This window comes from Vicia villosa, linkage group LG1 (assembly GCF_029867415.1).
Source record: "Vicia villosa cultivar HV-30 ecotype Madison, WI linkage group LG1, Vvil1.0, whole genome shotgun sequence".
NCBI lineage: Eukaryota > Viridiplantae > Streptophyta > Magnoliopsida > Fabales > Fabaceae > Vicia > Vicia villosa.
Genome location: NC_081180.1, coordinates 83488508 through 83560596, shown reverse-complemented (window position 1 = coordinate 83560596; position 72089 = coordinate 83488508). Strand labels below are relative to the sequence as shown.

At 33.0% G+C, this 72089-nt stretch overlaps 6 protein-coding genes across 6 annotated transcripts; 4 read left to right on the top strand and 2 right to left on the bottom strand.

The window, feature by feature from the left end:
- Positions 1-485: 485 nt before the first annotated feature.
- Positions 486-2990, bottom strand: LOC131643392 (endo-1,4-beta-xylanase 5-like). Its single transcript, XM_058913605.1, has 7 exons — positions 2856-2990; positions 2731-2777; positions 2422-2644; positions 2156-2322; positions 1981-2079; positions 1040-1831; positions 486-935 (listed from the first exon to the last, which is right to left on the bottom strand). The coding sequence occupies exons 1-7, from the start codon at positions 2980-2982 to the stop codon at positions 588-590; spliced, it is 1803 nt and encodes a 600-aa protein (XP_058769588.1). The 5' UTR covers positions 2983-2990; the 3' UTR covers positions 486-587.
- A 16591-nt stretch (positions 2991-19581) lies between these two features.
- LOC131647860 (endo-1,4-beta-xylanase 5-like) lies at positions 19582-22155 on the top strand. Its single transcript, XM_058917683.1, has 7 exons — positions 19582-19651; positions 19731-19777; positions 20011-20233; positions 20327-20493; positions 20697-20795; positions 20910-21701; positions 21808-22155. The coding sequence occupies exons 1-7, from the start codon at positions 19582-19584 to the stop codon at positions 22153-22155; spliced, it is 1746 nt and encodes a 581-aa protein (XP_058773666.1).
- A 4225-nt stretch (positions 22156-26380) lies between these two features.
- Positions 26381-29866, top strand: LOC131611006 (endo-1,4-beta-xylanase 5-like). Its single transcript, XM_058883124.1, has 7 exons — positions 26381-26564; positions 26644-26690; positions 26782-27004; positions 27102-27268; positions 28239-28337; positions 28513-29304; positions 29444-29866. Exons 1-7 carry the CDS (start codon positions 26435-26437, stop codon positions 29789-29791), a joined length of 1806 nt encoding a protein of 601 aa, XP_058739107.1. The 5' UTR covers positions 26381-26434; the 3' UTR covers positions 29792-29866.
- Positions 29867-34065: 4199 nt separating this feature from the next.
- LOC131610997 (endo-1,4-beta-xylanase 5-like) lies at positions 34066-36564 on the bottom strand. Its single transcript, XM_058883113.1, has 6 exons — positions 36495-36564; positions 36364-36416; positions 35979-36201; positions 35719-35885; positions 34737-35627; positions 34066-34663 (listed from the first exon to the last, which is right to left on the bottom strand). The coding sequence occupies exons 1-6, from the start codon at positions 36562-36564 to the stop codon at positions 34316-34318; spliced, it is 1752 nt and encodes a 583-aa protein (XP_058739096.1). The 3' UTR covers positions 34066-34315.
- Positions 36565-49363: 12799 nt separating this feature from the next.
- On the top strand, positions 49364-50684 carry LOC131643390 (glyceraldehyde-3-phosphate dehydrogenase, cytosolic-like). The gene has a single exon (XM_058913603.1). It carries the CDS (start codon positions 49463-49465, stop codon positions 50483-50485), a length of 1023 nt encoding a protein of 340 aa, XP_058769586.1. The 5' UTR covers positions 49364-49462; the 3' UTR covers positions 50486-50684.
- A 1224-nt stretch (positions 50685-51908) lies between these two features.
- Positions 51909-55533, top strand: LOC131643389 (uncharacterized). Its single transcript, XM_058913602.1, has 4 exons — positions 51909-52103; positions 52223-52424; positions 54683-54716; positions 54832-55533. The coding sequence occupies exons 1-4, from the start codon at positions 52045-52047 to the stop codon at positions 55410-55412; spliced, it is 876 nt and encodes a 291-aa protein (XP_058769585.1). The 5' UTR covers positions 51909-52044; the 3' UTR covers positions 55413-55533.
- Positions 55534-72089: the final 16556 nt, after the last annotated feature.

Here is a 72089-nt window from a genome sequence, read left to right as displayed (position 1 = left end):
TCTGTCGCGGAAGCTGCTAGTTCATGTCTCCTCCTTCACTGCAAGTATAGATAAGTTGGAAATATCTTATGAAACCACACAGAGTTCTGTCAACACAAGTTTAAGGCAATCTCCTGATAGCAAATCAAATCCAATTCATAACAAGCGACTTTGACATCTATTAAGTCTGGAAATCTCAAGGAGGAATTAATTTTGCAATTTCCTAGTTTTGTCCAGCTAACTGTTGATTAGGTAGGAAAGCTGGATTTGCAATCAAGATTGCACTAGCTTCTAGGACTTTGTTGAATTTTTATTTTGCATTGAACTACAAAATGAGTTCTCATCTGATGTAATGGCCTCTAATGGGAGCATATTATACTAGAAAATTAATTACGCAGCATTGTTATGTACTTGTATTTTATTAGATTAGATTTTTTGCCGGAGAGAGATTTCAGACTAAAAGAGTTCATTTCTAGTTAGGATGAAAACTGTAACATAACCCAAAATAATCAAGCATGATGCTGCAAACCATTTTATTATAATCTTTCTAAATTGAAACAGGTAACAGTTTCTTGCTTCAACAGAAGTTCCAAAACATGGTTGCTTTTTTAGGCGTCCACTGTCACATGGACAGTTTCCAAAGAAAATCCTTTCCTTACACTTATATTCATTGTTTTGGAGTATTTGGTTAGAGGATGTGTAACAGTAACATCATAATCCCCATAATATAGTGAAATATCTATAATTCCTCTTCTATCTGCTATGTCTGTTTGAGGACCAGTTCCCCACTCGCGAATCAGCTTGTCCACAACATCTCCGGCAGGAGTATTTTTAAAATTTGAATCTGCAAGTAATGTACTGTCGAAGCCAGCTTGTTCTGGCCCTACAAACATTATAATCCCTTGAACAGCAGGATGAGAGAAACCCTCTCTTAGTACGTCTTCAAAGTACTCTGCCTGCCCAATAAACAAAGAATGAGAAAGAAACGTTCCGTTTCTGATTTTCATGTGATATAATCTGGCCTGTAATGGCTACGAAACTAAATGTTCTCGTCATATACCTGATTTGGCTGAGCATCCACACTGACTTCTGTGAGCCATATAGGAAGTCCAGTTGCGGCAAGAAGATCTAGACCTGACCTCATGTAAGCAAGGTTTGGCACACCCCTTGGAAAATGGCCTTGCAACCCTATGGCCAATGATATTCCATCAATTCCTGGAAATTGCTGAATCTCTTTAAGTTTCCTGATATAATTGGTTGGGCTGGCATTCTTATCCCCAACGACCTCAATGGTGTTATACTCATTCATGAACATCTCGGTATTTGGATCAAGACGGTAAGCTGCTAAATAATATTCTGCAGAGATATTTTCGCCAAGTTTGTCCTCAAAAAAGTGGAAGTGGACATTCTCATTCACGACATCCCATGCAATAACTTGTCCTTTATACCTTGAGACAACAGAATTCATTCTTTTATCAGCTGCTACTCGTAATTCGTCAGGAGACAAGGTCAAATCCCAATGAGGTTGACGTCTTGGACTGTCCCAGAAAATGTTATGACCTCTTACAAAAATGCCATTTTCTTTAGAAAATTGTAACATGGCATCTGGGATGGTATAGTTTTCGTATCCTTGAACTATTTCTGTACTATACCACTTCATCTCGTTGGTGAAAGTTGTGTATTTGAATCTTGAAACAAACCATTTCTGGTAGTCTTTGTTTGTGAGGATATAATGATTCATCGCACATCCAAATGGAAAATCTGCCCTTGTTTGTTTGATAACAACGGTTGCCCCTTCCAACGCTGTTCCGTTTGGATGAGTAACCTGGAATCTCACCCTTCTCTTACGTACCTGCAGTTTATAAATTGCAAAAATTGTTAATACCTTTTTTTCTTTCTGCTATACTTCTACTACTGATTTTCACTGCTATCAAGTTCATTTCTCTTGATGACAACATGCTTATTGGGATCTATGTGAAAATAACATAAGAGCCAGCTTACCCCCTCAACGCTGTCGCGTTGGTGTAATCGCCATTGCTTTCTGGTGAATGGTTGTAAGGACACACTATCAGCCCATAGTTCCACAGTTGGATTCTCAATCTGCATTGCTAGTAAATTTCAGATAACAAAATACGAAGAAATTTAGCAAAATAAGATCAGATAAAAACCAATTCACCTCAAATAGAATCTCAACATGCCTTGAAAACTTTGCAACTATGCCCCCTTTTAGCAGAGACCAGCAACCATGCTTGGCTATCACACGACCACCATGTACCAATTCACTTTCATTCGTTTTAAAAACAACCGAAACAAACTCATTTCCTTCACTCAGCTGAAACCAAGCTGAAATGTGAAAAATGTTTTACAAAACTAACTTAATGAATCACCAGCACTGTATAACATTCATCAAATAACCATTAACAAAAGATAAACAGAAGTTACCAGAAAAAATGTATATCAATCCTTTCTTCAGATGAACCTTCTGCGAGAAACCATCCAATGCTCGTGTTCTGTTGCGAGAAACAATGAATCGATTGCCATCATTTGATATCCGTTCCTCAATTGTTCCATTTCCAACCACAGTCCAACCCTTTATGTTATGATCAAACCCTGGATTTACTATAATGCCTCCTCCATATTGTGCCCTATGAGGTTCTTTTAAACACTGCATCATTTCAAGACATTGGCAACACAAGTAAGTTAATATTATTTGCTGATTGAAAACTTCTATAAGGTTTAGACTAAAATCACCTCTGTAGTAGCAGAATAATCATAATGTTTAGAATGCAGATGAAACCCTGCACGTGTTAAAAAGATACATACATTATTAGAGAAAAGAAACATTAAAATGAGGGAGAGAGAGGAGAAAAAGGAACCTGAAGAAAGGAGTAGAAGGCAAGATACAGAGAGCAAGAAAATGCATAACTCTGCTGCAGCAACAGCCTTCATCTTGTGACTAATCAAACAACAATGCACTGACCAATTTATAGCAATTTTTTTCATGAAACATTGCATATGGTAAACTTCATTCAATAAACGTGTATTTTGTATAAGCCTTTTATTTATTTTATGATATTCAATAAAAAATATTATAAAACTCAATTAAATTTTATGGTATTGAATTAAAACAATCACGAGTTTTATAGGGTAATGAAATTGGTCGGTAATTGTGATTTCTTATAATTTATAAAAATGTCTATTTTCAATGGAGTGAATTTTAAAATACTTTTTTAATTAAAAATATATTCAATAATCTCACTATTTTCAAGCACTTTCTAGACTTTCTTCTATCATGATACTTCATATTATATCATTATACTTTTTTTATTCACTTTGTTTTTTTTTATTATTGTAATTTATACTATATTATTTCCTTTTCTATTATCATGTTTTATTTTATATTATTTTTCTTTTCTATCATCATGTTATATTTCTAGTTTTTTATTATCATTTTCATTTATACAAGTCTATTATTATTATTTTCTTACAATATTTTTTTCACATTATAACCTTCCAAATCTTAAACATATATCCAAATTATTGCTTATATTTTTTGATATGGTGTTTTATTATTTTTATAATATCAATATTATTGAATTTCATAAGTAGGTATTTTTCTATTTTTCTATTTTTTTTAAACATTATCATTTAGTAATTTTTACTAAATTTTTTTATAATTAGAAAACAATAATTATTTTTTTGAAAACGAATTATTGAATCTCTAAGATTCATTTCTATTCAATTTAATAACATTAATGTAATCGAGATGATACAAAATACTTTCTATTTTTTAATTTTAATTTACAATTTTTAAGCCAACACCTCAATTTAATTAAAATATAAACAACACTTGTTTGACATGTGCAATACTTGCTAATTTTCTTTGCAAGGAATTGTGTTATGGTACATCAAATAGCATCTTACTTATCTCAGTGTTTTAAAAGTCGTATCGGTCATCAAATCGAAGAGGATATTAAATTATTGGTTCATTGGTCGAACCACTGGGTCATTGGTCAAACCGCGTGACTAAATTGAATTAAACTGGATAACTCGGTTGAATAAATCGGTCTCTATTGCAAAAATATATGTTTATTAAATTGGTCGAACTGGATAACTCGGTCACTAAAAAAATATCACGACACCTACAATTATTAAATTTTAAAATATCATAATTTCACATGTTTATTCTTTACATTCAAATTCTAAATATAATCATCACTTATAATAGAATAATACAAAATATAAATTTAAATAAATTTTGAAGTAGGTCTAATTGCAAAGAGGGAAATGTTGTTCCAAATACATTTTGAATAAAGTATAATTTTTTTAAAAATAAATTATAAAAACGACGTCGTTTTGTGTTGAAAAAAATATGCATTTGAACCGCCGATTCATCGATTTTTTCCAGTTTTCACTGATTTTGGCCACTTCTTACTAGTTCAACAACATATCTGATCCAACAATCAAACCAAACTGATGAACTCTTCGGTTCCCAGTCCGACCGACCGGTTCAGTTTTTAAAACACTGGACATAAGTACAAGAATTCACCTAAGCTACATCAAAAGCGAATACATATACTTCATGTCTAAACATAAAATTTTAAGAACACACAACGGAAAAATAGGATAAACATGAAGTAAGGTAATACTATCTCAGCAGAGTCCTACTAAAATCACAAGTTGATGTCCGTCGTCATTATACGATTTTTATGAGAAAATTTGGATGAGTTCGGAAGAATTATGACAAAAAGCCATGTAAAAGTATGGGTGTAAGCGGATTAGAAATATCCAATTAAACGACAATCCAATTCAAACCAAAATAAAATTGATTGTTTTTGGTTCGGTTCGAAAACCAAACCAAACCAATAAAAACCTATGTGGTTTGGTTCGGTTCTCGATTTTAATTTTTAGGAACTATCAAATCGATGAACTGAACAAATAGAAATAATTACGCTCTAAATCTTTTATTTCACCAATCATTAAGCCCAAATTTTGCATCGATCCAAGAGTTCTCCATCTTTGTTTACACTTCGTTCCTTTTAGTAAAACAGACATCTAGAATCAAACTCCAAAACATAGAAAGTAGAAACCATAAGTCACAAAAAATTTGCTTTCTTAAAACTATTTCTCTCTCTGCCCGCCACCATTGTAGCTCTCACTACCGTCATTCTGATATACAATGGTCGCCTTCTTCGTGTTCAAGTTCTCTTAGTTAATTTTCATTTTTTTTACTTTTTTGTTTCTTTTTCATCAACAAATTTCCTTTTAGGCTTGTATCAAAATAATTTTGATATGTGTTTGAGGTGTGAAACATCTTAATTGATGTGTGTTTTATTTGTTAAGCTTTTAAATCTCTTTCCAACATTCTGATTTCAAGCGTTAACTTTTGAATTTGATAGTGAACTTATTTTATAATGCAATAGAAATCATGTCACTATTTCGTATGGATTAAGAGCAACTTCTAATTTGTTTGGAAAAAAAAGCATGAAATGAATTACATGAAATGTATTATGTTAAAAAAATAATAGCTTAAAATACCCTGAAAAACACGATAGTGAAGAATATCCTAATGAATATAATGTTTGGAAAAAAACATTATAAACCGATTAACCAAACCAAACCGGTTAAAAACTAGTTTGGTTTGGTTTCATTTTTAAAAAATGTTAAAAACCAAACTGATGGAGATATCATCGGTTCGAACATTTTTTTGACAAAAAAACTGGTCCAAACCGATTCGATTACACCCCTATGTAAAAGTATAAAGAATTGGGCAAAAAGCCAAGATAAGGAAGAAACAAGGACATAGTAAAATTTGTGAAGAATACGAAGGATTTTCTTATGGTATTTTCATGCCTGTGATACTTCCTATCGCGGCGCAATGAGGCTTGTATCGCGGCGCGATACTAACTTGTCGCGTGAGATGAGGCGTTGTAGAGTTTTTTGGTTCTTTTGACGAGGGGGACTCTTGAATGATGAAGAATGTGAGTTGTTGTGTTTGAAGATATTATGAATTTTCTAGGAAGGAATGAGATTGGTTTGTGAAGAAATAGGATTTAGGGTTTGCTGGGTTTTGGGATGAAGGTAGGTCTTGATTTTATAGGTTTGACAAATGAAGGCAGTTCTTGATGGATGAAAATTGTGGTTTGGTGTGGTTGAATATTGTCCGAGTTTGTGGTTCTTGAAGTATGAATGTCCTGGTTGAATGTTATATGAATGTTGAGAGAGGTGCAGAGAATAGAGAGAGAGAAAGGAGGGGAGAGAGACATAGAAAATAAAAGAAAATATAGGATAATAGTGTTTATCAAAGAGATTGGAGATACAATGGAAATTTAGAGAGCCAGAGACGAAGCAACACATAGCAAGGAAGAAAATAAGAAGATCAGACTTGTCACATTCTACTGATACCATGCTAAGTTGTCAATATACTGACAGCTGTGTCATTATTGACACTAGAAAGAGAAATGAAAAAGAGGAAATTATTATTAATTTCAATTAAAATTTACATCTCCATTAAGTGGTCTAAACTGCAAGTTCTCTAACTAATTAAAAACAGCTAGTAAACTAAATAATATAGTTGTTAAAGTATGACTTAAAACCATAAGTGATGAAGAAAAGAAAACATGTTTCGAGATTGTCAAAATTCAGGATACCAAAAAGCAACAAGAGTGTTCGGTTCGAGCGATTCGTGGATATCATGTTTGGCTTACTCGGTTTGCGGATCCATTTATTTAATATTAAAATATTGGATATAAAAATTTAAAATAATCTAAATTAATATAAAAATATTATAAGATATTTATAATATTTTATTTTAATAATTAATGGGTTTTGGTTTGAACTCTGTTATGGATCTATTGAGTTTTAGTAATTATAAATATGTATCTCTTCTATATTATAATGTGACAATTTTAGAGCTTTAGAGCAAAAGGGAGAAAACAAGGATTTTAGGTTTATGCAAATATTTTAGAGTTATCTTGAAGGTTTAGATAATACTTCTTGATACCTTGAGTTTGCGTGATTCATATATTGAGAGTTAGAGAGGTTGGGAAATACTTGGATAGAAAATAGAGATTTATTCTTGGGAGCCTTCAGGGTTTGTTATTTGGAACTCTAAAGCTGGAAGCTATTTTTTATAACTCATTTGTAATCTCTTGTAACAACTTTCTAAGTATAGTGAATTAAAAAGCTGCTCTTTCCCCAGATGTATATCTTTTGCTCGAATCGGGTAAACAAATTTATCCATTCCTCGTGTTATTTTCTTTTGTTATATTACCTGCTTATTGATTATTATTGTTGAATTTCATTTATTTGGTTGTTACCGTTCTTTGCCCTCACATATAAAATTGCTGATTTGAATTAAATCTTGTAATTATCACAACAAATGGTGCCCACCATGTGGCAAAAGAGTATTGTTTACAAGTGAGCAATATGACTAAATGGGAGATTGCAAAATTTTCCGGAGACAACAACTTTGGGTTGTGGAAAATAAAGATGCAAGCAATTTTAACTCAAGAAAAGTGTACTGAAACTTTGAAAGAAGAGACGTTGATGGGGACAAGGCTTACACCAGCAGAAAAGATAAAGATGGTGGATAAGACCAGGAGTGCCATTATCTTATGCCTCGGGGATAAAGTTCTAAGAGAAGTTTCCAGAGAGCAGACTGCTGCTTTGATGTGGGCAAAATTTGAATATTTGACTCATCATATTTTAAATATCGTTAGTTGTTGAGTGTATATGTATCCGAAAATGGTAAAACTCTTCCAGAAATGACTCGTCCAACATTTGAAAAAAAAATAAAATCCTCCCTCCCAAGAGCAATGCTCCCAACGTAGAAGAACAACCAATTCATGCGATAATTGGAAATCCAGGGACTTCAATAACAGTTGGAGAAAACCATACTGTTATAAGCCAAATATCAATGTCGACGATACCACCAGAAGTGGCGGTATCACCACCACAAGTAACAAGTATCCCAACTACTCCCAGGGGCACACAAGCAGTAATGAGATACCCTAGGCCATCCCCCCCCCCCCAAGTTTTACAATGCCTCCTGTAAGTAAGGATTACGGCATGCCAACAATGAAGATGGCAGGCCTATAATATAGTGCATCTATGTATGTAAATAATGCAACGGCTATTGCATCCCCTATCAATCAATACCTAGTTTCAGGATGAAATTAGACAGGGGTCTCAAGCTACCCAATATTAGATGCAATTAGGAACCACTATGTCTTTTTTGATAGTAACATGTTTTGTTAGAAACTACTATGTCTGTAATGATGCATTAAGTATTTATGACTATTTTGATTGCAATATGATCTGTTAGGAACCACTTTGGTCAATCATGAACCATTATGTTTTGATGCATTTTATTATCATTGAAATGAATAGGTTATGTTAAATTACATTTGTTATGATATATTACATCAAGTTAGGTTACAACAAGTGTTAAATTACATCTGTCATCTGATATGTTATAATGGTATAAACTACAACTTGAAAACTTGCCAAAATTACACCAGCTGATATAAGCTGGTATGTTATATTAATTAGGGTTAATACCTATTTTCACCCCTGCCATATGGGCTTGGTTTGAAAAGTCCCCTGCAAAAAAAAAATTGCAAGAATGGCCTCAACAAATTTCAAAAGTTTCATTTTGGCCCTTTATCAGGCCACATCATCAAAAAGTCTGATGTGGCAACTTTTTTTTAAATTTTTTTTACTGTGCGTTTGTTGAAGTGGTGTTTTTACTTGTTGAATCGCTGATGGCGAGCTGCTTTTGTTATACGTTGTTGTTGTTGCGAGTTGCGTCTTTGCGTTCGCGTCGTGAGCTAATAATAATTGTCGTTGTGTTGTTCACGTTGCAGAAGGATTGCGAGCGGTATGGTGATGTCGCACATCTTGATTCAGATTTGAAGAATGATGGAGATGATGTTGTGCTTCGGTGATGTTTGTGTGTTGTTGAAAGTGGTGAATTCTGAGGATTTTTCATGTTTGAATTGTTGTAGCGTTAATGTTACAGTTATTTGCGGATCTGTGGTGATGAATTTCGAAGCTGCAGTTGATGTGGTGGTTGAACGACGATTTGAGGACGAGTTATTGAACTGTGAAATGTAGGTTTGAGGAAGAAGGTTGAAGGTAAGCTATGCGTACGAGGTTTGAAGGATTATTATGGGTGATGAATCTACTATTATATGTTAACAAAGGCAATTGTAGAACAAAAACTAAAGTGCAGCCTAGTGGTAAGGGTGTTTTTCATGTATGCTTTGGGTCCTAGGTTCAACACCCCATAGGACCAATTTTTTAAGCTTTCATATTTAACATTTGGGTTAATACTACATGGCATTTTTGGTAGTGCTGACTGTATAACACATAAGCAATGTGGCACAGTCAGCACTGCCACGTGGAATTTATTTTTTTTTTAAATTCTTTTATTATTTTTTTTTTAAATAAAATTTAATATTTTTTTTACGTTTTAAAAAAATATTTTTCCAATTTTTAAAATTTAATATTTTTTTAATTATTATTTTTATTATATATAAATTCGCAGGTATTTTCAAATCCGTAGGTAAATCCGCAGGTATAGTCATATCCGTAGGTAAATCCGCAGGTATTGTCAAATTCGCAGGTAAATCCGCATGTATTTTTAAAAGTAAATCCGTAGGTAATTTTAAATTCGTAGGTAAACCCGCAAGTAAATCCGTATGTAAATCCGCAGGTATTTTTAAATCCGTAGGTAAATCCGCAGGTATTGTCAAATTCGTAGGTAAATCCGCAGGTAAATCCGCAGGTATTGTCAAATTCGCAGGTATTTTTAAAGGTAAATCCCCAGGTATTGTCAAATTTTTAGGTAAATCCGCAGGTATTGTCAAATCCGTAGGTGAATCCGTAGGTAAATCCGCGGGTATTGTCAAATTCGTATGTAAATCCGCAGGTACTGTCAAATATTTTAAAAAAAAAACAATAAATTTTTTTTTTAAAAAAATCAACAAAAAAAATATTAAATTTTTTTTAAAAAAAAATTAAAAAAAATCAATAAAAAATTAAAAAAAAATAAAATTAAATTCCATGTGGCAATGCTGACTGTGCCACATTGCTTATGTGTTGTACAGTCAGCACTACCAAAAATGCCATGTAGGCAAGATTCTAAGAATCTTGGTCAAAAAAATTGATCAGGGTCAAATTTGATGGAATCTTTATTTTGCAAGGTTTGTCCAATAAGTTTTTTTTTTTAGAGGGGGGTAAACCGAATCTCGCCTATATGGCAGGGGGATAAAGTAGTATTAACCCTTAACATTTTAAGAACCAAACAATAAAATAATAATAAAAATGTCACCTAAGCCAATCATGTCATTAAAAATAATAATAATAAAATATTAAAATAAAATAAAAAGTTGTCACATCAGACTTTTTGATGATGTCGTCTAATAAAGAGCCAAAATGAAATTTTTGAAATTTGTTGAGGCCATTCTTGCAACATTTTTTTGGCAGCTTTTTTTCAAACCAAGCCCATATGACAAGGGTGAAAATAGGTATTAACTCTATTGGTTAATATTAATGTCGATTATAACCGACGCAATCTAAATTGTTACAGGCTATCTAATTATAAGCTATATTGCTATAAACTTAATAGTAATGTCAATTGGTATAAGCTGTATACTTAAAAACATACAAAAATCAACAAATTGTTTCAATTGTCAAATCAACATAACATTCATTCCAACATCAAGGATCAAATTACACAACATAACATTCATTCCAACACTTGAGTCTAAACTGATACAACACTTACACTAAACAACACTTGAGCTTAAACTAAACAACACTTGAACAACTGCATACAAAAACACTTGAACCTAAACAATACTAAACCTAAACAACACTTGAACTTCATTTCATTATTATTGATCCAACTAATGCAATTAACACCAATATGATTATTATTGCAATGTTTGGGTGCTAGCTTGAAGAAGACGATGCAATAACATTGGCGGCAAGAGCGAAAATATGAATGTATCTCTCTTAATTGAATCAGCTAGGTTACATGTGTATATATATATATTGGACCTAAAGATGCTAAAGCCCATTTAACAATATGGGCCCAAAGTAACTAAGAGCCTAATGAGATAATACTGTAATCTAATAGCCCCCCATAAGCTAGGAATATATAGAATGTAGTCCTAGCTTAGTAATATTATCAATAAAAGGTGTTGTGTCCAATGGTTTTGTGAATACATCTGCGAGTTGTTGTTGTGAAGTTACTGGCAGTAGATGAAATAGACGCTGTTGCAGCTTTTCCCGTACAAGGTGGCAGTCGAGGTCGATGTGCTTTGTACGTTCATGAATGGAGGAATTGCTTGCAATGTGTCGAGCTGAAGCATTGTCACAATACAAGTTGGAAGGTGTTTGAAGAGGTATCTTGAGTTCATGAAGTAGATTCGTTATCCATTGAATTTCACAGACCGTTGTTGCCATTGATCTGTATTCTGCTTCCGTTGAACTTCGTGAGACTGTTGGTTGTTTCTTCGATTTCCAAGAGATGAGCGATTGTCCTAAGAAGATGCAGTATCCTGTGATTGATCTTCTGGTGTCGGGGCAAGTTGCCCAGTCAGAGTCGGAGAATGCTTTGAGTTGAAGTTGTTGTGTGCTGGGAAAGAAAATGCCCTGTGCTGGGTGATTTTTAAGATAGCGTAGAACACGCAATGCTGCCTCATAGTGGATGTCTGTTGGAGTTTGCATATGTTGGCTGAGTTGTTGCACTGCATAAGCAATATCTGGACGCGTATTGAGAAGATATATTAGTTGTCCCACGAGTCGTCTGAATTTTGTTGGATCAGTCATAGTGTTTCCTTTGATTGCTGAGAGTCTAGTGTCACGAGCCATGGGAGTTTTAGCCGGTTTGCAAGCAAGGAGTCCAGCTGATGATAGTAAATCGAGGGTATATTTCCTTTGGTTGATGTTGATGCCCGTTGTGTTCCTTGCAACTTCAATGCCTAAGAAGTACTTCAATGGTCCAAGGTCCTTCAAGTGGAAGTGTGTATGCAGAATTTGTTTTGTGTTGTTGATAATTGTAATGTCATTGCCTTCGATTTGTTTGAAACCTTGGGCGACAAGTCTGGCCTTGTGCCTTTGTAAAGAGCCATCAGAGTTATATTTGGTTTTGAAAACCCACTTACAGCCGATGGTTTTCTTACCTGGGGGCAGAGTGGTGATGATCCATGTTTTATTAAGTGTCAAAGCTTTAATTTCATCTGCCATTGCCTGAATCCAGTGAGGATGGACACTGGCTTGCTTGTAAGTAGTAGGATCTGAAGTAGTTGTAATAGCTGCTATGTATGCATGATGTGCAGATGCAAGATGCTGATAAGAAATGTGTTTAGAAATATCATATAATGGGGATGAATGTGAAACATGACATATGAAATCTTTTAAGTATGCAGGGGCTGACTTAGTTCTAATGGAGTGTCTAACATTGGGAGTTTCATGGGTTTGTTCATCAGAATTAAGGGGAACTTGGTTATCAAGAGTAGTGGTATGGTCCTGAGATTGTGTATTAGTAATGGCCTCAGTGGTAGGGTTGGTAGGTTCAGGTTGTATGGTTGGGACATTAGTAGGTATGGTGGTGAGGTTATCTTGTTGAGCTGTGGAATTAGAGCTACCTGGATTGCTATATGAGTTGTGTTCTAAGTCAAAAAGGAAAGGTGTGTTAGAATCTTCAGGTTGGGGTGTTAAGTTCTGAGAATGTGGTGGTTTGAAGGGAAAAATTGATTCATAAAATATGCAGTTTCTAGAGGTAAGTAAGGATCTGTTTTGGAGGTTGAATAACAAGTATCCCTTAATGCCTAAAGTATATCCCAAAAAAATACATTGGGCAGCTCTAGGATCTAGTTTATCCCTGTCTCTTGTTAGTGTTGATGCATATGCCAAACACCCAAATGTTTTGAGGTTGTCAAAGGATGGAGGGGTTTGGAATAGCAGGTCATATGGAGTTGTATGGTGTAAAGAGGGACTGCATATTCTATTAATCAAGTATGAAGCATGACATAATGCAAATGACCAGAATGACTTAGATAAGTTAGAATGGAAAAGTAAAGATCTAGTGACTTGTAATAAGTGCCTATGTTTTCTTTCTACTATGGAGTTTTGTTGAGGTGTCTCAACACAACTCCTTTGATGCACAATGCCAAGAGTAGCATAATATGAAGTCATTAGGAATTCAGGTCCATTATCAGACCTTATTATTTTAACAGTGCAGGAAAACTGAGTTTTGCAGAAATTAAGAAAGTTTTGAATGTGCTGTCTTGTTTCAGATTTAGTATGCATAGGAAATGTCCAGGTATACCTAGAATAATCATCAACCACAGTTAAGAAATATCTAAAACCATCTAATGAGGGAACACTTATAGGGCCCCAAATATCCATGTGAATTAAATCAAAAGGCTTATTAGAGATAGTGTTACTTGTTGAAAAAGGTAATTTGGTTTGTTTAGAGAGATGGCAAGTATGGCATGGTGAATGTTTGTGTGAAATAATGATAGGGAAAGTTTTAGACATATGAGATAAAACTTCATGGGAGGGATGTCCAAGTCTATAATGCCATAAGGAAATGTGATTATTATTCATATTTGTGTCAGAAATGACATTATTACAAGTGGTGGTAGTATAATCCTCCTGTATAGGAGTTCTATGTAAAATATAAAGGCTGTTAAGGGTGGTTACTTGGCCAATCTTCTGCTTGGTAGACACATCATGTATGGAACAGGAATTGTGTAAGAATTCTACACTATAAGCAGAGTTTTGACAAAGCTTTGAAATAGAAATGAGACTAAATTTGAACTGAGGTATGTAGTAAACATGTTGAAGTCTAAGATGTTTGTTGATATATACAGTTCCAGAAAACTTAGCAGTTATATTTGTGTCATTAGGAAGATTAATATGCACAGGTTGTATGCAATGTAAGTCAGAAAAACAAGTTATGAATGGGCAGACATGATGAGAGGCGCCCGAGTCTAAAATCCATATGGAGGGATTAGATAAGGTATTACCTGTATGGTTCATACCTGAGATTACAGCTTTGTCATCTTTAAGGGCTTCCTTCTTTGATTGTTGGAGAAGCTGTAGGAGAAGCTGATAATCTTCTTTGGAGATTGGTGGTAGTGCATCCGTGGGAGGTTGGGATTTCTGATCTGTTGTGTTCTTTGAGTTCTTATTGCGGTATCCCGGTGGGAAGCCGTGTTTGAAATAACATGTGTCAATGGTGTGGTTAGTTTTGCTACAATTGGTGCACACCATTGAAGACTTTCCCATGCCACGACCTCTGCCCTTGGAATTGTTGTTGTTAGCATATAGAATAGTGGAGCTGGAGGTGGTTGGGATCTGTTGTTGGGCAATCAATGAGTATACGCGACTGATAGGTGGAAGGGGATCAAGGAGTAGAATTTGTGTGCAGATATTTTGATAGTTTTCATTCAGACCTTTCAAGAAACATGTTACATACTCCATTTGTTTGAAATCACGAACCGCCTTGGATAAGCCACATGTGCAAGGAATGGGGCAGGTACAGGAAGGAGTAGGGCGCAAATCTTCTAATTCGTCCCAAAGAATCTTCATATCAGTGAAATAAGTGGATAAAGAACGGTCACCTTGTTGGATTGAGTGGATATCGCGAAGGAGGTCGGAGAATCTGAAATGGTTTCCTTTGGTGAAGCGCTCGCGAAGATCCTCCCAAAGGTCATATGCAGAGTCAAAACAGATTGTGCTCTGCGCAATGTGTGGTGAGAGAGTTCGGTTTATCCATGAGAGCACCATGCTATTGGCGCGATCCCAAAGCTCAAAATTCTTGTCCGATTCAGAGGGTCTTGGAAGCGTTCCATTGATGAATGAAACCTTGTTCTTGGATGTGAGAGCTCTTTTCATGGACTTGCTCCAATTGTGATAATTGTTATCATCTAGGGGAGGTGCGACAATGGTAGCTCCAGGGTTTTCTCCAGGATGAAGGTAATAAGGGTTTCTAGGGTTCATGGATGGATCTTGATGAATTTTCGGTTCTGTGTTGTGTATAGAATCAGAATCAGAATCACTTCCATCAGATGCCATGGAAGCGATGGAAAGGAAAGAAGAGATGAACTATTGTATATGCAGGTGGGTTAAGGACTGAATGAAAGATTGGGTTTTATCTGCTGATACCATATTGCAATGTTTGGGTGCTAGCTTGAAGAAGACGATGCAATAACATTGGCGGCAAGAGCGAAAATATGAATGTATCTCTCTTAATTGAATCAGCTAGGTTACATGTGTATATATATATTGGACCTAAAGATGCTAAGGCCCATTTAACAATATGGGCCCAAAGTAACTAAGAGCCTAATGAGATAATACTGTAATCTAATAATTATCAACCAATTGAACTTCTACAGTTTCTACAATAATTTCATCTTCATTCTCATTTCTTATTCTTTAGTGATATAATCTTTAACCTTCTGCTTCTCATCATTTAAATTCTGCAGTAATGATGAAATCACTTTGTTGGTCTTTTGGTTTATTTCCTCATCCAACGAGACAAAATTGCTACACTTTTTCTAACATTGAAATCTGCAACTTGAGCTAGTATAAGTTGGTAGTATAAACTGGAACTTGAAAACTTTTCAAAATTGGTATAAACTGCAATTTGAAAACTTGCCAAAATTACATCAGCTGGTATAAGTTGGTATAAACTGGCATACGCTGATACGTTATATTGGTTAATATTAATGTCAATTATAACTGGTGCAATCTAAATTGTTATAATTTATCCAATTATAAGATACATTGTTATAAACTTAATAGTAATGTCAGCAGGTTTAAGCTACAAACTTAAAAACATGCAAAAATCAACAAATTGTTTCAACTGTCAAATCAATATAACATTCATTCCAACATCAAGGATCAAATTACACAACATAACATTCATTTCAACACTTGAGCCTAAATTGATACAACACTTACACTAAACAACACTTGAGCCTAAACTAAACAACACTTGAACAACTGCATACAAAAACACTTGAACATAAGCAACACTTAACTTAAACAACACTTGAAGTTCATTTCATTATTATTGATCCAACTAATGCAGTTAGCACTAATATGATTATCAACTAATTGAACTTCAATAGTTTCTTCAATAATTTCATCTTCATCCTCAGTTCTTATTATTCTGTGATAGCATCTTTAACCCTCTACTTCTCATCATTCAAACTCTACAGTAATGATGAAATCACTTCCTTTGTCCTTGAGTTAATTTCCTCATCCAACGAGACAAAGTTGCTACACTTTTTGTAACCTTGAAAACTGGAACTTGAGCTGGTGTAAGCTGGTATAAACTGGCATAAACTGCAACTTGAAAAATTGCCAAAATTGGTATAAATTGTAACTTGAAAACTTGCCAAAATTATATCAGCTGGTATAAGCTTGTATAAACTGGTATAAGCTGGTATGTTATTTTGGTTAATATTAATGACAATTATAATTAGTGTAATCTAAATTGTTATAAGTTAACCAATCATAGGCTACATTTTTATAAACTTAATAGTAATGTCAATTGGTATAAGTTGCAAACTTAAAAACATGCAAAAATCAATAAATTGTTTCAATTGTCAAATCAACATAACATTCCTTCCAACATCAAGGATCAAATTACACAACATAACATTCATTCCAACACTTGATCCTAAACTGATACAACACTTACACTAAATAACACTTGAGCCTAAACTAAATAATACTTGAATAACTGCATACAAAAACACTTGAACCTAAATAACACTTGAACTTTGTTTCATTATTATGCTCAAACTAATGCAAATACCACCAATATGATTATCAACCAGTTGAATTTCAAATGTTTCTTCAATAATTTCATCTTTATCCTTATTTCTTATTCTTTCGTGATAGCATCTTTAACCCTTTGCTTCTCATCATTCAAACTCTACAGTATGATGCAATCACTCCATTTGTCCTTAAGTTCATTTCCTCATCCAGCGAGACAAAGTTGCTACACTTTTTGTAACCTTGAAAACAACAACTTGAGCTGATATAAACTGGCATAAACTGCAACATGAAAACTTGCCAAAATTGGTATAAACTACAACTTGAAAACTTGCCAAAATTACATCAGCTGGTATAAGCTGGTATAAACTGGCATAAGTTGATATGTTATATTGTAAACATTAATGACAATTATAATTAGTGCAATCTAAATTGTTATAAGTTAACCAATTATAGGCTACATTGTTATAAACTTAATTGTAATATCAGTTGGTATAAGCTGCAAACTTAAAAACATGCAAAAATCAACAAATTGTTTCAATTGTCAAATCAATATAACATTTCTTCCAACATCAAGGATCAAATTACACAACATAACATTCATTCCAACACTTGAGCCTAAACTGATACAACACTTACACTAAATAACACTTGAGCCTAAACTAAATAATACTTGAACAACTGCATAATAAAACACTTGAACCTAAACAACACTTGAACTTTATTTCATTATTATTGATCAAACGAATGCAAATAACACCAATATGATTTATCAACCAGTTGAATTTCAACTGTTTCTTCAATAATTTCATCTTTATCCTTATTTCTTATTCTTTCATGATAGCATCTTTAACTCTTTGCTTCTCATCATTCAAACTCTACAATAATGATGAAATCACTTCATTTGTCCTTAAGTTCATTTCCACGTCCAACAAGACAAAGTTGCTACACTTTTTGTAACCTTGAAAATTACAACTTGAACTGGTATTAACTGGCATAAACTGCAACTTGTAAACTTGCCAAAATTAGTATAAACTACAACTTGGAAACTTGCCAAAATTACATCAGCTGGCATAAGCTGGTATAAACTGGCATAAGCTGGTATGTTATATTGTTAATATTAATGTCAATTATAACTGGTCAAATCTAAATTGTTATAAGCTATCCAATTATAAACTACATTGTTATAAACTTAATATTAATGTCAACTGGTATAAGCAGCAAACTTAAAAAAAATGCAAAAATCAACAAATTGTTTCGACTGTCAAATCAACATAATATTCATTCCAACATCAAGTATTAAATTACACAACATAACATTCATTCCAACACTTGAACCTAAAATGATACAACACTTACACTAAACAACACTTGAGCCTAAACTAAACAACACTTGAACAACTGTATACAAAAACACTTGAACCTAAACAACACTGTAACTTCATTTCATTATTATTGATCCAACTAATGCAATTAACACCAATATGATTATCAACCAATTGAACTTCAACAGTTTCTTCAATAATTTCATCTTCATCCTCATTTCTTATTATTTTGTGATAGCATCTTTAACCTTCTGCTTCTCATCGTTCAAACTCTACAGTAATGATGAAATCACTTCATTTGTCCATGGGTTCATTTCCTTATCCAACGAGACAAAGTTGCTACACTTTTGTAACCTTGAAGCTGCAGACATCAAGGGAGAAGAAGGAAAACACATCAATGGAGCATTCGTGCGTCAACACCATAGTGAACATAAACAAAATCATACCTACTACATTCCACAACAATAGAAACGATGTCATGGGTTTGAATTAGTCCACACGGTCATCAATAGAGCATCGATACTAAAATGAAATTTTTAGAAGGAATGGGGATGAAGTCGAAGCTAGGGTTCAAACAAGTTGTGTCATACATGATTTTATACCAATTAATCTTAATTTAAAAGGTTTTTCAATTATTAAAATTTATTTTTAAAAATTAAATTATGAAAAAAAATGCAAAATATCTTACGTGACTGAAATGTTCACATGCCACGTCATTATGAGGCAATCACATGGAGGGGGACTCTAGAAATCCCAAGTGAAATAAAATTTAAAGACTTAAAAATTGACTTTTATAATGGGAAGACTAATTATTCTTTTTTTCTTCTTGTGTTTACATCATCATTTTTATAGATACTAGTATTGTCCAACTTTTTATTCGTTTTATATATTATATCTTATTTTATTGTATAATGATTTTCAATAATAATATTATGAATTTCTTCTACTATACACACGAAACAACTTTTAAATTAAAAATAACTTTTAAAAAATAATCATAACCAAACAACTTTAACTTTATTTCCAAAGCTCTTATTTTTAACTTTAACTTTAAAGTAACTTTTTAGACTTAAAAAAGTTGGGCCAAACGAGCTCTTAAGAATCTTGAAAATAGAAAGACCAAAGGTGCAGTTAAACTTGTATTTTTTTTTTTATCAAATTGTCTCTCCCTATGTAAATTCCTATTTTCCTAAAGAAAACAATTTTACTTATTAATTAGAAATACCAAATTAGTCAATACTTAACTAATTTTTACTCACTCAATTCCATTTAATTTTTCGTTAGTAAAAGTGGGCACGGAGCCGAATTCTTACGATGTGGGCAAATAAACTATCCACAACTTCAACAAAAAATAAAACTATGTTTACTTATTCAACACCTTCGATTGTTAGTTTAAATAGCTAAAAATATAATTTAATGAAATCCAATTGAATTTCACTAAACTATATAGTTTTATTTGATTAGGCACAAGATGAAGGTTGCTGCAACAGAAGAACTATGCATTTTGTTGTTGACTGCATCTTGCCTTGTTCTTATTTCAGGTTTCTGTTTGCCCTCACTTTCACCACTCTCTCTCTATTGTTCTCTTTTTTTCTGATAATATATTTTCAACATATGCAGGGCTCCAACTTGATTCTATGCCTTATGATTATTATGCTACTACAGAGGCAATGTCACTTCTAACCAAAAATATTTCTAAAAATATTATCATGTGTTTTATTTTATAAACTACATTATTGGATAAGAGCTTATTTAGACTATATCCTAACATATTTCTATCAAGCTTTGTATTTTATCATGTATCCAAAGACTTTTTTGAAATATTGTCTAAAGGCCCAAAACTCTTAGACATTGTCCTGCCTAAACTTACTTGTGATGCCAATGCCTTGAAATAAAGCAGTGTGTGACAGAACCTCAGAGGGCACAATACAGAGGAGGCATTATTCTAAATCCAGATTTTGATCACAGCATACATGATTGGACAGTGTTTGGAAATGGAACAATCGAGGAGCGAGTATCAAATGATGGAAATAGATTCGTTATTGCTAGCAACAGAACACAACCATTGGATGGTTTCTCACAGAAGGTCCAACTGAATAAAGGAATTATGTACACTTTTTCTGGTAAACTGTGTTTCCCAATTGTTGACGGTTTTGATGTATGTTACCATGTTGTCAATTCTATAATTTACTTTCTAAAACATTTTCCAAATTCAGCTTGGTTTCAGCTCAGTGAAGGAAGTGACACTGTTTCAGTTGTTTTTAAAACAAATGGAAGCGAATTGGTACGAGGTGGCAATGTGATAGCCAAGCATGGATGTTGGTCGCTGCTTAAAGGTGGCATAGTTGCAGACTTTTCAAGCCCTGCTGAGATACTCTTTGAGGTAGAATCTTCAAGAGTGTTTAGATCCATTGTGCAATATTTCATCATATATATATGTTCATTCAAAATCTATTTCGAATAATACATGCTTGGAAGATGAGTAAAATGCAAAATCAGAGAGTTAAATAAAATGGTGAAAGTGGTCGTATTAATGTAATTAGATATTTGTCAAATCTTGTCAATTGAAACTTACTAGCAATGCAGAGCGAGAATCCAACTGTGGAAATATGGATCGATAGTGTTTCATTACAACCATTCACCAGAGAAGAATGGAGATCACACCAAGACAACAGCATTGAGAGGGTAAGCTAATCCAATCCAAGTATAGCAGAAAAAACATTAACCTGCATAGTTAAATTAAGTAGTAAAAAGTACAACAGAAAAAAACATTAGAGTTTTGACATCTTTAACCTACAGGTACGAAAGAGCAAGGTGGGATTCCAGGTAACTCATCCAAACGAAACAGCATTGGAAGGAGCAACCGTTGTTATCAAACAAACAAAGACAGATTTCCCATTTGGATGTGGGATGAATCATCGCATCCTCACAAATATTGAGTACCAAAAATGGTTTGTGTCAAGATTCAAATACACAACTTTCACCAATGAGATGAAGTGGTATAGTACAGAGAATGTTCAAGGCCAGGAAAACTATACTATCCCAGATGCTATGTTAAAATTCACTAAAGAAAATGGCGTTTCTGTCAGAGGTCATACCATTTTGTGGGACGATGAAAAATTTCAGCCTGAATGGGTTAAGTCCCTATCCCCTGACGAATTACGAGAAGCAGCTACAAAAAGAATGAATTCTATGGTTTCAAGGTATAATGGACAAGTGATTGCATGGGACGTGATGAACGAGAATCTCCACTGCCACTATTTTGAGGACAACCTTGGTGAAAACGCCTCTGCGATATATTATTCAACAGCTTACCATCTTGATCCGAACACCATGATGTTTATGAATGAGTATAACACCATTGCGTACAGTGGAGAAAAGATTGCCAGCCCAGCCAATTATATCAGAAAACTTAAGGAGATTCAGCAATTTCAAGGAACTGATGGAATATCATTGGCCATAGGGGTGCAAGGCCATTTTTCAAGTGGTGTGCCAAATCTTGCTTACATGAGGTCAAGTCTAGATCTTCTTGCTGCAACTGGACTTCCTATATGGCTCACAGAAGTCACTGTGGATCCTAGTCCAGATCAGGTATATATTTCAAAACTAGTGGTTTTCATTGGCATCACAGGCTACATTATATGACCAGAACAAACAGAAAATGAACATTCCTTTCTTATTTTTGTCTGTTGGGCAGGCAGAGCACTTGGAAGAGATACTAAGAGAGGGTTACTCGCATCCATCTGTTCAGGGTATTATAATGTTTGTAGGTCCAGCACAAGCTGGTTTCACGAGTACACCCCTCGCAGATGAAAATTTTCTAAATACTCCGATTGGAGACGCCATGGACAAACTGATTAGTGAATGGGGAACTGGTACTCAAACGGTCATAGCAGACAGGCGAGGAATTGTAGATATTTCACTACATCATGGGGATTATGATATAACTGTTACACACCCTCTAACACAAAGCTCTAAAAAATTGAATATAAGTGTAGGGAAAGCATTTTCACAGGAAATCATCCATGTGAAAATGCAGGCCTAAAAATAGTTACCTGTTTCATTATGTTTCCAAGAGTTGTAACCAATTAGTTTTATTTGTATACTATCCCACTTCACTTCCTAGAAGTAACCACAAAATGCATCAGAATGTTGGAATATATGTAGAAAGGTTGAAGAGACATTTCAACAAACAGTTAAAGGGCATTCAAGATAAAACCGTATAAATTCGTTAAATTAAATGGCAAATTATTTGAACGAAACTAGTTACTAGAATCAAATGAGTTTTTAATGGCAAGCAAAATTTCAATGTAGAATTGCATATTGAGATAAAAATGTTGATTCGGTTGACATAAAAAAGTGATTTTGGAATTAATTGAAATATGTAAGAGTGCAATTAGTATATTGAACCAAACGAAGAGGAATATAATATGACGGAATGGAATTGGAGAAGAGTGATGTAAAGTTGAAATGCATGTTTTTGGTCCCTATTCTACATGCATATTTTTATCATTAAATTTTAAATTTTTTAAAAATTTGATTTTAGTATATAATAAATTTAAGTTCAGCAAAATTTATAAAAACTAAAAAATAATTAAATGAAATCTTTTATATATATAATATTAATTTTGTTATTTTTCAATATTTTTTTAATATTACTAACGGTCACTTCTTCCACTAACTTCCACTACTATCTATCCCCACTATATATTTTCACACAATTTTTTTTTTTTTTTTTGCATATAGTTAGTTTTTTTCCTTTCATATTTACTTATTTAAATATTTTTTTTTTTTATAAACAAGAGGGCCAAAGCCCAAAGAGAACTACACCATTACCAATCTAAAGAAAGCTAAACCAATAGAATCTTTGTGAAGAATATCTTTGAGGAAATCAAAAACCTTTTCATAAAATTTGTAACCATTCTTCAAGGTGCGACCAACTTTTGCTAGCTCATCCGTGACATAATTCGCCTCTTGAAAAATATGCTCAAGCTTTACAACATCATCTTTGGCTATTAAGAGACCAATTTAATATATTATAGACAAATCTGAATCTCCATTATTATCTTTTTGCAAGATTGCATTAATAACTCGTTTGGAGTCTGTGTTGAATATAAATTATTATTATTATTATTATTATTATTATTATTATTATTATTATTATTATTATATTATTATTATTATTATCATTATATAACTAAAACCCTCTTCAACAATCCTCTTCATAATTGTTTTGTCGGAGGATGTATAAAAGACAATTTTTTAATATAACTAAAACAAATATAATTTTTTGATTTAATAAATATATTATATCAAAACTTAATTAAACATTTTATTAATTATTATATATATAATTTTATTTTATATTAATATCCCTAACATTAACTTTCTGTGCATCGCACGAGTCTAAATACTAATAAAAAAATAAACTTAAAAAGTCTCAAATATCACTTCTTTTATGAAATTGGGAACAGAGGTGTATCTTCCACACCCAAAATAGTCGCATCATCGATAAGCTGGTCGACCCCAAGGGAAGTGTTAGCAGTATCGATAGTTGAGAGGAGAGTAATGGTTGGAGTAGAAGCAGTGGTCATTGGAAGGGGCGTCACAACTTGGCTAGTATGTCCAGTCGTAACACCTTGGACACTGGAAATGTTGTATAACAACCGAAACTTGTCCATGTTATATGTAAAATGAAATTACACATGCAAAAAACTATAGGACTCTGTCCTCACCAAGAATTTCTCCTCTCCTCCCAACTGACCACACTCAAGATGACGTAAATACCAATTTGCTTCTTTGTCACCTTGGAGGAAGGAACCTCACTAAGGCCAAACCCTTCTTCATAGTCAAGTCCTTAGAACCAAGAGTGTAGGTCCTCCTTCATTTTAAACTCTTCAATAAAAAGAGAACCTAACTTGGTACGGTAGTAATGGACATCCCTGCAGAAATAAGGTGAAGACCAATACTTGAAAAACATGCCATTACTGACGAGAAGATTCATCAAAGGAGTAGAAGAAGGTGAGATGATCCTCTCGCACAAGGGGCTTCACCAGCAAGAAGCGCATCATAAAATCACCTCAGTCTTGGGTGAAGTGGTCGAACCAAGGATTGTCCGGGTGGAAACTAATGAGCCAGTGGCCACGATAGTCGTCTCGAGAAGTGCAAACCATGTAGAATAACTTAAAAAATAGCCCGAGTGAAGGCTTCCAAAACTTATGCTCGGAACACAACTGGAATACCTTCATGTAAGCCCAGGACCTTATATGAAGCTCAGAGGGGGCAACCTTTGAATGCTTTAGGACAACCACTTCAAAATCAGAGAAAGACAATTGTAATCCTATCCGAGTAAACAAACACTCATAAAGCGAAACTCCACACTAGTCAAAAGAGCTACATATCCTCTTCTCCGATCCCACTATATGAAGCGACCAATCTTGAGGGTCTCCGACCACGATGCCAACAACCTTTATTTCTGCTATATTATTAATAACGGACGTGGTACCCACCACCGCTGCATCCACCCAACCTTAATTAACCGCATTAGTCGGATCCATCAGTGTCACCCTCTTCAGGCCTGATGGTCGACTTTAAAATGATCGTCGTGTGTGATCCAATGTATTACATCTGACCTGCCTCGAAACTCCAAGTGGATCCTCATTTCAGCATCGTTGGTTCACGAGTATTGGTTCTCAGGTAAAGCTAGATAAAATCATCTGAGCGTTCTGTCATCAGATGAGAATTAGGAGATACCTCATTCCTACAGCAGAATAAGCATTGCTTTTAGAATCATCCACTAAGTCAATGATCCTATCACGCATCCTGCCTAGAAAAATAGGAAATGATAAAGATAAAAGCTTGAGTTGAGGAGGATATCTGGTTATGTGAGATTGATGAAGCAGAGTAGATGAAGAAAGGGGGAGACTCTTATCAAGTAACTACAATCGTTCGGATTAATGCTCTCGATAAGGAAGAGACGAAGGAGTTTGCTAATAAACTGAATATAAATTGACTTGAATGCTGAGGATTGTGAAACTTTTTTCAACGCTCAACTCCCCTTATTTATAGGCGATGATGATTGAATGATCCAAATTTGCAATGGAAGAAGGACGGAATCAACGACTAGATTTCTCCTTGGGAATATGCGCAAACTCAAGTGCATTATAAATCACGCCATGCCTTAACTTGTCGCGTCAGCCCACATGTTAAAAGAAAGTAGTGAAACATTTCAATGATGGAAATGCATTAAATGCGCTTATTCACCACTACTTTTTCAATTGACTCCAAGTGTTTCGCCTCTCATTCATATTAGACAACATCCTTTGAGGCTAGTCAAAATCACTAAAGGTTTTCCCGAATCTCTCAATGCCCGACAAAGCCTTGGGGACAACTGTTCTGGGTTTACCAAAGGCCCAGCTAGCTAAGGTCTAATTCATCTCAAATCCAATTGACTCAATGTATAAAAGCTAGTTCACACGAAAAGCAATGTACATTCTCTGATGTCCACTTTTCACTACATTCATCTTAAATCTTGTATTGACTTAGGCCCATGGGCGTGCCCCCGTCGCTGCTGCCTATGCCCTGGTCACGCCTCCAAAAGTCCCAGTCTGCCCAGCCAAGGGCCTCCCCCTATATATGTTTGATTTGCACACCTAACGTTTGCCTTAGAATGGTCCCTTTTTCCCTGCAGACATAAATTCCCATTTCAACGTCTTAGACTTTGAATTTTTTCACGATTTTTTGCAGGCTTGTTAAACACAATATAAGAGCCCCTCCCACAAAAAATTGTAATTTTTTACTTCGGGTGAATTAATTATGAATTTTCTAAGCGCCCGATTTTTCAAGAACGGGAAAGACGGAAACCTTGCCTTAGAAATCGATTTTTTGCAATTACATTGGGGTTACTAAGGAGATAACCCACATCATTTAAAACATGTTTAAAAAAAATCAAATAGAGTAATTTTAAAATGACAATCAATTCTGTAAATGAATAAAAATAAAAAGATAAGAAATATAATTAAGCTAAAACAGAGTTATTAGTTATTTTACTTGTCTTTGTTAATTAAATAATTTATTCATTGGTGGGAAAAAATAACAAGTACTCCTAGTAAGGAAAAAGTAGTAAGTACTAGTAATTACTCCTAGTAAGGAAAAAGAGAGCAACCAACCCTTTTCTGGTAATCAGCAATTAATAACTCTATCTTGAAAGTTGAAACATACACTATTATTATCTACTTGTACAATCAAATAAAATATAGTAGATATTTTTTTTAAGCAAAAGAAAAGAAGATAGTTAATAAAGTTTAGCATCTGCAACATTTCACATGTTGAAATTTTTTGATATAAATTGGACGGTGCATTGTGGTTTGATTAGTCACAAGATGAAGGTTGTTGTTGCAGCAGAGTTATGCATTTTCTTGCTCTCCGCATCTTGCCTTCTACTCCTTTCTTCAGGTTCCTTTCTCTCCTCTCTTTCCCTCATTTTAGTGTTCCTTTTTCTCTTATAGTGTATGTATTTTTTCAACACATGCAGGGTTTCAACTCCATTCTAAACCTTATGATTATTCTGCTACTACTCAGGTAATGTCATTCTAGACCTTATAATAGTTTTCAATCAGCAAAAGTATTAATATTAACTTACTTGTATTGCCAATGTCTTGAAATAATGCAGTGTGTGAAAGAACCTCATAGGGCGCAATATGGAGGAGGCATTATAGTAAATCCAGGGTTTGATCATAACATAAAGGGTTGGACTGTGGTTGGAAATGGAACAATCGAGGAACGGATATCGAATGATGGGAATCGATTCATTGTTGCTCGCAACAGAACACGGGCATTGGATGGTTTCTCACAGAAGGTTCAACTGAAGAAAGGACTAATATACATTTTTTCTGGTAACTTGTGTTTGGTTTTTGTTAATGGTTGTTTGATGAATGTTATTGTGTTGGTGATTCATTCATTTTGTGTTGTAAAACATTTTGGGCATTTCAGCTTGGTTTCAGCTGAGTGAAGGAAGTGAGATTGTTTCGGTTGTTTTTAAAACAAATGGAAGTGAATTGGTACATGGTGGTCATGTGATAGCCAAGCATGGATGCTGGTCTCTGCTAAAAGGGGGCATTGTTGCAAACTTTTCAAGCCCTGCTGAGATTCTTTTTGAGGTGAATTTGTTTTCGTCTTATCTTATTTTGCTTATGTTTCTTCAAGCTTCCTCAAGCATGTGTTTATTAAGAAGAGACCTACATTAGATGAGATCTGATTTGAGAATGAGTTTATTAATGGGAGACATCTTCACTTTAGAAGTTTGTAATGTTGAATTAAACCCAATTTGAAAACCTAATATGGCATCAGAGCCTTTTCATTCGGGTCACTCGCCAAATTAAACTATCAAAGCAACGAGCCCAATAGTGTTGGGCCGGGATAGGATGTATCTGAAAATACACAAGTCTCACTTTAGAAGTTTGTAATGTTGAATTAAATCCAATTTGAAAACCTAATATGGCATCAGAGCCTTTTCATTCGGGTCACTCGCCAAATTAAACTATCAAAGCAACGAGCCCAATAGTGTTGGGCCGGGATAGGATGTATCTGAAAATACACAAGTCTCACATTGAAAATAGATTATACCTAAAAGGAGTTTATAAAGAGAGACACACACCTTACAATCCATTTTTGAAAAAGTTGAGTTAGACTCAAGTCAAACTAAGATGATATCTGAGGTTATCCATTATCCATTGGTTCACGCTCTAGATGTCCATTCTATGGGTGTGTGTTAATAGTCCCACGCTAGATGAGATACTTTCTAAACATGAATTTACAAGTAGGAGGCATCCTCACCTTACAAGATTTTGTAGGGTTGAGTTAAATGTTAATTGTCAAAGTTTACTGTTTTTTCCTTATATGCAAATAGAGAAGTGAGAACAAAGAAGTTAAATGTTAGAATTATACATGCTTGTAGGTTGAGTACATTCCATAATCAGAGAATGAATAAAATGATGAAAGTGGATTAAACTGTGGAGTTATGGGCTGATAGTGTGTCCTTACAACCATTCACTCGCACTGCAGATTGAGAATCCAATTGTGTTTCCATATTTGTGAAATTTTGTTATCTGAAATTTACTCACAATGCAGACTGAGAATCCAACTGTGGAATTATGGGCTGATAGTGTGTCCTTACAACCATTCACCAAAAAGCAATGGAGATCACACCAAGACGACAGCGTTGAGAGGGTAAGCTAGTCATAGTTTTCAACGCCTCTGTGGCTTTCTAGACATGGAATTCACATGAAAGCTGGCTCTTATGTTATCATCAAGAGGAATGAACTTAATAGCAGTGAAAATCAGTAGCAGAAGTATAGCGGAAAGGAATAAAACATTAACATGTTTTGCGATTTATAACCTGCAGGTACGTAAGAGCAAAGTGAGATTCCGGGTAACTCATCCAAACGAAACAGTGTTGGAAGGAGCAACCGTTGTTATCAAACAAACAAGGGCGGATTTTCCATATGGATGTGCGATGAACCATTATATCCTCTCAAACAGTGACTACCAGAAATGGTTTGTTTCAAGATTCAAATACACAACTTTCACCAATGAGATGAAATGGTATAGTACAGAGAAAATTCAAGGCAAGGAAGACTATACTATCCCAGATGCCATGTTACAGTTTGCCAAAGAAAATGGCATTTCTGTGAGAGGTCATAACGTTTTGTGGGACAGTCCAAATCGTCAACCTCACTGGGATTTGACCCTGTCTCCCGACGAATTACGAGTAGCAGCTGAGAATAGATTGAAATCTGTTGTCTCAAGGTATAAAGGACAACTTATTGCATGGGATGTCGTGAATGAGAATGTCCACTTCCACTTTTTTGAGGACAAACTCGGCGAAAATATCTCTGCAGAATATTATTCAGCAGCTTACCGTCTTGATCCAAACACCAAGATGTTCCTGAATGAGTATAACACCATTGAGTTCAGCGGAGATAAGGATGCCAGCCCAGCCAACTATGTCAAGAAACTTAAGGAGATTCAGCAATTTCCAGGAACTGCTGGAATACCACTGGCCATTGGGTTGCAATGCCATTTTTCAACTGGTGTGCCAAACCTTGCTTATATGAGGTCAGGTCTAGATCTTCTTGCTGCAACCGGACTTCCGATATGGCTCACAGAAACCAGCGTGGATCCTCAGCCAAATCAGGTATATGTGCTAGTTATAAGTTCTGCTTATTACACAAGTCAACATACAATGCTGCATGTTTTAATACAGAAGATGCATACTTTATCACAGGAAAAACGGAAACCGAACGTTTCTTTCTCATTTTTTGTTTATTGGGCAGGCAGTGTACTTTGAACAGATACTAAGAGAGGGTTTCTCTCATCCTGCTGTTCAAGGGATTGTAATGTTTGTAGGACCAAAACAAGCTGGTTTCAACAGTACATTACTTGCAGATGCAAATTTTAAAAATACTGCTGCCGGAGACGTTGTGGACAAGCTGATTCGTGAGTGGGGAACTGGTCCTCAAACAGCCATAGCAGATAGTAGAGGAATTATAGATATTTCACTACATCATGGAGATTATGATGTTACTGTTACACATCCTCTAACCCAATACTCCAAAACAATGAATATAAGTGTAAGAAAAGGATTTTCCCTGGAAACTGTCCATGTGAAAATGCATGCCTAAAAAGCAACCAACCATTGTTACCTGCTCAATTTAGAAAGATTATAATAAAATGGTTTGCAGCATCAGGCTTGATTATTTTTTGGTTATATTACACTTTTCATCCTAACTAGAACTGAACTCTTTTTGTCTGAAATCTGCCTCCGGCAAGGGATCGAATCTAATAAAATACAAGTACATTACAATGCTGCATAATTAATTTTCTAGTATAATATGCTCCCATTTGGCCATTACATCATCTGAGAACTCATTACGTCATCTAAGAACTCATTTTGTAATCCAATACAAAAATAAAATTCATTACATCATCTGAGAACTCATTACGTCATCTGAGAACTCATTTTGCAATCCAATACAAAAATAAAATTCATTACATCATCTGGGAACTCATTACATCATCTGAGAACTCATTTTGTAATCCAATACAAAAATGAAATTCAATAAAAGTCCTATCAGCTAATGCAATCTTGATTGCAAATCTAGCTTTCCTATCTAATCAATCGTTAGCCGGACTAAACTACAAAGTTGTAGAACAATTTCCTCCTTGAAACTATCATCTCTGGACATAAATGATGTCAAAGTCACTTGTTCTGGTTTGGATTTGATTCACTTGTTCTTGATTGGATTTGATTTGCTATCAGGAGACTGCCTTAAACTTGTGTTCAGAGATCTTTGCGCGGTTTCATAAGATACTTCCAACTTATCTAAACTTGCAGTGAAGGAGGAGACATGAACTAGCAGCTTCCGCGGCGGAAACCTATCTATAAGATTATTTCTAGTTTCACTTTTGATCAAAATTAATGCTCTTAATGTCGTGAAACCTAAGAGCATTAAGACAAAGAGAACCGAAAAAACACGCTGTGTGGTAATCATCATGACAGGGTTAACTGAGACTAGAAAAAAACAAGAGAATTATTGTGCTTGGAAATTGGAGTTTAAAAGCAAGGGGATCTATCTTGTGTGTGTATCTGAAAGTGTAGCAATTCTTGTTAATAGTTTGTTGATGTTTGAAGACTTTAATGGACAATGGAGAACAAAGCAATGCTTAGTTGTGTGAATGATTCAGATTTAAGGAAGAGGAAAGGGAAGGAAGGTACATAGATAATGGATTATTGGACCTGCCACATCTTTGTTGTGTTGTGTAGTAGAACATGGAATGGAAGGAGCTTGTCATGTGATCCTTCACCAAATCCCATACTTCTGATACTTCTAGTGTTTTCATCACATGCTAATATGGATCATGTGAGTAATCACATGATATTAACTGGGTTTCCAACATTGATTATATTACTTTTTTTATTGCTTATATCTCTCAAAGGCATGACAAATTACACAGCTAAATAGAGCTGTGTAAGATTACTTTCCAGGAATCTGAAAGTTAATTTTTCTGGAAGAGTGTTTACAAGTGCATTATATTCCTAGAGTTTAACATATTAGTTTTACTTGCATTTGTATAGAGCTCAATAATGGTGAACTATAATTGTATGCACGCAATCTTCATGAAAGATAAATTTATAATATGTGTGAAACTGTAATTAGTTTTGTGTCAATTCAAATACCGTGTGAGTGTTCTACATGATTGATATATTATTGCACAATGAACTTTGCTCCTTGTTTCATAGGGAACCAGAAAAAGAAGGTGTTGGAAATTCAGCAAGGTTAGCACTCTAATATCTAAGTCAGAAACATGTACTTTGAGAGTGAGAGCGAGATAATAGCTACCAACAATGCTTGGTAGGATTTATATATGGCAAGAGGTTTTAATCTGATATGTGATGAGTCTAACCTTACATGTGATGCGGGGAGTCGCCTATTCAGATCTAACAACAAGCAATGCTTGAGCGACTAGGTTCAGGTGTTCGACTTTCTTATGAGGTTCCACCTGATCATTCGTTATACTTTGTTGAGCTCTTGATCAGGCCTTCGTAATTGGGTATGTCGCTTTGGGGTTGTGATCGGTCCAGAGCAGTTGCCCTCGAAGTCCACTTAGTGAAACTAGGCTTGAGATTGTTGTGGCGCCCCTATTGTCGTCTTGCTTTAATTATAAACAGACGAGATCTTTAAGAACCATGACTAAGCATGTCAATCTTTTTAATGCATCTAGTTGAGGAGACTCCTCATTCTTGTCATGGACGGAAAAACAACTACCTTTTGTATTTGTATCCACTGCAAAATCTTTAAAATAGGTTATTGGATTTGTATTTTGTTGGGAGATTAAACTCATAAACATCAATTTATACATCATAAAATAACATCAACAACACAACACATAATTTTAAAACTACAAACAGTAGCAACACAAAACATAACATGTTTTTAAAGCTTTGTCAATTGATTAGGGGAATGTCTGATTGATTGGAATATCTTTTTCAACTAAATAAATGAGTAGACCATTAACCTATTTGATTAAGTGTTGCTTGGTTGAGTCTAAAGTCAATTGGGATAGTCTCTTAATGATTAGTAACAGCTATATATCAAAACCTTCCATATGTGACTTGTGCAATCGAATATTGGAGGTCAATAATTGACTAATCTAATCTAATTGATTATGCCTTTGATTTGTCCCATGGATTATTTTCATATTTATATCACACCTTGGCCTATAAATTGGGAGCTCTCTATCATTTTTTCACATTCAAAAAACATTTGTTTTATCTCACTTTCATTTATCTCATCATTTTTATCAAATCTCATGTTTTTCTCTCATATATTTAGCCTTAGTGCATGGTGAGTTTTCTTGAGTTCAAGTGAGGATCTTTGTTCTGGACGAGGGCTTATTTTTAAATTTACCAAGAGTGTGTTATCTCTTGAGTAAATATTTCTTTCCTAGGAAGTTATTAATTTGGTTGCAACTTAAGCCAGTTAAAATCTCATGTTTGATTTGGGGATTGTCTTAGGAAGTCTCCGTTTGGTTTGCGAGTTTCGCCTTGAAGAAATATCTCTCTTTTGATTTGTAAAGATCAACAATTAAAATCTCCACAATAGTTCTTGATCTCGGCCTAGTCAAAAGCTCTATCAATTTGAGATTAGCCCGTATAAACTCTATCATCTGTCTGAGATAAGCACGGTTAAAATTTCACTTGGTTTTTTAGTTCATCTTAGTAAAAGCTTAGTCCATTCAAAATTAGCCAATATAAAATCTCCTCTCGATTCAGTTCAAAACCCTGATACGGTTTGGAGGATTGCCAACTAAAAACTCCATCTTGGTTCGAAATCAGCCAGTGGAAAACGTATGTTTAGTTTGGAAGATAACTACTATAAGCCTTGTTCATTGTTTGGTTGGATGTTAGCCTTAAAAGATCATTTCTTTGTATAAGGAGGTTTGTGGGTCATCCTTCTACAAGCTCTCAAGTTTATTGGATACTTTCAAAAATAATTTTTGGGGACAAGAGTAAGTCAATTTGGTTTGAACTTGTATAAATCTCTAGTATATTTCTCTATTTGTTATCTCTTTTTTTTATTGTTTTTTCGCTGCTTATTCAATCATTTGTTTAAAAATGTTTTCAAATTCTGATTTTACAAATGAATTTATTTTAAATAAAGTATTTTCAAACCTCCACAATTCAACCCCCTCTTATATATGGATTCACATATCCAACAAGTTGAATCAAAGCCTAACTCCCATTTAAAGAATACTAGGCTATATTTGGATTGATTGAACACAATGGAGCGGAGTATAATGGAACATAATGGAACGGAATGAAACGGAGCGGAATGAAATATAAATATCAATTCATTGTTTGACTATTTTATTTATAAAGTCTTATTCCATCCCATACACCCCAAATTGGATGGAACAAAAAATGAGGAATATGATGGAATGCATTTCATTATGCTCCGCTCCATTCCATCCTCTTTTTACCAATCCAAACAATGAGACATAATATTATTTCATTGTATTTTGCTCCGTCGTATTCCATCAACCCAAACATATCCCTAATCTCAGGAGAAGGATATCTTCCAACGCATCTTTTAATAAGAGGACTTCGCTAAACACATTTCCATCGTTTATTGGTGATATGTTTAAATAATGGAAAAATAGAATTAAATTCTCTATTTAAAGTTTTGAATTGATTTTAAAGTTAAAATCCTTTTAGTTATGTCTTTAAATGAAAATCAATTTCTTTATATCCTGATCTGTATTTACACCAAAGAAATGTAGGACATTTTTTAAATATCACAATGTGGGAGAATTGGGATGAAAAAATATCACTCCCATCGTGCGTCCAAAGGAATGCTTAGTTGAGTCAAATGAAAAAAAGACCTATGATTAAATACGGGACAAAAACATTGGTCCACAAATCATAGCTCAACTTCCATAAGCCAATATTATTAGGTTAGACATCATCACCAAGATTTAAACATTGATATTTTAAATTGTGTGAATGAATTTACATTGGTTATTATAAGTTCATCTACCAACCGAAAAATGGACAATAATGTTGCAACTGCAAACCACTTATTACATAAATGATCTTTGTCTCACATGAGAAGCTAGAAGGCAGACCAATACTAATATTATTGCATTTAGGCATGCATTTTCACATGGATGTTTTTATGTGAAAATTCTTTCCCAACACTTATATTTAATTTTTCAGACTGTTGTGTTAAAGGATGAGTAACAGTTACATCATAATCTCCATGATGCAATGAAATATCTACAATTCCTCTACCATCTGTTATTGTTGTATAAGGTCCAATTCCCCACTCACTGATCAACTTGTCCACAACTTTTCCAGTTGGAGTTGTTTGAAAATTTGCATCAGCAAGAAGTGTAGAGTTGAAACCAGCTTGTGCTGGACCAGCAAACATTATTATCCCTTCAACTGCTGGATGAGAGTAACCTTCTCTTAGTATCTCTTCAAAATATTCTGCCTAAACAACAAACAAGAATCGTCACAAATGAAATCGATATTCATTTTTTATTTATTTCGTTATCAGTTCATACCTGTTCTGGTTGAGGATCCACACTGGTTTCTGTGAGCCATATAGGAAATCCAGTTTCACCAAGAAAATCTAGACCTGATCTCATGTAAGCGAGATTCGGTCTGCCACTTGCAAAATGGCATTGCAATCCAATTGCAAATGGCATTTTCGAAGCTTCTGGAGATTGCAGAATCTCTTCAAGTTTGTTGAAATAATTTGCTGGACTAGCAACCTTGTCTCCGCTATACTCGATTGTGTTATACTCATTCATAAACAATGTTGTTGTTGGATCAAGCTCGTAAGCTCTTAAATAGTATAATTCAGATGCATTCTCACCGAGTTTATCCTCGTAAAAATGAAAATGAACATTCTCATTCATCACATCCCATGCAATCAACTCTCCTTTATATCTTGTAACGACAGATTTTATCCTTTTTGCCGCAGCTTCTCGTAATTCCTCCGGCGTTAACGACTTCACCCATTCAGGTTGATATTTTTCATCTTCCCAAAATATATTATGACCTCTCACCGAAATTCCATTTTCTTTAGTGAATTTCATCATTGCGTCTGGTATGGTATAGTTTTCTTGGCCACGAATTATCTCCGTGCTATACCATTTCATTTGATTGGTGAAAGTTGTGTATTTGAACCTTGACGCAAACCATTCCTGGTAGTCGCGGTTTGTGAGAATGTGATAGTTCATCCCGCATCCAAATGGAAAATTTGCTTTTGTTTGTTTTACAACAACTTTTGCTCCTTCCAATGCTGTTTCATTTTCATTACTTACATGAAATCTAACCCTACTCTTACGTACCCTTTGGATGTTGTTGTCTTGGTGTGATCTCCATTCTTCTTTAGTAAATGGTTGCAATGAGATGCTATCGGCCCATATTTCGACATTCGGATTATTGCTCTACAATGCATTGTTAGTTGATTTCATTTATCATATTTTCATTTATTTAGACAAATATTAGTATATTAGTATTTTCTTTTGATGTATTTACCTCGAAAAGAATCTCGGCGGAGCTTGAGAAGTTTGCAACTATACCGCCTTTTAGAAGAGACCAGCATCCATTGTTTGCTGTCACATGGCCACCATATACCAATTCACTTCCATTTATTTTAAACACAACAGAAACTAGGTCTCTTCCTTCACTCAGCTGAAACCAACCTGAATTTCGAGATTCACGAAAATCAAAACATTCAAAATATGGTAATAACATTGATTGATTTGATGAATGTTAGTGAAACATAAATTAGTTACCTGAAAACATGTATATCAATTCTTTTTTGAGTTGAACCTTTTGTGAAAAACTATCCAATGTTTGTGTTCTGTTGCTAGCAACAATGAAACTATTTCCTTTATTTGATAAACCTTTCTCTATTGTTGCATTTCCAAACACTGTCCAACTCTGTATGTTGTGATCAAATTCTGGATTTACTATAATGCCCCCTCCATATTGTGCTTTATGAGGTTCTGTTATACACTGTTTTATTTCATAGCATTAGCAACTTGGTTAAGTTTTTTATGTAAAATAATTGCTGATTTAAACTAGTAAGAGTTCATTTATTAATTAGTTGGTTTTGAAATTGTTTGAATTATTTGAAGTTTATGAAACTAATAATCATAGTTAAATATGTGTGATTGCCTTAGTAGTAGCAAAATAATCATAATCCTTAGAATCAACATCAACGGCAAGACCTGCATTGTTGTGAAGATATGTTAGAAATGATAAACATTCATGGTAGTATTGAATTAAAGAGAGATAGATATAGAAACCTGAGAAGAGTAAAAGGAAAGAGATGGTGGTGAACATTAACAAATTGCATAATCTTGCTGCAACTTTCATTTTGTCTTACACAATGCACCTAAAGGGATTATAATGAGCTATTTATAAGCCCGAGCAATGCTCACGAATCTATAGAAAGGAAAAATGTATTTTTAAGAAAAGTTTGTGGGTAAAATTGAATAATAATTAAAAATACAAATATAGACAGACTTTTGTTTTTTCTTAATAAAGTTGAAATGTATTTTGATGAGAGATATTAAAATTAATGTGTAAATGAAAATCAATTTGAAAATCTAAAATGACACTTTTTACTCTTAAGTGAGATACTGTGATTATTAATGTGTAAATGAAAATGAATTTAAAAATTTAACATGAATTTTGGAGTGCAAACACCCGTCAAATTGGAATTGTATGTTTGTAGTTAGAATGGAAAAAATGATTACTATTTCTTGAGGTCCCTTATCTGCTCTGTAGAGGTTTGCTTTTGGATTTTTTTTTGTTTTGTTAATGGAAAAATATTTATATAGACACGACCATAATATTTGGATTTACACATAATTAATTATAATTTTTTTATTGATTAAAAATAGAAATATAATTTTCTCCCTTATTCATTATCAAAGCCATCCCATAATTCAAATTAAAACATAAATTAGCATGACTTATCCCTTGGGACTTGTGAGGACATTATATATTTTCTTTTAAACTACTCGTGGAGAAAATTAGAATGGCAGAAGCTGATTTTGGCTTCAAATTCAATGAAGGATACATGTCACAGGAAATATTTAATTTGATTGTCAGTTATGGATTGGTTTCCAATGTTGTCCCGTGAATAATTTCATACTCTTACTCCGTATAGTTTTGAGAGTTTGTATTATTAATATCAAAATTAATTTTAATGAAATACTATCATATATCGATCAATGTATATATGACGAAGTGGCATCTGAAGCAGAATGCATTGTCGTAAATAAACAACACAGTTAATGGCGCCATTATACCAATATCATCCATGTTAGACAGTATTGCATATGACAACTGTTTATCAATAACCTTTGTTTAGAGAGTTTTGTCAATATATGAATGATGTATGTTAATGGAGTTTACACCATATATATATATAATGGTGTAATATAGGTTATGTTTAGCCAAATTAACGCATGCTAGTTCCATATTGAACCTACTATCAGTACAGTTTGGTTGGATTAAATAAAATGTAAGTATCGTGAGATGCATTCTGTAGTGATGAAGCCACTTCTATTATACTATAACATGGATAACCACACACTCAAATCAAGATAACATTATGTTTCTTATTTTAAATATACGCAAATCTTTTAGTATCCCTTCGTTTTGAAAGAGTATTGGCAAAGCGATGTCCAACTAAGGAAGACCATTTTATTGAATCAAGATCTTTTCCATTTTTCCCTTCTCCATTTCGTCAATTACTAAAGTTTTATAAATATAAATGCAATAATGTGACATTTGATGGGTCCACTTATTTATAATATACTATAAATATCTTTAAAACTATAGTAATAGTAATGGAGAGGAGAAATGGAGAGAAAAAATAGAGAGGATATTTACTTCATTTTATTACTTCAAAGAATGACCAACAAGCTTGATCATTGGATATAAATAATTCTACATGCGGAAGACCCAAGATACACATATATTTTTCATGTTTTATTCTACTCTTTTTTAGATTTACCAACTGACTTAAAGGTGAAATGTTAGGCTTACAAATTTTTCCTACGTCATCCACTTCATCATAGACTTACAACACGTACGCTACAATATTTATTGTCTCTTGCAAGAATTAACAATTGTTGTCTTATATGTAAAAAACATTGCTTAAGAAAATAGGAAATAATTTTTAAGTACCTTTTACGCGAACGTTACTTATTGTTTAAGGAAATACTCTTTTTCTCTATGGGCACACTATTAATAGTGTTGCCTATATCAAGGGAATAACATAAGGCAACATTTTATAAGTGTTGAATTATCGGACATCAATTAAGAATTGTTCCTTTTGATCCATTGCATCGGAGATTTGTCAGAAGTTTAACATTACAATCCAAATATAATTATGGTTTTGATTTAAAACAAGCACGAATATCCATATGAGATGGACAAATAGATGGCATACACGTGACGTGACAAGGAAATTTTAATTTGATTTTTAATATTAACCCTGTGTTTTCTGCATATGCAAATATATTGTTTGTAATATGAATTAAATTGGAGATCTAATTACCACAAAAACAACAACCCACTCTTATCCCACTAAATAGGGTAGACTACATGGATCAACTTTCACCATAATGTTCTATTTGAGACTATATTTCTTTCATACTTGTTAATCTCGAGATCTTTCTTAATTACTTCTCTTATAGTTTTTTAGGTTTTCTTTTACCTCTAGTTAATTGACTTCTCTCCTTCTGATCTACTTTCCTTACCACAAAATCTACAGATCTTCTCTCTATATGCCTTAACGACTTAAATCAATATTCCACCATCTTTTTTCTATAAGTGTTGTTGGGGGAGGATATGGATTTGAATGGTCTAGAAGCAATCTTCAACCAAACATTTGTATTTTACTTGGAATCTTGGGCTTCCAAATAAGAACAAGCTCTAATTAAATTGCATATCCCAACTGAGGTTCCAAGTTACACCAATCGGACATGATAGAGTAGCTAGAGCAAGTCGAAAATCCCTTTTTGTTCTTCCACCATATGAATTGACCTTCAACATCCTCCATGAGAGTAACCTCTTGTAGAATCGATATGAGCTCTTCACAATTCTCTATCTCTTCGAGATTATTGGAGTATATAAGCTTAAGTCTCACCTCCACGCCCCATCACGATTACAACCCATCTCAAACACTTTTCTATGTGGCCAAGGATGAGCACTAAACAAGCTTAGATACAGGCTCTTCAAAGTCTCAAGTCTTATCCACTTATGGTTCCAAAACTAAGTGGAATTGCAATTACCAGTCTTACAAAAGGTGCTACTACTAAACCAATTTTGCTCCCAATCGATGGACACTCCAATAGACTTAACATCCTTCCATCATACGGAGTCTTACTTTCCATTCGAAAGGTCAACAACATTCATCATTTTACCTGATAAATTTCCATACATGTGCACCAAATAAACATACCAACTTGTGTTTTCCTTCATAATTATCATCCTGCCACATTTACTAAGGAGAGCCAAGTTAAATTTCAGAAAATCCTTAACCCAAATCGTCTCTTCCTTAAGAAAACATATTTTTTTCCAAGTAATCTAATTTATCCTCCTCTTGAATTTGTCCCCGCCCCATAAAAACGCTCGTCGTAGAATAATTTACTTTGGCACTTATAAAATGAGAACAAATGAATTGGAATATTGTTTAAAATGAAATTTAACAAACTGGCCTGTAGAGACTTTTTCCTACCTTTTCAAAAAAAAAATCTATTCCTTAAATTTTCCAGTATAGAATTCCCCATAACCCTCCTTCTTGGATTAGCCCAACGGGAATTCCTAAAAAGAAAAACAGAATTGATGCAATTCCGTAGGACAAAAAATATAATGTTCCCTTCACATAATACTCACTAAAGTTCATACCATACAACTTACTTTTGAATAAATTCACACGGTCGTGGCTCGAAAATAATCCGAGATACTCATTAAAGTTCATACAATACAACTTACTTTTAAATAATTTCACACGTCGCGACGCAAAAAATACTTGAGCACTCGAAATACAATAGAGTCACCACCGAAGTTTATTTTTGAAAGAGGAAACGCTGATATAACTCTAAAAGATTAACAATATAGTCATCGCAACCAAATTTAGGTTTGGGAGTCAATTATGCACGTGGAAGATATTAGCACTCACACATTCGTTGTACTTAACGGGAACTATTTTATTAGTTTTGACGAGACGTTGAATCTCGCTCCTATGTATCCCCATGTGCGATAGAGAACTCAAAGCTATGTAGTTTTTAGTAGTAAAGAATAACAAGCAAGGTGGTCATGAACAATAACAATAAATATCATAATCAAAGTTCAAATAAAAATCTGAATATGCAAACAAATCAAAATTTGAATTACAACACTCGAATTTACATCAAAGAAGATGAAGTTACCAACCTGGAGTGACGTGACCTTAATAAGCTGCTTTCTCCCTTTTTTTTTCCTTTATCTTCTTTGTGCTCTTCCTTTTCCCCTTCGGTGCGCGGTTTTCTGCTCAAATTGATGGAGATTTTAGGGTTGGATGATATGTTGTGTAGAAACATAGGTCTATTTATATATGAATTTTAGGGTTAGAAATTAAATGTGACTCGTTTATTTTTGGCATGATTTGTAGATTGAGATTTGATTCATGTCTTCATGTCCAAGTTTGTGAAATAAAGGAAATATTGTTTGACTTGTTTATTGTGATTGATTTGATGATAAAGAAAAAGATTACATCTTGTGATTTGGTCTAATTTGGAGAGATTTGAAATGATTTTTTTTTCTTTTTTTGAATTTATAGGCTATTTGTGCTTAAAACCAAATATTTTAATTTTAAAAAAATATACATAAAAAAAAAACAAACACAAAATTTAAATGCTAAAAAATAAGTTAATATTTAACTTTTTGAACCTTTTTTATTTTTTTTAGATAAATTAATTAATAATAAAAAATAATAATATAAATCTAAATAAAAATAATAGTATAAATCTGAAACCTAATAATAACATAATTCTGCTCTAATATAAAAATTAAATCCAGTAAATGAAAAAACTAAATAAAATAGTGTAAAACAAATAATAATGGTAAAATTAAGTAAACCTAAAAATAAAATAATACTGATGCTAAAATAAAATACTAATAATAAAAAAGTTAATAATAGTAATAAAAATATAATAATAACCAAAATATTGCTACTAATAATAATAATAATAATAATAATAATAATAATAATAATAAATGTCTAAAAATCTAATCCTAATAACTAAATAAAATCTAATATTAATAGTGACAATATTAATAATAATAAATTTAAAATTAAAACTTATCCTAATAACTAAAATTAAAATATAAAATCTAATACTCTGATTCTAAAACTATAATAAAAAAAAACAGTGTCAATAATAAAAAATAAAATCTAAAAAAATACTAATGATAAAATAATGTGACAAATAGGAAAAAAGAAAAAAAACAAAAAAAAAAAAAGGAGAAAAGAGCCAAAATATTAAGGAGGTGGGATTTGAACTTAAAACCTCACCCTCATATTTTTCTATTCAATCTCTATTACCAAATGTACAAACTAAAAAACATAAGATAACAAAATATTTAGACAAATTTGAGATATCACAATTATTAAATTTGCTTACAACCCTCTATTCTAGAAAATATTTAGAAGACTAGGAAGTAACATTTACATAAAACGCTTCGAACATTTTCGAGTTTTTTGGAATCAATTCAATTGTGAACATGGTAAGTAATTTAGAATAAAGTTTTAATATATTTATTATTTATAGTTTTTTTAATGTGTTGTCATGATATCCAAGAGTTTTATAAATTACAAAGAAAAAAGAATGATAGTTTTGGAAGGACTAAAGTTGAAAACCGCTACATTTAGAAGAATCAAAAACATATTTAACCTTAAAAAATATGAATGTGTCCAATAAACTCTTTGACTTGTATAGTTTTTTAAATTGAAATAAGTGTGATTTTGGTCATGGATGCAACCATTGACTCTCAATTTTTATTAAGTGTCTACATGGTAATATTATCTTGAGTATCAAATTGATCATAGCAATTGCGCGGATGACTTAGGCTGTTTCTTATCTATTTTTTTCTCTCACAATTGTATTTATTATTCATTTATTTTTTTCTTCTTTTTCATAGTTTTCACAAAAGCGTTAAATGTTATTTAAATCACAAAATACAAAAGTAAAATTCGAGATTATGTTTACGGTAATATTATCAAGATATCATACATAGCTTAACTAATTTAGTGACTGTTGTATATTATTTAGTGCTAGTTAGTTACTTGGATAGCTTAATATATATATATATATATATATATATATATATATATATATATATATATATATATATATATATATATATATAGGTCCCTATATGTAATTCTCTCAATAATCATTAACGAAAATTTTTACTTTCATATTATGTTATTGTTGCAATATTGTCATGGTATCAGAGCCTCGATTAGGCAATAATGACTTGCCTACCTCTCATAGCCCTTAATTTTCACCTCGAGTCCTACTATAGTAGACTTTGACCCTAATACTTCTAATACTTTTCCTTCTGCCAGCTTGGATGCAGATTCTTCCTCTGCTCCAGCAGCTACATCTCTCCCTCCTGCTAGAAAATCTATCAGATCCAAAACTCTCCCTTCATATCTTAAAGACTACCATTGTAGTCTTCTTCCTCACTCCTTCATCAATCTTTCTACTTCAGTACCTTATCCTATCTCCACTTCCTTATCTTATCATAATTGTTTTCCAAATTACAAGCAATTTTGTTGCATTATATCATCTATTCCTGAACCAAAAACATATACCTAAGCATCAAAACATCATTGTTGGAAAAAAGCTATGGATACTGGGATGATTGCTCTTGAAGAAAACCAAACTTGGAAAATTGTAGATCTCCCTGCAGGTAAGGTCCCAGTTGGTTGCAAATGGGTTTACAAAGTTAAGTATCATGCCAATGGAACCATAGAAAGATATAAGGCCAGGTTGGTTGTTAAAGGATACACACAGTTAGAGAGTGTTGATTATTTTGACACATCCTCCCCTGTTGCCAAAATCACCATAGTAAGAGTTCTTCTCTCTCTTGCAGCTGTCTAGCATTGGCACCTTGAATAGCTTGATGTCAACAATGTCTTTCTTCATGGAGATCTCCATGAAGAGGTTTATATGTCAGCTATGGCTCCTCTGATTCTAACAAAGTATGTAAACTAACAAAATTCCTCTATGGTTTAAAGCAGGCTAGCAGGTAGTGGCATGCTAAGCTCTCTTCCTTATTACTTTCTTTGGGATATGTTCAATCTGAGGCTGATCACTCCCTGTATACTAAGACTTCTGGTACTGGATTTAATGCATTGTTAGTATACGTTGATGATATTGTTTTAACAGGTGATTCCCTTGCTGAAATTCATCATGTCAAGGCCTTCCTACACACAAAAAATTTGTATTAAGGACCTTGGTCACCTCAGATTCTTTCTAGGATTGGAAATTGCTAGATCTAGCAAGGGTATTTTCCTCAACCAAAGGAAGTATGTTTTGGAATTGCTTGAGGACACAAATTTTCTTGGAGCTAAACTTGCCTCAACTCCTTGTGATCCCAATGTGAAACTCTCTTCTACTGATGGGGTTTCGTTAGATGACGCTTCATCCTATAGAAAGCTGATTGGGAGACTTTTGTACCTCACTAACACAAGACCTAACATTTCATACTCAGTCCAACATCCCAGCCAATATGTAGTTAACCCATTTATCACTCACTACCAGGCTGATACTAGGATATTAAGATACTTGAAAGCCTTTCCTGCCCAAGGTATCTTATTTGACAGTTCCAGCCAACTTTGGATTCATGGGTTTGCCAACTCGGATTGGGCTCGATGTCCAGACACACGCAAATCTCCCATTTCTTGGCATTCGAAGAAGCAGAACACTGTCTTTAGGTCCTCCACTAAAGCGGAGTATCGAGCACTCGCATTTCTGACTTGCGAAATTCAATGGTTGCGCTACTTGTTTGATGATTTTCACATTAAATTCTCTGCTCCTGCTTCTTTATATTGCGATAGCAAATCTGCAATTTATCTTGCCCACAATCCCACCTTTCACGAACGCAGTAAACACATTAAATTAGACTGTCATGTCATTCGAGAAAAACTACAGTCTAAGCTCATTCATCTTCTTCTCGTCCCTTCCAGCTCACAACTCGCTGATGTATTAACCAAACCGCTTCACGCTCCCTTATTTTCATCACTTTTGTCAAAATTGGGTCTATGCAATATACATAGTCCAACTTATGGGGAGGTATCAAGATATCATATATATCTTAACCTAAGTTAGTCATATTTAGTGATTATTGTATATTATTTAGTGCTAGTTAATTACTTGTATAGCCTAATATATATATATATATATATATATATATATATATATATATATATATATATATATATATATATATATATATATATATATATATATATATATATATATAGAGAGAGAGAGAGAGAGAGAGAGAGAGAGAAAGAGAGAGGAGGGTTATATTTACTCCAAGAGTAAGTTATTATAACTTACTCCACATCTTCACCATTAATTCTTTTCAATCTAATGGTTAAAAATAATAAGAAATAGTTTTCTCTCTCCACATTTAATTACTTATTATTCTTAACTATTATATTGAAAATAATAAATGGTCAAGATGTGGAGTAAGTTATAATAACTTATATATATATATATATATATATATATATATATATGTGTGTGTGTGTGTGTGTGTGTGTGTGTGTGTGTGTGTGTGTTCCTGTATGTAATTCTCTCAATAATCAATAATAAAGACTTGGGTTTAATATACTTCACCCCCTGCCAATATGGCGAGTTCTGGTTTGGCCCCCTTGAATGTTTTTTTTTACAAAACGCCCCTTATAAAACCCAAAGCCTGGATTTACCACACCCTTTTACCTTATTTGCTGACTGGGCTTTGACTTAATTGATGATGTGGCAAAAACTACTTGATGACATGGAATTTATTTAATTTTTTCCTTTTTTTTACATTTTAACAAATTATTTTTAACAAAATATTAAATTTGAGCCTCAATAGTAGCTAGCTGCCCATTTCCCTCAAGTTATTTTTAACTCATATATTCACATATTTAGTTGGTATATAAAGACTAATTCTAGTTTTATAGCAAACGATGTGGGACTAAGCTACATACCAACCACACTTCATTTCAAATGGTTGTTCTGAAGAAGCTACTAACATAAATAAATATCAAGGGAATCTTGCAATAACTGTTTTTTAAACATCAGCTTCATGAATAAGTTAAAAAAAACTTTCATATACCAATCTTTTCTTAAATTCTCTCTATTTTAATTGAAGCTCCTCCATGATAGAATCTAAACCAAACTATGCTTGAAAGGCTAAAAGCATAGAAGTATTTTGATCACTTTGTAAGTGCACGTGGCTGGATATGGGGGTTTACAGAATACTCTTTGCATCATTCAATCATTCCGCGTACTCTCTTTGCATGCTATTTTTAATGCGACAGAAGAATTCATTTTATCCATAGATGAAGTCAACAACGAGGTTTGTTTAGCTGTCTACTGTGTGATTGGTGTATGTCAATCAAAGTATCTATGATATTTATCTTTATGGTGTTATGATCACTATGAATATTGTGAGCATGCTTAGATGATGAATGAGTTATCACGTATTACACCTCATAAAAGACATGGAGAGCTGAATTGCGCCATAAAAGACATGGAGAGCTGAATTGCGCCATAAAAGACATGGAGAGCTGAATTGCGCAACAAAAGAAGAGGATTTTTAGATTAAGCTATGATGCATCATCGAATATTCTCATCCATGTTAGCAACACCTCTGGTTCTGGCCATGAGATTTCCACCCGTGGAAACAGCATCTGAGCAAGCATGACATCATGGATATTTTGGACCAACTTAGCTTTCATATCAAGAATGTATCATGTAGACATGCCTTTCATTGAAAATAAATGTTCTCCAGATCTATTTGTTGGTGTAAAATTCTTTAAGCTTTGAGGTATTAGAGAAAATGTTTGAGTGAGAAATGAATTTTCCATCCTTAAGTTTTGAGGTATTAGAGAAAATGTTTAAGTTCTTTTCACTTCTGCAATTACGTTGTTTTCATGAGCCTTTTGAAACTGTGAATAGAATCAGTTTTTAAGTTATAATTAGTTTTGCCAATAAGTGTTTTTTTTGGGGTTTGTGGTTCAACTATTTTGAAGTTTAATGGTTTAATAATGTTTGTCTGTGAAACTCATTTTGGTTTAAATGTTGCTCATATTCATTTCCTATTTTTTCTTCCAAATGTTCTTTTTGTCAACCAAAATTTGCTATGTTGAAAATAAAATTAAAACAAGTTTCTTTTCGAACTTACATTTACAACAGGAAGTTTGTTTTTAAAGTTTTAATTAGACCTTAGCTTTAGCTTTACATGATAAAGTTTCTGGGTTGCCGGAATGTCAAAACATTTGCAAGAGGATGAATGGGAATTTGATCCGTAGGGTGAAGCTTCTGAGTCCTTTATTTGAGGAATTGAAGAATTGTGATGAGACCCTTTGTGATCAACAGCTTGAAGCTTTATGCGGCTACTGCAATATAAAACTTGTTTACGATGTTGTTTTTCTGCAACTCATAAGTTAAAATGATTCTAAGTAAAACTTGAGTCCCACATCGAAAATAATTCTCTAAACAAAAGAGTTTATAAACCTACTTTGTACAATAGTAATAAAAACTTCAATTAATGGGCCTTCCAAAGACATATTGTATATTAATCCCAAAAGAAATATTTTAATAATTAATTGATTAATATAATTTCTTAAAAAAATATTTGTAAAAATAAATAAAGAAAACGTAATTTTAAAAAAGTTAATAAAAGTATTTTAAAATAAAATAATTTAAAATTTTAAAAATCAAATCTGTCACATCATCAATTAAGTCAAAGCCCAGTCAGCAAATGAGGTAAAAGGGTGTGGTAAATTCAGGTTTTGGGTTTTATAAGGGACGTTTCGTAAAAAAAAAAACATTTAAGGGGGCCAACCCAGAACTCGCTATATTGGCGGGGGTGAAGTATATTAAACCCTAAAAACTTTTACTTTCATATTCTGTCATTGTTGCGATATTGTCAAATATCTAGATTTCTCTTTTTTAACTTTTGTTTTCATGCTATAAAAAGAATCATGTTGTATTTTATTTAAATTTTATAAAAAAAATTGTTTATGCAATGTTTCTTAGATATACAACAACTTTAAAGTGAATTATTTTTTTTTAATGATTGTGTGCTCCTATTTAAAAATAATTTAATTTTTAATACAAAATACAATTGCCAAACATTTTATAGATTGAAGAAGTATTTAATTTTAAAATTAGAATTAAAGTTTGAAAACAATACGATATGAATTAATAGTAGATTACTTGATATTTTTTATTTTACTTTTTCCAATTATAATTATTAAAAAAATTATGTAGGACAATTCCATGATCACGGATAAATGTCTAAACAAATAAATAATTGATCCGCATAAAAGAGGGATAAAGGAAGGAGAGAAAGAAATAAAGAGAGATTTTTAAAAAATATATATTTTATATAATTAAAAAGAGAGAGACATTTTAATTTTTTTATATATAATTAAACAAAATTATTGTAAAAGAATTATTTAATTTTTTTAAGCAAATAAAAATAGATTTGTTGTGATTTTAAAAAAATTGAAATACATCGACAATGTAAAATATTTTTACACTGACAGACAATCGTATTTTAAAGCCTAATTCCCTTGTTAAGTATTTTAAAGCTTAACCTTTTAAACTTATTAGGTATTTTAAAGCCTAATCCCCTTTTAACTTGTTAAGTATTTTAAAGCTTAACCCCCTTTTAAAAACTTGTGAGTATTTTAAAGCTCACACCCAAAAAGATTTTGGCCACTTTGACCCCTTTTCCTTTTTTTCTTAAAAGAGGAACTACAAAAGCTCTGACTTCCCTATTGCACTTAAGGGGTATGTAGGCCTAGGATGCAATATCTTATCGAGCTCACTTTCAAAAACTTCTCTTCCCATCCCCACCCTCTATTTCAAACAAGTTCTTTTTTTCACATAGGATTTTCACAAAAAAAGGGTATTTATAAACAAAAGATAATAACACAAAAACAAAGAGGTTTCCATGGAGTACCATGGATATGAGGAGTGCTTTTTTTTTTTTTTTGATAAGCTATGAGGAGTGCTTAAAACCTCCCCCTTGTATAACAAACCCTCCGTAGCCAAAACTCTGATATGTTTATTAGTTTTGATTTTAAAAACTTCTGTGGGTTTTATTTGCTCTTTCACCCATTCCTTTTTAGAAATAATAAAGCGCGGTAGTGACTCTATTTAAAATGAGCTAAAGTCTTCCCACGACTCTAGTCTCACTAATTTTACCGCTACATTATTACTTCTCCTTTCGGTGATTCCAACTCTCTCATTGTCGAACTCTCGGGTGCAATTTTTGCCGTTGAGTTCGCTCATGAGAGGAATTGCAATTATGTTTGGCTGGAATCTGATTCGAAGGCGGTTGTTCGAGCTTTCAGTCCTCCGTATAGTGTGTCGTGGTTGATTAAAAACCGTTGACTTCATTGCATTAATATTGTGTCGAAGATGAATTTTGTGGTTTCTCATATATATAGAGAAGAGGATAGCTATGCAGATGCCCTTGTTAACTTAGGTTTAGCTCTGACCAATACTACTCACTTTTTTTCGGTACCTTCGTGTATTAGAGCTGATTTTGTAAATAATAGGCTAGATTTTCCTTTCTTTAGATTCCCTTATTCCTGAGAGGGTTTTGGTATGGTCCCCCTCTTTTTTTTGTGATCCATCTTTTCTTTTTATATATCTAATCTTATTTAAAAAAAATAAAAAAATTCTCCTAATGTGATTCGTTACATACCTATGCCAAACTTAACAACTCAAATCAGGGGTAACCCCGGGTTTTCAACAATTTTCCATGTAAAAACAAACCAGCGGATCGATACTAACAACTAACTACTACTTTACCCCTTCCCCAAGCTGGCACAAAAACTCCGAGTGATACGCATGCCCCCTCGTTTTCTCTTCTTACACAACCTTTTTAAATAGCCTCATCCATCTCTTGTTTTCTCCACCAAACCACTCTCTAATCTCATTCTATTTTCTCCATAACTTTTCAACTCAATATCATGGCATCTGACAAGAAGATCAGGATCGGTATCAACGGATTCGGAAGAATCGGTCGTTTGGTTGCAAGAGTTGCTCTTCAAAGAAACGATGTTGAACTCGTTGCCATCAACGATCCTTTCATCACTACTGATTACATGACATATATGTTCAAGTATGACTCAATTCATGGCCAGTGGAAGCATTTTAAACTTAAGGTCAAGGACTCTAAAACCCTTGTTTTCGGTGAGAAAGAAGTTGCTGTTTTCGGAACTAGGAACCCGGAGGAGATCCCATGGGGTGAAGTTGGAGCTGACTTTGTTGTTGAGTCTACTGGTGTTTTCACTGACAAGGATAAAGCTGCTGCTCATTTGAAGGGTGGTGCTAAGAAGGTTGTCATTTCTGCCCCAAGTAAAGATGCACCTATGTTTGTTGTTGGTGTTAACGAGAAGGAATACAAATCAGACCTTAACATTGTTTCCAATGCTAGCTGCACTACCAATTGCCTCGCTCCCCTCGCTAAGGTTATCAATGACCGATTTGGAATCGTTGAGGGTCTTATGACCACTGTCCACTCCATCACAGCTACTCAGAAGACTGTTGATGGTCCATCAAGCATGGACTGGAGAGGTGGAAGGGCTGCTTCCTTCAACATCATTCCCAGCAGCACTGGAGCTGCCAAGGCTGTAGGAAAGGTTCTTCCAGAACTTAACGGTAAATTGACAGGAATATCATTCCGTGCCCCTACTGTTGATGTTTCAGTTGTTGACCTTACTGTAAGGCTTGAAAAGAACGCAACCTATGAGCAGATCAAAGCTGCAATCAAGGAGGAGTCAGAGGGCAAACTCAAGGGTATTTTGGGTTACACTGAAGATGATGTTGTATCTACTGACTTTGTTGGTGATAGCAGGTCTAGCATATTTGATGCCAAGGCAGGAATTGCTTTGAATGAAAACTTTGTGAAACTTGTTTCTTGGTATGACAACGAATGGGGATACAGTACCCGTGTTATTGATCTGATTGTCCACATTGCTTCTGTGGCTTGATGAGTTTGAGCTTGGATTGCATCGTGTGACAGTATTCTAAATTTTGTCTCACTGAACATTTATCAGCATACTGTGAATTTCAATTCTAGAATAAAATTGTGTTGTTGTGAGTTACTCACTGAGACACTAAGTGTCTGCGTTTTTTCCTTTGTATTTCAAATTAATAGACACTTTGTAATCATCTTAATATAAGGAATATTTTGTGTGATAAAAAAAAAGTGTCTACATGGTAATATTATTTAGAGTATCAAACTGATCATAGCAATTGCGCTAATGAATTAGGCTGTTGCTTATCTATTTTTTTCTCTCACAATTGTATTTATTATTCATTCATTTTTTTCTTCTTTTTCATAGTTTTCACAAAAGAGTTAAATGTTATTTAAATCACATAAAATACAAAAGTAAAATTCGAGACTATGTTTACGGTAATATCTTGATCTCTCTTTTTTAACTTTTGTTTTCATGCTATAAAAAGAATCATGTTGTATTTTATTTAATTTAAAAAAATTTGTTTATGCAATGTTTCTTAGATATACAACAAATTTAAAGTGAATTTATTTTTTTTAATGACTGTGTGCTCCTATTTAAAAATAATTTTATTAATACAAAATACAATTGTCAAACATTTTATAGGTTGAAGAAGTATTTAATTTTAAAATTAGAATTAAAGTTTGAAAACAATATGATATGAATTAATAGCAGATTACTTGATATTTTTTATTTTATTTTTTACAATTATAATTATTAAAAAAATTATGTAGGACAATTCCATGGTCACGGATAAATGTCTAAATAAATAATTGATCCGCATAAGAGATGGATAAAGGAGGGAGAGAAAGAAAAAAAGAGATTTTTAAAAAATATATATTTTATATAATTAAAATAAGAGAGAGACATTTTAAATTTTTTATATATAATTAAACAAAATTATCGTAAAAGAATTATTTAATTTTTTAAAAAAATAAAAATAAATTTTTTGTGATTTAAAAGAAATTGAAATACTAAAATATTTTTACACTAACAGTGAATCATAACCGTCATATTTTAAATTATGTTTGATTTTTTTAATTATATATCAAATAGTAATTACGAATTATTGATAATGTAATTTTTTTTTCTAACAATGCATAACAATTAATTCTTTAAAAAAATAGAAATTAATTTCATTTTTATTTTTAAATATGAATGTTGAAAATATTAAATTTGATACATCACATATCTAAAATATAAATTTAATTAAAATCATATTAATGTTAATCGACTTTTACTAATCGAATTTAAGTAAATAAATGAACAATCCAATTGATATTTGTAATACTGTGTTTGGTTCACGAAAGAAAATAAAAGAAAAGAAAATAATAAAAAAAAACCCTTAAAAAGTCAGAAGGAACGTTTTCCTTTTCTTCCACCCTTTATTTTCCGCTGTACTTCGTCGCATCCAAACAACAGTAGAAAAGTGAATCAAAATGGATAGTGATAGCGATACATAGAAATTGAAAGAACGTAAACCTAATCCAAAACCGTAGCTGAAGATTTTCTCCTGAAAACCCTAATCAACAATGTCTCATCGAGACTCCGATTCGAAGCGTCGCCATTCGAAGTTCGATCGAGAACCAAGGTACTTCATCTTCTTCAATACATTTTCCCAAATCTTCAAGCATATTTTTATATTTCCATTGAATTTGATGATTATGATTTCGTTGTGTTGAATGTTGATTATGATGATGTTGATTTTAGTCCCAAGAGACATAGAAGGGATAGGGAAAGAGTAACGTCAAATGACGGAGGAGTGGATCGGGAACAGAGAAACCTACCGCTGTCAAATCGTTCTTCTAAGCATGAAACTACTGATGGTTCTCATAAGAGATTGGATCCAATTGATCACTCTGAGCCGTCTAAATATTCGTCGCAACCGTCGAGATCTCGGTCTTATTATCAGGTTATAGTGATTTCATATGTAGTTGATTGGTTCTGCAAATAAAATGCTGGTTTACTTTTAGACCTAGTTTTGATCCTGATTACATTCAAATTTGCATATGGTATTGTGTTAGGTTTGTTAGAAACTGAAAGAGTGAAGAAAAGAAGAGAGAATGTGATCTGCTTTGGTTAGACTTAGAATCAATATGGAGGCCAAGTAGCTGAAAAAAACTCTAATATTTTAAGTTGTCTGGTGTTTCCCATTTAAGCTGTTTAGGGTTTCCCTTTTAAGCTGTTTGTTAGGCAAGTGCAAGAAGCCAAACTGAAAATGTTGGAAATGGGTGTCGTCAACAATGAGCTACAGTGGAGTGGCTCCTGGCCACTACAGAACATGCAATAGGAGAGCAATTTAGTGTAGCAGCCAAAGTAGAAGTTGTTAAAGATGCTGTAGTGCTGTATCTCAGAATGAGATTGAATATTAGAATTTTAAAAGTATTCTGTTTGGTTGGGGTATTTCAAGAACCTTGTAATTTGAAAACACTAGAACCATGTAATTTGAAACCTCTAGTTGTTGAGTTTTTATGCTAACATAGTATAAATTATATAAACTGTAGAAAACTATCATAATAGAAGTCATTCCGCTATCTTGCTATAACTTTATTTGGTTGTTTTGTTTTAAAATCAATGATTTCTATATTCACAAAGAAAAGAGTTCATCTACATTGGCATTGCACAAAAACTGCCACGAAATTAATATCATACCTTTAGCCTTCACAGTTGTTTTATATCTTTGAATTGCACACAATTGGTCAGCACATAGCTAGCTAGTAAACAATAGTGATTGCATACAATTGGTCAGCACATAGCTAGCAAGTAAACAATAGTGATTGCATGCAATTGGTCATCATATAGCTAGCTACTAAGCTGTTAGGCAAGTACATGAAGCCTAACGGAAAATGTTGGAAATGGGTGTTGTCAACAGCGAGCTCCAGTGGAGCGGCCCCTGGTCGCTACAGAGCATGCAATAGGAGAGCAATTTAGTGTAGAAGCCAAAGTGGAAGTATTTAGAGATGCTGTAGCTTCCCCACCTCAGAATGAGATTTAACATTAGAATAAAAAAGTATCCTTTATTTAAATGTTAGGGCTTTTTGGTTTGGTTATTTCAGGAACTTTGTAACTGAAAAATACTGGAACAACATTTGAGCTTCTCATCTAGTTGTTGAGTTTCTATGCTAATATACTATAAATTATATGACCGGTAGAAAAATATCAAAATAACAGCCATTCCGCTATCTTGCTATTGCATTATTTTGGTTGACCGCAATGCTTCACTATTTGGAGTCAATAACATTATTGGAAAAGAAGGAAAAAAACCAAATATATCTTTAGGCTGTTTTGTTTTAAAATCAATGATTTCTATATTCACAGAGATAAGAGTTCATGTGCATTAACATTGCACAAAAGCTGCCACGAAATTATTGTTCAACCTTTTGCCTCTAAGTCAAGTAGTTAACTTGAGTTTACAGTTATTATATATCTTTGGATTGCATACAATTGGTCAGCATATAGCTAGCTAGTAGCCTAGTAAACAATAGTGATGTTGGGAGGAAATTAGGAGAAGAGCATGTGCTGTCAGTGTTATCAAATATCCGCAATTGCGGCACTATGGCGGATATACCTGGCGGTTTTTGGGCTTGCCGCAATGGTAAATAGTGGCCGATATTGCGGATTTTTCCGCTATAACGGCGCCACAAAGTGTCAGGTATGGTGAGGTTTTGGCTCTCCGCCATGGACCGCCATCCGCCATGGACTACACTGTGTGTTGTAGCCTGGATGGCAAGTTACTTGTTAGATTAGAGATTGCCATCTATTATTGTTATATTAGTGAAATACAGCCAGAAATGTTAATAAAAGACGACTGGAATTTGTTTTGATGGTCAAATGTTGTATGAATAATATATACTTACGCAGATAATAATCCTCAGACCCTTTGCCATAAATGTTGAGATTGCTTATTATTCCTTTGGCTCTTGATTTATAAGGGGTTGCGGCATTTATCATCAAATACCTTTTTATATGCAGTATTGGAAAGAAAATGTCCTAATGATTATTTTGAAGATGACTCGGAAATTCATTTTTATATGCTAGATGTTATTCAGTGTATGCAAACTATTTTTCTAGGGTGTGGGATTCTTGTTCAGCCCCATGCCTTCAAGTGCATCGATATATGCTTTCCAATTCATGTTTTAAACAGCATGATGAACGGGGCAGTACTTGCAGGTTGGTCGAAGCGCTGGTCAAAGGGAAGCAGATGGTGAGTTTCCTTATTTTTATATGGATATATATCTTTTCCTTTGGCTCTTTTGTGTATGCATGGTTTGTAGATTGGCTTGACACACTGAAACCTAAAGTTCTTCGATTCCATGCAGGAAAAGTCTATGCTCAAAGTAAAGAGAATAATCAAAGGGTGGAGACAAATCAAAGTAGAGAGCAAAGAGATGAGAAATCACTGGCTAAAGTGGATGATAAATTTCATAGAAGAGACACTTATCCAGAAAGAAAAGATGATCCAACACCTTCTTTGAGGAAAAGGCCAGCATTTAGGGAGAAGAAAATTCCAGTGGATTCGGGAGAGGTTAATCCAGCTGGGACAGTGACAGTAAAGTCAAGCCATACCGATCACCCTTCAGAAAGGAATGAAAGGAAGGAGGATAGAGGCAGCAACCCGAACCATTTGGATAGATCTGAGAAGCTAATTGTAGATGACAGAGCACCCTACAACAGAGAAGTTAGGAGGGACGGCTTTTCATCAAGAGGAAGGTATGGTGGAAATGGAGGCAATAGCAATTATAGAGGAAGAGATAAATTTAATGGAAGACAAGATTATCATCCTATCAAGACTGAAACTGAGAAGTGGAAACATGATTTGTATCAAGAGGTTAACAAGGACCAAATTGCTAAGAATGAGGATGATCAGATTGCAAAGCTGGAAGCACTCCTAGCTTCTTAATATCACATTGTAGGTAGTAATTGGTAAGCTTGTTAAGGTTGTTTTCAGAAATCAAATCATTATTTCAACACAGGGCATATGGGATAATTTCCAAAGACTACCAATTTTCACGATTTCTTTATCTTTCTGGTTTACATCTTTTAGTTTTATGACATGTATTGCAGCCAAATTGCTTATTATGATATCAAGTCATTGCTAAATTCAACGTAGTAATTTCAACGTAATAATTTGGTCTGATACTTGCAAGTCATCAATTTTCGCAAATAGGTTAGCATAATTATCCCCAATGGCCGAGGAGGATCATATTTTGAAGCTGGAATGATTCTTGATTTCGATGGGGATCATTCACTATGCAACTCGCAACCACATAGCTTGTTTTACTATGCATTTTCCTAATCCGTCTGCATTATTGTTTTACTATGTTTTTTTCTAACCCGGCAACATTACTGTTTTACTTTGCTTTTTCCTAACCCATCTTTTGATTTCTATTTTTAGTGATATAATATAAATAGAAAAGTGGATATATGGTTTCCCTCTACCACATGTTTTCTCTTATAAGTAAGCTTCTTTTACCAAATCTTATAAATAAGCGTAGACGCGCACACAAAAAACGTGAGCATGAAAAAATTTCCTAAAAAACATTCCAATCTTATTGAAAGTGTAAACTTTTTCAAAATTGATTTTTTTTTTTAAAAACTAATTTTCAATTTTGTAATGAAAATACCAGGTAACTGGTTCCAAAAATAAACAAATACATAGCATGTAACTAAAAGAATGAAGCAACTACCAACACGATGCGACACAATTGAATAAGAAATGCAAGAATCAACACTTGTCATTGTTTTAGAGGATAATTTTAAATTGATTTTAAATTTAATTTCTTTTTTAATTCTTGTCTTTCTTGCTTTCATATTTTCTTTCTAATAAGCATTTTTCTTTTCAAAATTGAATCCTTAAATAGATATTTCTTTAGAATATCTTTTGGAAAGAACTAAAGCGTGAAATATATCTGAGTAGTAAACTAGTAATCATAGTTTTAGACACATAATTGAAGAGAATTGTTTCTATTGGATCCCACAAAAGTATCTATTGATTACAGTTAATCCCCTAGAGGCAAGCTTACAAATTACAATATCAGAGATATAAACTATACACAAGAAGACAAAGGAGATTTACCCATTACCATCTTAAACAAATGAATCAAACCATTAAAAGAGACGAACAAAATCTAAAAATCACAACTATATTCTTAGAAAATATGGAATTGGAAAGTCGAGCATCCATTTATCCCTATGATGTCTATCATTTGTGATTCCGAATGTTGTTGAAATTCTTTGAGGGTTGTTGTGTAACATGAGAAGCAGTAGCATTAGTAGTGGTAGGAGGCAGAGCCGTGACAGAGAGGCCTTTGGGACTAACCAAAACTCCATCAACACCAAATCTGTGTTCTAAGAACTCGCCAGTGGGTTGCTGAAATTCAGATCTGGTTCTTCTATGAGAAGATCCTGACACGGATTCAGATTCCAATAGCAAGTGGTAGCTACGATTTATGCTCCCAGAATGAGAGACACTCCTGTTGAGATTATGGTGATGAGGTTTCTGCTTCTTGATGGCATGAATAAGATATGGAATCAAACCTTCCATTGCTTCTTCTTTTCTTTTCTTTCACGAATACAACCTTTGACTATGATGATTATTGAAGCCTTGAAGTAAAATATGATTTTTTTTTTGTAATGACATGAAGTTGCGCAATGGTGGGCATATAAATACCTAAAGTTGATATGCGCACGGGTTTTTTGCTTGTGAAAAAAGGAAAGTGGGTTTGACATTTGGAAGGTGTTTGACTATTCTTAAGGTAGTTGGAATTTAGAATTGGAAATGCAATTTCCTATTCATCTTACATTTGTGGATAGAGTTTTGAATGTAAAGTTAGGCGGCTGTGATATTTGCGCGTAGGAACAACTTAACAGCTAGACAACGTTATTGAGTTATGCTCAGCAGCTCAAATAGAATAAGAAAACGTTAGTCATTGTATGATGAAGATGACATGCATAGCAACAAACTTCATAGCTACGTATCTCACTAATCAACCACAGGTTGTTATTTTTACTAGTTCTATATATATTAACAAAATTTAATTTTGACTTCATTTATTGTTAAAAAACTGAATTTTTAAGGTTTAGATTATGGGTGTGTTTGGTTGTGAAGAGAGTATGAGAAGAGAGAAAGAGGTAAGAAAGAGTGTGAAAAGAGAGAAAAAGATGAGAAATAGAGGAGATTTAATGTATTGTTTGGTATAGGATAGAAAGAAGAGAAATAGAGAAGAAAGAAGTATTAATTATTTGTGAAAGTACAAATATACCCCTAAATAAAAAAGAACTTGTACAAATAAATTTAATTTTTATTTGATTTTAGTTAAGAAAATAAATTATAATTTTACTAAAAAAATATTATGTTATTAATATTTTTAGTTCTTAAATAATAAAATGATTTAATTTTAGAAGATTTAAATAATTAAGCCTATTAATTTTGTAAGAGAGTAATTATTTATAAGGGTCATGGATATTGTGTCTATTGAATAGGGATAATAATGGAATTGAAACAAAATTGAGCGTTACTGTTCCTTTTCTCGTCTGCTCAGCGAAGACTAAAAAATGTTGTGGGGCCCATGAAAAACAAATCTCTCTTCTCAACTTCTCTGCAATCCAACCAGAAGAAATTGATTCTTTCTCTTACACTTCTCTCTTTCATGTCTCTCTCTTCCCATCTTCTATTATAACAAACACACCCTATATGAATGAGTTAAATTAATCTCTAATTCTAGTATCGTATTTAAGGTTATCGATCATCTATCATTTATATTCATGTACTAAGTTCAATGTGAGAAAGTTTTTTTTTTTTAAAGTGACAAATAAAATATACTGAAAAGGCAAAAAAAAACACCATCATACAACAAAATATCTACGAAACACAAGAAGTGTTAAGAAACCGCTAAATATAAATAAGAAATGTTAAAGAACAAACAACACAAACAACAACAACAACAACAAAAAACGCTATTGTGGAGTGGACCATTCAAAGCCAGACTACAACTACTAAAATACCACCTTGCTTTTAGATCTTAAATCAACCAAGTTCCTCTTACAAATCAGGAGTAGTCCAATCCCATTGCACATCCTAGAGATTTTTACTATAACTAAATCTGATTACAAATGCTCAAACACACATGCAAGAGACTTTCAATGCTCAGACTCTCAAGTAAAAGACTTCACATGCTCAAGCACACATGCAAGAGACTTTCAATGCTCAGACTCTCAAGTAAAAGACTTCACATGCTCAAGCACATAAGCAAGAGACTTCATATGCTCAAGCAACAAGCAAGAGAATTCAAAATGCTCAAGCACACAAGCAAGAGACTTCCAAATGCTCAAGCACACATATAAGAGACTTCAAAATGCTCAAACACAAAAGTAAGAGACTTCAACGCTCAAGCATACAAGCAATAGACTCCAGATTCTCAAGCAACAAGCAAGAGACTTCTAACAACCTAATTTACAAATTAAGAATTATTTAAGACTTACACTTGATATACAATCAAAGATATAAACAAAATATAACACAAAAAAACTCTACGACGTAAGAACTTTTAAGAATATATAATTGATAAGAAGTTCTAAATTTAAGCTTGTGCAATAGATTTAACAAAGTAACATTTATTTATTTGTCTAGGTGCAATGTTTAGTTTTTCTAAGTTTTTTAGCTCCTTTTATAAAGAAACACAAAAGAGTCGTGGGAGAATACTTCATGCACAATGAGTCTTTGAGAGAAGCCTCATCAGAGACATTGGAAAGCTTCCTAATATGGTTAATGTTGTTAATAAGCTATTTGAACATCCTTTGCAATAAGAGGAATTATCAATTGCATTCCTTTTGTCTTCTACAAATTTTTGTTAAATCTTCATGTGATCAGAAGAGGATAATTAGAAAAAGATAAAATATCTTCAGAGTCTAATAGTGACTTATCAGAAAATTCTCGGTCCTTGAACTTTGATTGGCTTCAGAATTTGAGTCTTCAGAGTCTGAGTCTCAACTTCTGATCCTTCGGACTCTGAGTCTTTAGAGGTTGACTTAATCTTAAGAAGTTTACCTCTTCAAAATCTGGATCTTCAAATATTGTCTTTCTTCATAATCTGACCTTCAGAAGTTGACCTCTTCATAATCTGGTCCTTCAGAGTTTGATCTTCAAAATAGTATCTTTATGTTTAATTGGATCTTATGTTTAATTAATTATTTTGGAAAAACAAACATAACAAAGAAATGTCTTTTATCATTAATAAATAATTTGATATAAGTATCAAGTTCTAATAAACTATTAGCGTCAAGGACTTACACCAACATATTTGTTATATATAATAAATTAGAGTTTGATCTAATTCATTGTTACAACTTACAAGTCATGGACCACTTACCGTATTAATATTTAGATTCATTCAATAGTACTGAGTGTGAGGAATTGTATTGAGAAAATTTTAACTTTCTCATTGGCTACCAAAAAAATCTAAAAATAGTTCATATAAAGTGACACCTTTCACCTTAAAATCAATTTATAAATACACATGACATCAATAAGGTAATCACAAACACTCATTCAAACTCACGCCAAAATTGACGGAAAAAACTCACTTTAACTGAGTTTGAATTTGAGTTTAACTTTTTTTACTTTATTTCGAGTGAAGACCCATTTTAGTCCCTCACAAATATTACACGAGTCAAATTAATCCCTCACAAAAAAATGACCCAACTTAATCCCTTACAAAATTTAACCGGATCATATTAGTCCTTCTGCTAATATTTTTCTCAAATCCGTTTTTTTTTCTACTTCTAAACCGGTTCTTTTCATACTTTTAAACAGTTATCAATGAATAATATCAAAAAAACCAAAATTGTTTCTTATAAAGTAATTTTTAACAAATTCTATACATAAATTTTTATCTATGAGGTTTCAAATCCAAGTCCCTTCAAGTTAAATGATTTTCACTTTACAACTAGACAAATTAATTTCTATCGTTAATAAAGTGACTATCATTTACAATTAGAAAAATCAAAGTAAGTGATTATTATTTACAACAAGACAAATCAATTTTTATTTTTAATAAAGTGACTACCATTTACGACTAGTCAAATTAATTTCTATGGTTAGTAAAGTGACTATCATTTACAACTAGATAAATCAATTTCTATTGTTAATAAAGTGATTATCATTTAAAACTAGACAAATCAATTTTTGCGGTTAGTAAAGTGACTATCAATAACAACTAGACAAATCAATTTCTATTATTAGTAAAGTGACTATCATTTACAAATAGACAAATCAATTGCTATTGTATTAAATTGATTGTCATTTAATCTGAAAAGACTTAAGTTCGAGACCATATTGATACAAATTTTGTATTTTTTATTTTAAATTTAGAATTGTTTAAGATTAACCACATGGGCCTGAGTTCGACTCCTTATAAGAAACAATTTTGACTTTTTTATATTATTAATTTATAATTGTTTAAAAATAAAATTAAAAATAAAAATCAATTTAGTATTTAAAAAATAAAAAATAAATAAAATTCAACGTGGCAGTTCAGTCACGGTTTAAAACTAGGAAAAATCCGGTTTGAAAAAAATATTAAACAGAAGAACTAATATGATCCGCTTAAATTTTATAAGGGGTTAAATTAGGTCTATTTTATTGTGAAGGACTAATTTGACTCATGTAATATTTGCGAGGGACTAAAATGAGTCTTCACTCTTTTATTTTGATATATGATTATGAGACCGGTAATGAGGACACTAATATCCACCACAAATCTACCTCGTTAATAATTTAAAATATTTAATTTTATTTATTTTAAAATATTTATTTGATTAATACACGGATACTTGATTTTTACTTATCATATAAAAATATTTTGAAATGTATTTTTGAAAATTTTCAATATTGTTTCAATTTATTATTTTTAATATTCGTTAGAGTTTGGAATAGAGTTTAATTGATATACACTGTCAGTGTAAAAAATTTTACACCATCATTAAATCATGAACATCCAATTGTATTACTTTAAAAGAAATTAAAATAAGAGTCAAATCTTTTATACTTATCAATAGTTGTGATTCACTGACAGTGTAAAAAATCTTTACACTGTCAGTATATTTCAATTAAATTCTTTGGAATAGAGTTTAATTGATATACACTGTCAGTGTAAAAAAATATTATGAGTTTGATTAAAGAAAGTTTTTTATTCAATTATTCATCGCGTTGGAATTTGAGATTTTATATGAAATTTGAATTCTGAATAAAAAAAAAATATTAAATCAGTCCTCACCTTGTTCTGTTGCTATATCAATCTATAAACTATTTATTAAATCAGTCCATTACCTCATAGTTTACTAAGTAATAAGCTATTAATTACAATATTATACAAATTGCATTTTAATAATATTAATTTCTATTTTAATTTTGTCATTGCTGAGGTGGCAATTACTAGTTCTAGAATATCCATTCAATTATAATGAGTCGTATGTTTAAATCACGACCTAGAGTCTATCATTTTTATGAATATTATCTTCTCTCTAAAATTTAATTTTCTACGTTTATACTCTATTTTTACAACCAAATTCATTCTTGCTCTAGAGAACTGTTTCTCAAAATCATCCATAAGATTCAAATTGATGTCTCAAAATCTTGGTCATCATAGATGTTCAGATTACATAAATGAACCAAGTTTTATGCATATAAGCACAGAGATATGTTTTAATCTTTACCTTTCTTTTGTTTATTAGTACCTACGTCTTTTTATTTTATGATGGTTTTTTAATATGCAAACTAGTCAGAGACCCGTGTTTTCGTACGGGTGAATTTTTTTTTTGTGTAGTATTTTTTTAATGATATAAATAATATAAATAAAAGGAATTATAAGCAATATGCATAATTAAAAGGAATTGTTTTACTTGAATAGAGTTAGAGTTTTATTGATTGCTCTGTTATACTCCCAATTCTTTGAAAACCGAATATCCATAGGAATCGTTTTGAAATTTGAAAATAAATACTTTAGTTTTCAAATAAAAGTCATTATTGTTTAAAATAAAATAGGCATTGTATTGAAAGTGACCCTTAAGATTAAACATTATTATCGTATTCATGTGTTAATTTTGTGTGTAATAAAGAACCATATAAAAAAGGACATGTGAGTTGGAGAAAAAAAATAAAATTTTAACAAATACAAATGTAAAATTTTAAATATAAATGAAAAATATGAAATAATCATATAAAAAAATACTATAAGATGAAGATAATAAAAATGAAATATTAACATTTAAAAATAAAAACTATCTCTCAATTAATAGTAATTGTTGATTAAAATAAAATAGCTACTATGTTGATAATGACCCGTGAAATAAAAAAATAATTTGATGCGATATAAAATATATTTAAAAACAAATGTAAAATAAACAATAATCATGGATATTTAATTGTATTAAATAATAATAAAAAATCGTGAGATGGAGAAAAAATAAAAATAAAGATATTATCTCTCAAATAAAGACAATGATTGATTAAAATAAAATAGACATTATGTTGATAGTGACCCGTGAGATAATAAATAAATAAATAGAGAAAAAAATTAAAATGAAAGTAAGAAAGTGTGAAAAAATGTGAGAGAAATTTGAAATTTTAATTAAGATAGAGAAAATGTGTAATGATCGATTAAGAAAAAATTAAATATTGAGTTGATAGTGGCCCGTGAAATAATTAAATATTTTTGAGAATAATAATTAAATGATCGATTATTAATATTTTTTGCGATAATAGATAAATGTAGAAAAATTAAAATGAAAGTATGGAAAAATGAAATGTGAAGGAAATTAAAAATTTTTAGTAAGATTAAAATTTAAAAATAGATTATTAATATTTTTTGTGATAATAAATAAATTAAGAAAAATTAAAATAAAAGTAAGAAAGTGTGGAAAAATGAAATGTAGAAAAAATTTAAATATGACTTCCATCATCCATGGCTTACATGTGATGTCATCATTCATGCAATAAAGTTGTAGGAAAAATGTTATTTAATTCGGACCAATGAAAAGCTAACATTTGAGACATCATTCAATAAAGTTGAAAGAGTGAATACTTAATTTGTTAGTTACAAAAATGACCATTATTAGTGCAAATAAATTTTGGTGAAAAGGTAATTTAGACAATTTGGTCAATCTATTATTATTGAATAGATAGTAGAAGATGCTAGTAAATTTCGACTATTTGAATCTTAGACCTTTTGAATATTAGTACATCTTTGACGTGTTTCAACTCACCAACCTAGTTGCATGTTTGTGAATTCTATCGTATGACAAGATTAAAGTATATCAAAATTAAAGTCTTGTATAAATTTTAAATTTACTTCAAATATAACAATATTAAATCCAAGATAATTATAAAATTTTGAACTTTAATGCTTGATATTTCTAGAACCAAAGGGAAGGGAAATTGTATCAAGGTTTCTCGTTGTGGTCAAAGTTTGGCATATGACAATACCGATCGAATAATTGTTGATTCTACACTAGGTTTATATAATTTAGTGGACATTTTTGACAAATTGAATGAAAATTTTCCAACTTTAATCATTTCAACAAAATAATTTAACTCCCTTTTTCATAAATAAATACATGTATTAATAATACTTAGTATAATATAAGTTACAGTCTTACATAGGACCCTTAAACTAAGTCAAATATAAATTATTTTCTATTGGTACACGCTCTTATTTTCAAAACATAATAAGGAAAAGTATCATATAACCATGGATTGTATTTTTTTAGACTATTATTCTTAATAAAATAGTTAACATAATTAATTATATATATATATATATATATATATATATATATATATATATATATATATATATATATATATATATATATATATATATATATATATATATATATATATATATATATATATATTAGAATTTAAAGTATGTTTTTTGTAGAGAACCTTAACGATCTTTCTCATTATATAATACAATCTACTCTTCCACAAAAAGGTGGGATTGTGGGAATAACACTAACATTACTAAAAATAAGATATTTGGTTAAAGGATTTTACATCAGATTTAAAGATATATGATGTGAAAAATATTTGTCAAAGAATATTACATTAGACATTTATTTTCAATGATGTAAAAAAAATGATTTAGGGAAAAATATAACACGGTGGCAGTTTGGTAAATAAAATGAAATTTTGTTATAAAGGATTTCACATCGGGCCTAGATTTACACCGATGTGAAAAGTCTATTGATAAAAAATATCTAACACGGTGGCAGTTTGGTAAATAGAAGAAGCTTTATTATATCTGGTCTTTACATCGGGCAAGTGGTTCAGCTTATGTGATATATGGGCCTTTACATCGGCCTTTGACTCAACCTGTAACACCCTTCTAAACCCCGCGGAAATTAATAAAATAATTCAGAGTAAAACATGAAAACAAGGGTGCCACAATTCAATTTAAAACAATTTATCATAAATCAATTGTCATGCTTCACTTAGGAACGAATCATCAATTTAACAAAATCATGTTTTTACACAACGGAATATTCATCATACGGATAAGCATAACACCATCTATGCAATATCCCACAAAATTAATACAATAACAACACAATGGAGTAACATCATAGACTCTAAACTAGCGTTCCCCAGTGTTACAATATCAGAGCATGACACCGACGCTATACTTAAACAAACTGGCCTATGAGCTATCCTCACCAAAGCCAAAAGCCGCTACTCGCCAATCTGAAATGTCAACAGTAAGGGTGAGTCTCATTCAAATTAACAAATGTTATTGAATCATAAATAATAACACATCATAGTTACATCATTCACCCAATTGTTTCATAAACAGACATTCAGACAAGTTTCATCATCACAAAATAATCAACCAACACATCATCAATATTTATAACACTGGAATACATCCAATCATGTTATAAAAGTCATGCATATGAATGCAACTGACACTATGCATGTGGTACCAACATCATCAAATGGGAATAACCCATGACCGATCCAACATCATCAAGATACGGCCCTGCCAGCACAGATTCCACACAATGAGAATCATGCCCTTCACTGATCCAACACACCCTCATGGATACAGTATCATCAATGAACATGAATGAATGCAACATATACAACATACTTATACCATCGTCAAGTCTAATGAGTAACATCATCAAATACTCATTTTATCATCATCATCATCATCAACATCATCATCATCAAGGTATGTTTATATACATTAGCATCATTCAAATACAATCAATCATCATCATCAAATAACATACATGTATCCACATCAATTATCATCATCAATAAGGAAGAACATACATGTATCCACATAATTCTAAAACAAAGCAATCATCATCATACAATTCTCAACAATCGTCACATCATAATGTTTTTCAAAACAAAATCTTATATTGTCACATTTCATCATATATGTCAACAATACATCATCCATCCAACAGATAAGATATTCACATCATCACGAAACTATCTCATAAGCTTCATCATACCAACAAACAAATCATCACATAATAATGTCTTAAACAGAGTTTGTATCGTTACACCTTATCATATATATCCACAACACATCATACATCAAAACAAGCGAATGTTGATAAAATAAATTCAAGATGCTGCTCATTTTATTATTATAACACAAAGAATATTTCATAAGCTTTATCCTGCTCGAAACGGCACTTAAAACAGGCCAACGGTTCGAAAGTTATGCATTTTTAAACTTTTCACAAATTACTAGCAGCACGCGGCGCCACACATTGTTCGCAGCGCGCAACGAATAGAAAACATGCCTTCGCGGCGCAAACAAAGGTTCGCGGCGCGAAACGAGAAAATAACTACGCCTTCGCGGCGCCAACCTACCTTCGCGGCGCGAACTGACAAAAATCAGAGATCTCAATCGCAATTGACAGCATACGAACATGAATCCCAAATCCCTCAACCTCGACCAAATCGATTCAAGTTGATCAAACGCCACAAAACAGCCACACAACATATATCATACACACATATAACATATATTATGCATCATCAAACAATCATACAACACCAAATTCATGGAATTCATCAAAATAGATAATTATCAACAAACATCCCCAAAAATCCCAACTCTATCATACGACTCAATTGACATGAAATAATATATCTATATCAATCCTATTATCCATAACCCGATAATAGATATTAAAATTATACGGGCGTTACAACTTTGTTGCGCCGCGTACAGAGGGGAGGCGCCGCGAACCTGAAGGCATAAGGTCAGGAAGTGTTGTTGCGTTTAGTACGCGCCGCGAACAAGTGACCGCGCCGCGAAGGCGTTGTTCCGATTCGTTCCGCGCCGCGAACATGTGGTCGCGCCGCGAAGGCGTTGTTTCGATTCGTTCCGCGCCGCGAATGTGTGATGGCGCCGCGTGCTGTTGATGTTTTGTGATATTTTAAGAAAGTTCAAAGAGGCATAACTTTCTAACCGTTGGTTCATTTGATGCGCCGTTTCGGGCTAAATGAACCTTATTAAACGATCTATGTGATGATGATATGACTGGTTTTAGAATGATGATAATATATGTTGCTATTTCTTGATGATGATGGTGATTGTAGCAAATATGTGCATGTTTTCGACATGATGATGATAGAATTGTGGTTGAATGATGTTAATATATATGAACATACTCGAATGATGATGATGATTATTGAGGACGATGATGATAATGATATAAGTATGTTATATATGTTGCATTCATTCATGTGCATTGTTGATACTGTATCCATAAGGGATGTGTTGGATCAGTGAAGGGCATGATTCCCATTGTGTGGAATCTGTGCTGGCAGGGCCGTATCTGGATGATGATAGATCGGTCATGGGTTATTCCCATTGGATGACGTTGGTACCACATGCATAGTGTCAGTTCATTCATATGCATGATTTATGACATGATTGGAGGTATTCCAGTGTTGTAAATGCTGATGATGCGTTGGTTGTTATTTGTTTTGTTTTGATTGTCTGTTTATGAAACAATTGGGTGAATGATGCAACTGTGACGTGTTATTGCTTTATAACCTTATAACATTTGTTAATTATGACGAGACTCACCCTTACATGTTGTCATTTTCAGATTGAGGATAGCGGCTGATCGACTCGATGAGGATTAGCTCATGAGTCAGTGTTTTTAGTTAGCGTCAGGTGTCATGCTCTGGTAGTTGTAACACTGGGAACGCTTGTTTGTAGTTTTGATTGTAACTCTATATTTATCTGTTTTGGTTGAAATCTGATACATTTAGTAATAATGTAGACTTGATGATGTATTTTTCCGCTGTGTAGAACATGGTTTGGACAATGAGTTATGATTTTCAGGTGTTCCAATGATGCATGACTTATGTGACGTGTATTTTGTTACACAACCGATATGAATTCCTTCCCCTTTTAAACAAAAAACCCTAAATCCTGAAAGTAGTTCTTTTTTCTTCTTCTGTCTCGTGCGCCGCTCGGGATCACCAACATCACCGTCAACCCATACTTTCATTAGTGTATATTTATACCTAATACTAACAACAAACTATCCTAAAAATATGGGAATAATATCTCAACAGAATTAGCAGAAAATAATGAAATACAAATTATTTATGGCCTAATACCCCCATAAGCTTGAGGGTAGATAGTTTGCACTCCAAGCTTAAGCAAGTTTCGGTTGAAGAATTGGAGGTCCAAGGGTTTGGTGAAAAAGTCTCCTACCTGTTCAGAAGATGGTATTAGTAATAGGTGAAACAATCCTTGTTGGAGTTTATCACGCACCAAATGGTAGTCCAAGTCGATGTGCTTGGCGCGTTCATGAAAAGATGAGTTGTTTGCAATATGTCTGGCTTAAGCACTACTACCCCTGCTTGATCTATAAGCAAAAAAAAAGACAACTTTCACGTTTATTAAGAAAATTAGTTAAGTGTATTTAATTTTTTTGATTTCATGTAAGAGAAATAACACAATTATGCATGTAACCTTAATTAAATTGTTAACTCATAACAATAGTAAGTAATTAATGTATGGATAGTTTTGGAATAAAAGCGCGTCTAAATTTGTTGACATTTACTTATATTTAAGGCCAAAAAATTTAGTAGACTTTTGCTTATAAATAAGGCCAGAGGGAGTATCACAATACAATATAGCAGGTTGAACAAAGGGTGGGTAGATATGTCAAGATGTTGGTGAGCCTTTAGAGTTCACAAATGGTGGAGGCCATTGCACGATATTCAACTTCTATAGAACTTCGAGATATAGTGTGTTATTTCTTTTATTTCCATGAGACTAAAGATGATCCTAAGTAAATGCTGAAGCTACTGATTGATCTCCGAGTGTCCGGGAAAGTGGCCTAATCGAAATCTGAAAAAGCTTTGAGTTGAAGAAGGGAAGAGGAAGCGAAAAATGTTCCTTGGGCTGAAGAGAGTTTGAGGTAGCGAAGAACTCCAATAACAGCATCATAGTGGATATTTGTAGGCTTGTTCATATGTTGAATTAATTGTTGCACAACATAGGCAATGCCAGGCCTAGTGTTGAGGAGGTAAATGAGTTGGCCGATAAGTCTCTAATAAGGTGTTGGATCTGGTAAGAGTTTGTATGCAGATTGAGTCACCCTTGTGTGATGCACCATGGGGGTATATGTAAGCATGCACTCAAGTAGTCCTGAGTTGGAAAGAATATCAAGGACATATTTTCTTTGACAAAGATGATTGTCGTTTCTTGATCTGGCCACTTCAAGTCCTACAAAGTATTTGATAACGCCAAGGTATTTTATTTTAAAGTGCTGGTGCATTATTTGCTTGATGTTTGTAATAGAACCAATGTTGTTACCTTCAATTATCAAATTGTCGAGATAAATCAGTAAGGCAATAAAAGTAGAAGAGGATTTATGTATGAATAAGGAGTGGTCTGCAGGGAATTATGAAAAGTTGTGAGAGATTAAAACATGGGATAGTTTGGTAAGCCATTGTCTACTAGATTGTTTAAGATTGTATAGAGATTTTAATAGTTTGCAAACTTGATTGGGATGAGTAGGAGTGATGCCTTGTGGTAAAGTCATATAGACCTCCTCATCCAAATCACCACGAAGAAAGGCGTTGTGAACGTCTAATTAGTGTAAATGAAAATTTAAAGATGATGCAAGAGTAAGGAGTAACCTGACAGTTGTCAATTTAGCCACAGGAGAAAATGTTTCAAAGAAGTCCATACCTTCGATTTGGATAAAACCCTTAGCAACTAACCTTGCTTTATGTCTTTCAATGTTGCCATCAGACTTAAATTTGGTTTTGTAAACCCATCGAAATCCAATTGCTTTCTTACCTTGGGGAAGTGCGGTGATGATCCATGTGTCGTTAGCATTAAGAGATGTGATTTCATCAGTCATGGCCTGCACCCAATGGGGAGAAAGAATGGCATGCTTTCATGACTTAGGCTCACATTGGTAGTGATGGCAACAATGAAGGGATGGAACTCAGGAGAAGTAATATTATAACAAATATATTTTGAAATGTCATAAGGGTGATGAGATGCAGAAGTATTACAAACAAAATCATTAAGGTATGCAGGTTTAGTAATGGTCTTATTGGTTTTTCTAATAAGAAGGGTGGGTTCAGTACCAAAGCCAGGTTCAAGAGCAGGTGTAAATTTAGGGGTAGGTGCAGGTAGAAATTCAGTGGCATGTGTGGATTTATTTGGAGTGTTGATGGGAATAGTAGGTTCAGCATTAAGGAGATTGGTGGCATGACTGGTGTTAGTAGGAAAATCAAAAATAAAGGAATTGTCATTGTCTAAGGAGAGGTGTATGAGATGGGTTGGGATTGTTGGTGTGGGAAAGATAAGGGAAAATTGGTTCATAGAAGATGTAATTTCTAGAAACTAAAATAGTTCTAGTATGAAGGTCATAAAGGAGATATCCTTTAGTTGTTATGGGGTAACCTAGAAAGATGCACCTAGTTGCAAGAGGGTCGAGTTTGTCTCTGTTTCTAAGGAGGGTTGAGGCATAAGTTAAGCAGCCAAAAATTCTAAGGCGAGTGGGGTTGGGAGATTCTTTGAATAAAAGCTTATAAGGTGTGTGATGGTTAATGGTGGGAGAAGAGAGCCTATTGATTAAGTAGGTAGTGATAAGTGCCAAAATGTGGTGAGTTTATGCAAGATAAAGTGACACTTATTAGCTTGATTTGTTGGATTCACAAGTAAACACCTCAACTTATGTGTACATATTGTATAATTTACTCACTTACACCTCATTTTGTAGGTTTGTATGAATTAGAGGATTTTTGGGCACAAAAAGGCAAAGAAAAGCTTCAACATGCAATTTTGGAGAAAATGTTGTGCTACAGGTTGGGCTAAGTACGCTCATAGCACGCTTAGAGATGCTGATGACAGGGACTAGCGCGCTTAGCGCCAAATATTATGCTTAGCGCGGTCTTCTATTTTCTATTTTTCTATAAATAGATTTCAACTGTCATTTTGTGCCCTAGACCCTAAAAACCTATCCAAGAGAGACCCAAGACACCATTTGGAAGAGAGAGAAGCTTAGAAAACAACAGGAGAGGGTGCATCTTGAAGATCTGAAGGTGGGTACGCGTCAATCATTGGGAAATCACGCTTTATTTTTGTTCATCTTCACTCGTCTCTTTGGTCTGTTGCAAGGCCGCTTCTGTTTTAGTTTCAGTAGTTGTACTTTCTAGTATTATTCCCACAACCCCACCTTTTTGTGGAAGAGTAAATTGCATTATATAATGGTAAAGAATTAAGTTTCTCTAAGGAAACATACTTTAAAATGTAATAATGTGAACACCACATACTGTGGCCGCAATCGTTGGAAAAAACAAGTGGAATCTCATATTTTGGCACAATCATCATCAATTGTAACATCATTGACTGTCGTTGGTGGCAGCAATAGAGGCAAAAAAACTCTAGAGACTTCCCACAACAAATGCCTCTGGTAGTCTTCAAAATACTATTTTTAGAACTGATTATGTCGACTATCATCTTGATACCATTCCGTATGGGATTCCAACTAAAGAATACAAGTATATAAATCCTTATTATACATTTTTCATTTCACACTTGTTGAATGCTTCATATTAGAAAATACTTTTAGCTAGAAAGAATATAACATAAAATATATCATTAATTACAATCATATTACTTTGCATATTGAATGGATTTTCCTCTATTTGTTCATGTTCACGTGTTTAAATCCTTTCATTTCAATTTGCTGCATTTTTCATCCCATTATTATGTAAGTGAGTTTTTGTTGTTTAGAAATGCTACATTCATAACATGAATTTAGGTATATTGAATGATGGATGCTAATTTGCATTATTCATAGATTGAAGATCTTCTATTTGAAGTGATTCACATTTCTCTCTCCTTTTCATTTGTCTGAAGTTATCATTTTGATTAGTTAATTATTATTACATTGTTTTCCTTGGTCGACCATTATTGCTTACAAGTCAATGTAAATTTGATATAGAACGAGGTACACTAATTTTAAAAGTTTATGATGATGAAATAACCTTGAATGTGCTTGAAAC

What these genes read in the sequence shown, in the direction of transcription:
- LOC131643392 (XM_058913605.1), bottom strand. Translation starts at nt 2,982, where the DNA reads ATGAAAAAAATTGCTATAAATTGGTCAGTGCATTGTTGTTTGATTAGT. An exon ending in ATGTTGAGATTCTATTTGAG is followed by an intron (nt 2,080 to 2,155) that starts GTGAATTGGTTT and finishes CTAGCAATGCAG; the next exon opens with ATTGAGAATCCAACTGTGGA. An exon ending in AACGCGACAGCGTTGAGGGG is followed by an intron (nt 1,832 to 1,980) that starts GTAAGCTGGCTC and finishes TATAAACTGCAG; the next exon opens with GTACGTAAGAGAAGGGTGAG.
- LOC131647860 (XM_058917683.1), top strand. Translation starts at nt 19,582, where the DNA reads ATGAAGGTTGCTGCAACAGAAGAACTATGCATTTTGTTGTTGACTGCA. An exon ending in ATTATTATGCTACTACAGAG is followed by an intron (nt 19,778 to 20,010) that starts GCAATGTCACTT and finishes GAAATAAAGCAG; the next exon opens with TGTGTGACAGAACCTCAGAG. An exon ending in TGGATCCTAGTCCAGATCAG is followed by an intron (nt 21,702 to 21,807) that starts GTATATATTTCA and finishes TCTGTTGGGCAG; the next exon opens with GCAGAGCACTTGGAAGAGAT.
- LOC131611006 (XM_058883124.1), top strand. Translation starts at nt 26,435, where the DNA reads ATGTTGAAATTTTTTGATATAAATTGGACGGTGCATTGTGGTTTGATT. An exon ending in ATTATTCTGCTACTACTCAG is followed by an intron (nt 26,691 to 26,781) that starts GTAATGTCATTC and finishes GAAATAATGCAG; the next exon opens with TGTGTGAAAGAACCTCATAG. An exon ending in AAGACGACAGCGTTGAGAGG is followed by an intron (nt 28,338 to 28,512) that starts GTAAGCTAGTCA and finishes TATAACCTGCAG; the next exon opens with GTACGTAAGAGCAAAGTGAG.
- LOC131610997 (XM_058883113.1), bottom strand. Translation starts at nt 36,564, where the DNA reads ATGAAAGTTGCAGCAAGATTATGCAATTTGTTAATGTTCACCACCATC. An exon ending in TTTCCTTTTACTCTTCTCAG is followed by an intron (nt 36,417 to 36,494) that starts GTTTCTATATCT and finishes ACAACAATGCAG; the next exon opens with GTCTTGCCGTTGATGTTGAT. An exon ending in ATTGATATACATGTTTTCAG is followed by an intron (nt 35,886 to 35,978) that starts GTAACTAATTTA and finishes CTCGAAATTCAG; the next exon opens with GTTGGTTTCAGCTGAGTGAA.
- LOC131643390 (XM_058913603.1), top strand. Translation starts at nt 49,463, where the DNA reads ATGGCATCTGACAAGAAGATCAGGATCGGTATCAACGGATTCGGAAGA.
- LOC131643389 (XM_058913602.1), top strand. Translation starts at nt 52,045, where the DNA reads ATGTCTCATCGAGACTCCGATTCGAAGCGTCGCCATTCGAAGTTCGAT. An exon ending in GATCTCGGTCTTATTATCAG is followed by an intron (nt 52,425 to 54,682) that starts GTTATAGTGATT and finishes CAGTACTTGCAG; the next exon opens with GTTGGTCGAAGCGCTGGTCA. An exon ending in TGGTCAAAGGGAAGCAGATG is followed by an intron (nt 54,717 to 54,831) that starts GTGAGTTTCCTT and finishes GATTCCATGCAG; the next exon opens with GAAAAGTCTATGCTCAAAGT.